Below are 71,752 nucleotides of genomic sequence, written 5' to 3'. Positions count from 1 at the left end.
ACTTCAGCATACAATTATTTTTGCTACGAAACTAGTTGCTGATGCTAATGACAACAATCTTGATAATTACAAACAAAACTGTGTGAACATTAAAATATTATCAACTGATTAGAAAACTATTTCAGGCTCGACAATGAAGAAGATAGACACTTGTCTACAAGCAGATAAATAACAAATTACAGGAGTCAGGATTAAATCTAACTAGTAGGCAAATACAAAATGTAGAAAATTACAAAAGGAAACTAATTTAGGAAGCTACAAAGGAAAAAACGCTGCTATAATGATGAAATATAGAACAGGTAGCTCCCCAGGTACTAGAGTGACAATAGACAAGTGCACTGCCCAAGTAAATAGGCTTTTAAAATCCATACAGGAATTATACAGATGATCATTCAAAAACAATGCCCTGCTGTTCTGAGAAGAAAGGGCCCCCACATGAGGGGAGCAGTTATAATAAGGATTCACTGGGCTTACAGCGTGGGCTAGGCGACCAACTATGTCTTGCTCACACAAACAGCTTGTCATTCATGAGTAACTATGGGCAAGTAGCAACAATTTTCATAACTGGCAGTAGCAATATGGCTCTTAGGGGAAAAAAATGAAATGTCCAATTCAAGAATAAAGTCAACATTGGTGATGGAGCCTTACCCTGCTTCCCTGCTCAGATTTGCCACTGAACATACATTTCAATAAAGGCTTTGTTGCCTGAGCTATTAGCAACTCTAACTGTAGAAATTTGGGGACACAGAGGATGGAAGACCTACAGGGAAGCTCTTTAGGAGGCATTACCTCACTGTACCCTAAAATTGCTCAAGATACGGGTGGAGTCAGTGCTGTTTCCACCCCAACTTTACAGGAGAGATGGGGATACTCACAGCCTCTGGGGTGGATTGTTCCTAGCAAGCATAATCTCACAGTTGGTTCCCACCAGCCTCCAGAGCACTAGGCACTAATTCCAGGAGATCCAACTACTGTTTCCCATCCCATACCCCCTAATCTCAGAAACAAAGACAGACAGACACACACACACAGAGAGTTAACCTAAATAACAGAGAGAGGGTCTCCAAGAGAAAATAATATTTATGTGGGAGTAGGGCATTGCAATGGGAATACACGTGCCATAGTAAACTATGTGCATAGTCAGGGAGGTAAAGGAAGACAAAGGTTTTTAAAGGAAAAATGAGGAGGATTACATAATTTTTTTGAAATAATTATCTTTGGCTACAAAGACCAATAACAAAGGTGACACCAGTCTGAGGTTGGACAAGCAGTTGCTGGGCAGATGTCCTTGAATAAGTATTTTTTGTGTAAAGTTACAATGGCTGTTGTGCAAGGTTGTGGTTTTTGCAGAGTCTTTTGTGATAGTTTTGTTGTCAGGCATACAAGCATGAGAACCCTCTTTTCATAGCCTTCCCTGGCTCTTATTTGTCAGAGGTTTTTGTTGTTTTTTTTTTTTTTTTTAACACAAGTGACTCCATTTGTTCCTGACAACTTTCACAGTGCACATGCACACAAAAAGTACCAGTGATCTTGGTGATCTTCTGAATCTCCAATGATAATATTAATATCTACTGTTCCATGTTCCAGAAGCTCCAGTGATAATACCTACCTTGCCATGTTCCATACGAAGGGCTTTGTTCCCATCACCTCATTTTTCCCTCTCAAGAAACCCATAACAGGTACTTTTACTATCCCCATTTTATAGATAGGACATTGAGGCACAAAGAGGTAAAGCAACTTGCCTGAGATCACAGCCAGTACGTGACAAAGCCAGAACATAAACCTAGGCAATCTGATGATAAGCTTGTGCATTTCCCATATGCTATGATGCCTCCTACATTTTGAGAACTAGACCAGTGATTCCTAACCATTCTTCATGAGCTCCTCTGAAAAATTGGGTGAAATCAATGAATCCTCTCCCCAGAAAAATGTCCATCTGTCCACATACACACAAAACATATTTAATTTCAAGGGCTTGGGGGACTCCCTGAAGCTTATCCCTGAAGCCTATGGACTAGTGTCTGTCGTAGGCTAGTCCACTCCCAGGAAGGAGCTTGGCCTAAACTCCATCTAGCTCCTCATACCCTTGCTTCCTCTGGGAGAGCTCATCTCCTCTGCTTTGGGGCTACTCTCACACCTAATGCTCTAGGGCTTTGTAACCTGACATTTGGGACCTCACATTTGCCCCAATATACCATGCCCATGCCATCTCCTGCTGCACCAGGATGAGGTTTCTACTGGGCTAGCCCAGCCCCGGCCCAGAAAAGATAAGCTTGAAGAGTGTTCACAAAGAGAGTAGAGCAAAGTGCGTCAACTCCAAACACAGAGAGGGAGGGAAATCAAGTTCCCTGGCAGAGCAAATGAAAACTGGTGATGCCAAAGGCTCCCCAAGCACTGGCACAAGCCAGAACTGGAAATGCAGTCGGGAAAGGATACAAGTGGACACAGATGGAAACTTGCTCTAGGCATCTAGGGTGGGTGCTGCGGTTTGGCCTCCCCCAACCACAAATTCAGTAGATTTGAGCTATTCCAGAGTGTTCAGCAGCAAAGAGATGTGAGATTCACATCTGAGCTCAGAGCAGGTGGGGGCAACCACATTTGCAGTTCATTCATTCAGTCAACAGATAGTATTTAGCATTTGTTTCCTTATGATGCAGTTATATGCCAGGCACTGTTCTAAGCACTTTACAAACATTAACTCACTCAATTCTCACGGAACCACAGTGAGATGGGTCCTACTACTGTCTCCATTTTACACACAAAGAACCTGAAGCACAAGAGAGATTCAGTGACCTGGCCAGCATCACACTGCTAGTAAGTGGCAGAGCTGGGATTCAAACTCAGATGGTCTGGCCTGTAGCACCCACACTCTGAACCACCATGCTCTGCAGCTAGTGGGATCCAGGGACTCAGCTAGTTACCGGCAACAGAGCAGTGACCTGGACCCTGTCTTCAAGGTGCTTACCTTCTATGGTGACCCCAGAGTAGTCAACAGGCAATTCCTTCATGTTATGGTGAATTCCATAATTAGTATCTGGGAGGCTGTGACCAGGCTCCAGGGCAGAAGCCAACAGGTGGCAGGGACTCTTTTCTCGGGCCCAGGATCAGAGGCAAAACAGAAGTAGGAGAACCACTTCTGGTTGTGGGGCCTGCCATTCAGCTCCCACTCTGAAGCCTGGAAATCAGACAGCTGTGAGTGAATCTCACATCAGGAATGGCAGGAGCACAGGAACCAAGCAAGTGTGGTCACTCCCACCTGGGGCATCAGAACAGCAGGTTCTACATACCTGTTTCCTCATCCATCTCTTCTTGCAGAAACTGCAAGCTCTCTGAAGGTAAGACCTAGACCTGCACCTTTCTCCATCATACCCCCAGTGCCCAGCACAGGGTTGGAACCCAGTCAACACTCAGTAAATGTTTATTCAATTCATTCATTCAACTAATATTTGTTGAGTGCCTACTATGTTACCAGGAACTCTACTAGACTCTGGGCTACAGCAGTGACCAAAAAAAAAAAATCCCTGTCCTCATTAAGCTTTGAGTTTACATTATAGTGGGAGCACCAGACAATAAACAAAATGAGCAAGAAAAATAAATAGGGTTTTAGGGGCAAACTAAAGAAGGGAAGGGGGAAAGGAAATATGGGGAGATGATGAAATTTTAGATACAATGGTTGACAAAATCTCCTGAGAAAATGACATTTTCTCAGAAAAAAAAAATCAAGACCTGAAAGAGGTGAGAGAGTGGGCCATGCAGACACCTGAGGGAAGAGTGGCAAGGTGGGAACATGCCTGGAATGTTTGGGGGCCAGGGAGGACACAGCTGTGGCTGGAGAGGAGTGAGCCAATGGGGATCGGAGCAGGAGTTGAGGTCAGAATGAATGAATGAGTGGAGACTGGGTCTGGTGCCTAGGAGCAGGGGAACAAAACTGGCGCCACAGCCCAGAAGGCCTCTAAATCCTGATGGGGACCCACAGGGGAAGGGAGAGGGGAGGCCCCCCAGGAGTGCCTATTAATAACTCACATTCTTTCTAGCTCTATTCCAAAGGCTTGACTTCATTCTCCCCTCATCCCCAACCCCATGCCTCCTGGGAGGAAAGGCTAGGTATTCTTCGTACCTCTTCTTCCTCCTCAGTTGGGAATTAGGGCTGAGCTGGCAGGAACAAGTTGAGATTGAGAATTGACCTGTAAGAGTTCACACACTCCATCTTGCTTCAAGAGTATTCCACTTGTCCTTGGCGATACTATGATGGCAGGCATGATGGGCTTTGGCCATCTGTTCCCTCTAGTCCTTCTGAAAAAAAAAAAAACCACTTCACTTTCTATTAGAGTCCTTAGCACATTTCTTTTAAAGTCCTACTTTTCCACCTCTCTCCCTCACTCTGGCCCTACCACCACAGGCAAAAAGAGTAACAGACATTGCCCTCCTTTCAGGATCCCTGTGTCCAAGGGCCTGCACTGTCTCCAAAAAGTCCAAAGTTAAACTCTCCATTGTCTAGAAGACGATTTATAGTTCTTTAGATATTCTGGATACAATACAAGCTATTCACTACTTTTCTGTATTACAAATATCTTCACCCACTCTGTGGTTTGCTTTTTACCCTCTTAATAGCATCTTTTGATGAACAGAAGCTCTTAATTTTAACATAGTCAAATGTATCTATCTAGCTTTTCTTCTTTGGTTAGTGCTTTTTTTTTGTTTTGATTAAAAGGTCTTTCATTTCCCAAAGATAATGAAAAGATTTTGTTACATTATTTTCTAGAAGTTTTAGCATTTTACCTTTCACATTTAGACCTATGATTTAACTGGAATAGCCTTTTATGGATGATGTGAGGTAGGGGTCAAGTTTTCTTTTGGCCATATGGATAGATAATTGTCTTAGCAAAATTTATTTTTTAAAAATTCTTTCCCTACCGAATAGCACTGGCACCTGTGATGTATATGTGGTGACTGCATATGTGTGGGCCTGTTTCTGAACTCTATTCTGTTTCCTTGGTCCATTTGTCTATCAATGGTCCAATACTATGCTGTTTTAATTACTTTCAATATATAATATCTAGTAGAACAAATCCTATTACCTTGTTCTTCAAGAGTGTCTTGGCTATTCTTGGACCTTTTCATTTCCACGCACATTTAAATTAGCTTGTCAAGTCTACCTGCCCCCAACCTGGCATTCCCCCCACACACAGGCCTGTTGGGTTTTGACTGGAGTCTCATTCAATCTATAAATCAGTTTGTGGAGAACTGACGCTTTAAAGCTATTGAATCTTCCAACCCATGAACACAGTATATCACTTCATTTATATAGGTTTTAATTTTTCTCAATAATGTTTTATAGTTTTCTATGTAAAGGCCTTGCATATGTTTTCCTAGATTTATCCCTATATATTTTTACGCTATTGTAATGACTTAATATTTCTAAGTTTCCAACTGCTTGTTGCTTATGTACAGAAATACAATTGGTTTTCTATATTGACCCCATGTCCAGCAACCTTTCTAAATTAATTTATCAATTCAAATATTCTTCAATTATTTTAGATATACTATATACACAATCATGTTTTCTACAAATAAAGATGGTGAATTTTTTTCCTTTTTCCTTTAAGTCTTTAAACTCTGTTTCCTTTTTTTCTCTTATTGCACTGGCTAGGATTTCTAATACAATGGTAATAAAGGGAATCCTTGTCTCATTTCCAATTTCAGGAGGCAAGTTTTTAAGTATGCTTGCTGTAGGATTTTTTAAATAGATACCTTTCATCATAATTTAAAATTTTTCTTCTATTCCTAGTTCCTTATTCTCATGTGTGTTCTTATAATTAATCTCTATCATTTAAGATAACTTCAATATTGTTTCTAACATCCAAAAAAGCCTAATTATAACGATTGATAATTTTGTCACTTTCTTTTAAATATTTATGCCTCTCATTTTTTTTGCAAATTTTTAATTGAAGCATAATTATATATATTATAGGATACGATGTGATGTTTTGCTGTATGTATACATTGTGTAATGATCAAATCAGGGTAATTGGCATGTCCATCACCTCAAACATTAATCATTTCTTTGTGGTAAGAACATTTAAAATCCTCTCTTCTAGCTATTTTGAAATATACATTATTGCTAACTATAGTCACCCTACTGTGCAGAACACCAGAACTTATTCCTCCTATCTTTTTTTTTTTTTTTTTTTTGGTTGAGACAGAGTCTCACTTTGTTGCCCAGGCTAGAGTGCGTGCCATGGCGTCAGCTTAGCTCACAGCAACCTCAGACTCCTCGGCTTAAGCGATCCTACTGCCTCAGCCTCCTGAGTAGCTGGGACTACAGGCATGCGCCACTATGCCCGGCTAATTTTTTCTATATAGATTTTTAGTTGTCCATATAATTTCTTTCTATTTTTTAGTAGAGACGGGGTCTCGCTCTTGCTCAGGCTGGTCTCGAACTCCTGACCTTGAGCAATCCACCAGCCTCGGCCTCCCAGAGTGCTAGGATTACAGGTGTGAGCCACCGCGCCCGGACTTATTCCTCCTATCTAATTGTAACTTCATACCTGTTGACCAACCTCTCTCCATCTTCCCTCCCAACTCCCCTTCTCAGTCTCTTGTACCCACTGTTCTATTCTCTACTTCTATGAAATCAACTTTTTTTTTTTTTTTGAGACAGAGTCTCGCTCTGTTGCCCGGGCTAGAGTGAGTGCCGTGGCGTCAGCTTAGCTCATAGCAACCTCAAATTCCTGGGCTTAATAAGCAATCCTCCTGCCTCAGCCTCCCAAGTAGCTGGGACTACAGGCATGCGCCACCATACCCGGCTAATTTTTTCTATATATATATATATATATATATATATTTTTTTTTTAGTTGGCCAGATAATTTCTTTCTATTTTTAGTAGAGATAGGATCTCACTCTTGCTCAGGCTGGTCTCGAACCCCTGACCTCGAGCAATCCACCCGCCTCGGCCTCCCAGAGTGCTAGGATTACAGGCGTGAGCCACCACACCCGGCAGAAATCAACTTTTTTAGATTCAACATATGAGTGAGATCATGTGGTATTGATTCTTCCGAGTCCGGCCTTATTTCACGTAACATCATGTCCTCCAGATTCATCCATGTTGTCGCAAATGACAAGATTTTATTCTTTTTGTGGCTGAACAGTATTCCACTGTGCATATATACCACATTTTCTTTATCTATTCATCCTTTGATGGACACTTAGGTTAACTCTATATCTTATTATTGTGAATAGTGCTGCATTAAACATGGGGATGCAGCTATCTCTTCAACAAAATAGTTTCATTTCCTTTGGATATATACTAAGAAATGGGACTCATTGCTGGATCATATGGTAGTTCTATTTTTAATTTTTTGAGGACCCTCCATACTATGTTCCATAATGGCTGTACTAATTCACATTTCCACCAGCAGTATGTAAGGGTTCTCCTTTCTCCACATCCTTGCCAACACTTATCTTTTGTCTTTTTGATAATAGCCATTCTAACTGAAGTGATGTGATATCTCACTGTGGTTTTGATTTGCATTTCCCTGATAATTAGCAATGTTGATCATTTTTTCATATACCTGTTGGCCATCGTATATCTTCTTTTGAGAAATGTCTATTGAGGTCTTTTGCCCATTTTTAAATCAGATTGTTTTTTGCTGTTCAGTTGTTTGGATTCCTTATGTGGTCTAGATATTAACCCTTTGTCAGATGAATAATTTGCAAATATTTTCTCCTATTCTGTAGGTTGTATCTTCAATATGCTGATTGTTTCCTCTGCTGTGCAAAAGCTTTTTAGTTTGATGTAATCCCATTTATTTTTGCGTTTTTCCCCTGTGCTTTTGAGGTCATATCCAAAAATTCCTTGCCCAGTCTAATATGGTGAAGTGTTTCCCCTAAGTTTTCTTCAAGTAGTTTCATAGTTTGGGGTCTTAGATTTCAGTCTTCAATCCATTTTGAGTTAATTTTTGTATACAGCCAAAGATGGGGGTCTAGTTCCATTCTTCTGCAATTTTTTCAGCACCATTTATTGAAGAGGTTGTACTTTCTCCCCAATATGTGTTTTTGGCACCTTTGTCAAAAATCAGTTGGCTATAGATGCATGGGTTTATTTTGGGGCTCTCTACTCTGTTCTATTGGTCTATGTATGTGTTTTTATGCAAGTACCATGCTGTTTTGGTTACTAGAGCTTTGTAGTCTACTTTGAAATCAGGTAGTGTGATGCCTCCAGCCTTTTTCTTTTTGCACAGGATTACTTTGGCTATTCCAGGTCTTTTGTGGTTCCATACAAATTTTAGGATTTTTTTCTATTTCTCTGAAGAACGTCATTGTTATTTTGATAGGGATTTCATTGAATCTGTAAATTGCTTTGGGTAGTATGGACATTTTAACAATATAGGGCTGGGCACAGTGGCTCATGCCTGTAATCCCTGCACTTTGGAAGGCTGAGGGGGGAGGATCACTAGAGGCCAGCAGTTGGAGACCAGCCTCAGTAACATGGTGAGACCCTGTCTGTACAAAAAATAAAAAAAATTAGCCGGGCATGGTAGCATGTGCCTGTAGTCCCAATTACTCGGGAAACTAAGGCAGGAGGATTGCTTGAGCCCAGGAGTTTGAGGCTGCAGTGAGCTGTGATCACACCACTGCACCCCATCCTGGATGACAGAGTGAGATTCTGTTTCTCAAAAAAAATTTTTTTTTAATTTTGAGCCCAGGAGTTGGCGGCTACAGTAAGATATGATGATGCCACTGCACTCCAGTCCAGGCGACAGAGCAAGACCTGTCTTAAAAAAATTTTTTTTAAAGAAAACTACAACATTGATTCTTCCAATTCATGAACATGAGATATCTTTCCTTTTTTGTGTGTCCTCTTCAATTTCTTTCATCAGTGTTGTATAGTTTTCAGTGTAGAGATCGTTTACCTCATTAAATTTATTCCTAGATTTTTTTTTTGGTAGCTATTAAAACTGAGATTGCTTTCTTGATTTCTTTTTCAGATAGTTCACTATTAAGTGCACACAGAAATACTACTGATTCTTGTTTTGTATTCTGTAACATTACTGAATTCTTTTATTAATTCTAACAGTTTTTTTGGTGGAGTCTTCAGGGTTTTCTATACATAAGATCATGCCATCTGCAAACAGGGACAATTTGACTTCCTCCTTTCCAATATGGACGCATTTCTTTCTCTTGCCTAATTGCCCTGGATAGAACTTCCAGTAGTACGTTGAGTAGAAATGGCAAAAATGGGCATCCTTGTCTTGTTCCTGATCTTAGGAAAAAAGCTTTCAACTTTTCACCATTGAGTATGATGTTTGCTGTGGATTTGTCAAATATAGCCTTTATTTTGTTGAGGTACATACCTTCTATAGCTAATTTGCGAAGAGGTTTTTTTTTTCTTTTTTGAGACAGAGTCTCACTCTGTTGCCCAGGCTAGAGTGAGTGCCGTGGCATCAGCCTTGCTCACAGCAACCTCAAACTCCTGAGCTTAAGTGATCCTCCTGCCTCAGCCTCCTGAGTAGCTGGGACTACAGGCATGTGCCACCATGCCCGGCTAATTTTTTCTATATATATTTTTAGTTGTCCAGACCATTTCTTTCTATTTTCAGTAGAGACGGGGTCTCGCTCTTGCTCAGGCTGGTCTTGAAGTCCTGACCTCGAGCGATCCACCTGCCTCGGCCTCCCAGAGTGTTAGGATTACAAGCGTGAGCCACCACGCCCGGTGTGAAGAGGTTTTTTTTTTTTATCATTAAGAGATGCTGAATTTTGTCAAATGTTTTTTCTGCATTTATTGAAATGAGCATATGGTTTTTGTCCTGTTAATGTGATGTATCGCATTTATTGATTTGCATACGGTCTTATTTATGAAGATTTTTTTTTTTTTTGAGACAGAGTCTCGCTCTGTTACCCGGGCTAGAGTGCCGTGGTGTCAGCCTAGCTCACAGCAACCTCAAACTCCTGGGTTCAAGCAATCCTTCTGCCTCAGCCTCCCGAGTAGCTGGGACTACAGGCATGTGCCACCATGCCCAGCTAATTTTTTTTTCTATATATATTTTTAGTTGTCCAGATCATTTCTTTCTATTTTTAGTAGAGATGGGGTCTCACTCTTGCTCAGGCTGGTCTCGAACTCCTGACCTCGAGCGATCCTCCGGCCTCGGCCTCCCAAAGTGCTAGGATTACAGGCGTGAGCCACTGTGCCCGGCCATGAAGTAAGATTGATGGTAGGTATTTTCAAGATGGAAGAAATAACAGCATATTAGAATGCTGATGAGGAAAAAGCCCAGGGAAAAGTAAAAATGGATAATCCAAGAGAGAGAGAATTACTGGAGTAATGTACTTGAGTAGGTAGGAGAGAATGGGATCTGGTGCAGAAGTGGTACAATAACAGGATTTATAGAAACTCAGAGTCACAGAATCTTCACTCAAGTTTGAAAAAAACCTTCAAGGTCATGCACTCTAACCTTCTCTTGAGTGTATGAATTTCCTGTGCAGCCTCCCAGACACATATTGGTCCAGCCTTTGATTGAAAGTCTCCAGTGATGGTTAACTTAGTATTTCCCAAAGCAGCCATTTCCATTTTAAGACAGATACAATTAATTTTTCATTTTTAAATCAACCAGATGCAATCAGTACCTTGTTCTGGATTGGGTTACGGTTTGAACAAACCAAGTGTAAGGGTTATTTTAGGGTTAATTGGGAAAATATCAATATGGGATATTAGAAGAGATGAAAATTTATTAAAATGGTAGAGATTGTTGACTGGAAAAAAAGAAGTTTATAGGACAGTAGGTAGAGTGATCTTATTTGATATATATCTATTTGTATGTGAATATACACACATATATGGCGGGTGGGGAGAAAAGGGAGAGAGATCCAGACAGATATGCATTAAGATGTTAAAAACTGTGATCTCTGGGTAGTGAGAATGTGGCATTGAGTTCTAGCAGAACTTCAATGGACAAATAGTTCTTAAACTGTTTCAGAGAATAGAAAAAAGATAAGTTCCTCCAATTCTTTATGTGAACATAGGATAACTAATACCAAAACCTGACAGTGATAGCAGGAAAAGGAAACATATGGACCAGTCAAATAAATATAGATATTAACATCCTAAATATAGATGTATAAGTTTTAAATAGAATCCAGATGATATTCCACAGGCACCTTCATCAATGTAATGAACAAGACTATAATGCTTGCCATCATTGTTATTATTCAACATTATTCTGGAAGTTCTACCTGATTGAATAAAATAAGAAAAGTAAGAGGAACAATTTAAAAAATCAATGAAACAGAGTTGGTTTTTTGAAAAGATAAAATCAACAAACCTTTAGTTAGACTAAGAAGTAAGAGAGAAGACTCAAATAAAACCAGAGATGAAGAAGGAGACACTACAACTGACACCATAGAAATACAAAGAATCATAAAATAAGTACTGCGAACAATTATATGCCAACAAATTCCTTGACACATACAACCTACCAAGACTAAATCATGGATAAATAGAAAATCTGAACAGACTAATAGTGAGTAAAGAAATTGAATCAGTAAAAAAAGTCTCCCATCAAAAAAAGCTCAGCATTTGATGGCTTCACAGTGGAATTCTACCAAACATTTAAAGAAGAACTAATACCAGTTCTTTTCAAACTATTCCAGGAAATTAAAGAGGAGAGAATACTTCCAAACTCATTCTACTTGGCCAGCTTTACCCTGATACCAAAACCAGAGAAGAACACAACAAAAAAACCTACAAGCCATTATCCATGATGAACATAGATGCAAAAATTCTTAACTAGCAAACTGAATTCAACAATACACTAGGAAGATAATTCATTATGATCAAGTGGGATTCATCTCAGGGATGATCCTGATCCTGCACTTGGAAAATACCACCTTCTTCTTCTGTCCCTCCAGCCCTAGAGGTGAAGCAGCTTCCTGCTGTTGGTAAATCTCTGGATGAATTCACCATCCCTTCCTTGGATTCTCAGCTCTTCTATCACCTGGAGTAACCAGGTCCTCATCTTAAATTCTTTCTGCTTAAAATTCTAAATGTGGTTTCTGTTTCCTTAACTGGACTTTGACTGATACAAAATACTTCCTTCTCTTAGCTTTCAGTTGTACCCTATTTTCCTCCAATCTTTTTTTTTTTTTTTTTTTTTTTTGAGACAGTCTCCCTGTGTTGCCCGGGCTAGAGTGCCATGGTGTCAGCCTAGCTCACAGAAACCTCAAACTCCTGGGCTCAAGGATCCTCCTGCCTCAGCCTCCCGAGTAGCTGGGACTACAGGCATGTGCCACCATGCCCGGCTAATTTTTTCTATATATATTTTTAGTTGGCCAGCTAATTTCTTTCTATTTTTAGTAGAGACGGGGTCTCGTTCTTGCTCAGGCTGGTCTCGAACTCCTGAGCTCAAACGATCCACCCACCTCAGCCTCCCAGAGTGCTAGGATTATAGGCGTGAGCCACCACGCCCAGCCATTCCTCCAACCTTAATAGCCTCATTGCTTCACAGTCTTCTTCTTTCCTGACTTCTCCTTATCTCTTAACTATTAAATGATGGTGTGCTCCAGGACTCAACCTTTGGACCTATTTGCTATCTGCACTTATATCTTTGGCAATCCCGTCTAATGGCTTTAAATAACATCTATATAGTGACAACTCCCAAATTTGTATTTCTAGCTAGATCTCCCCAATTGAGCTCCTTATTACATATCCAACTGCCTACCTGACATTTTCACTTAGATAGCCAATAGGCATTTTAAACATAACACATTCAAAACAGAGCTCTTAGCTTTCCCTCAAAAGCTGTTTCTCCTGGCCAGGTGTGGTGGCTCACACCTATAATCCCAGCACTATGGGAGGCCAAGGCAGGAGGATCGTGTGAGGTCAGGAGTTCAAGACCAGCCTGAGCAAGAGTGAGACCCTGTCTCTACTAAAAATAGAAAAATTAGCTGGGCATCGTGGCACAGGCCTGTAGTCCCAGCTACTCAGGAAGCTGAGGTAGGAGGATTGCTTGAACCCAGGAGTTTGAGGTGGCAGTGAGCTATGATGATGCCACTGCACTCTACCCAGGGCAAAAGAGTAAGACTCTGTCTCAAAAAAAAAAAAAAAAAAAAAAGAAGAAAAAATTAGCTGGGCCTGGTGGCAAGCACCTATATTCCCAGCTACCTGGGAGGCTGAGGCAGTAGGATCACTTGAGCCCAGAAGTTTGAGGTTGCTGTGAGCTAGGTAGATGCCACGGCACTCTAGCCTGGGCAACAGAGCAAGACTGTCTCAAAAGAAAAAAAAAAAAAAGCTGTTTCTCCTAATCTTACTAAATGGCACTTCAACTCACCCAGATATTCTAGCCTCAAATTAAGGAGTTACCTTTGATTCCCCACTTCCCTTCACTTCCTAGCTCCCATCTATCAGCTAGTCCTGATAACAAAATCTCCAAGGACAGGTGTGGTGGCTCACAATTGTAATCCCAGCAGTTTGGGAGGCCAAAGTGGGAGGATGGCTTGAACATAGGAGTTTGAAACCAGCCTGAGCAATAGCAAGACCCCATCTCTACCAAAAACACCCTCCAAAACACATACTCAAATCCATTCACTTTCTCTGACTCCTCCTTTACTACCCTGGTCCAACCACTCTCACTTCTTGCCTGCACTGCTACAGTCATCTTCCAATTGGTCTCACTGCTTCCACTCGTGCTTCCCAATAAGCCATTCTCCATGTAGCAGCTAGAATGACTTTAAAACATAAATCATACCATGTTACTCCTCTGCTTAAATGCCTTCAATAATTTCCCACTGTACTTTTTAAGATCCAAAATCCTTATTTGGGCCTGCAAGGCCCTACACAGCCTGGTTTCTGGTCACTTCTCCAACTTCACCTCTTGCCACCCGCTTGCTCTCTCTCACTCACTACAATCTAGTCACATTGGCCTTCTTTCTGTCCCTGAAACATGCTAAGCTTATTCTCTCTGTAGAGATTTTGTACTTGCTAATGCCATCACCTGGAATGCATTCCCCCGATCTTTACAAAACTGGCTCATTCAGATCCTTTAGTTCTTATATGGCCCAAATGGCCCCTCCTTCAGAGCCCATCCCTAACTACTCATCATTCCCTATCGCATACCACTATTTTAATTGATTTGTTCCTTGTTCACTTGTTTGTCTGTCACCCCTACCCTCAGAATGTGAGCTGCTTTATTTTCCACTGTGTCCCCAGCTTCTAGAGCAATATCTGGCACATAATAGCTACTCAATGTATCATAGTTGAAAGACTAAAGACCAGTCAATTAGCCTTGAGCAGGAATAGGGGTATCTCTTCCTCTGAGATTGGAAAGAGAAAAGGATGGAAGCAGATGGAACTATTAATAATTGTGCCCCTATGTTCTTGGTGCTTTGGGGAATGAAATCATCTGCTGAGAGAGAGAGCTTGTAGGAAGAGGTTTGAGGAAAGTGGCTCTAAATTGTTCCTGAAGGAAACAGGAGAGTCGCTGACCCAATACATACAGAAGGATTGACTAGCTGTGGTGAGAACCCACCTGACATTGGAACCATAAATTCATGGTGTCTAATATCCACTCATTTACAAGACATGGACATTTAACTACTTGGATAAAAGATCAGAGAAAGGCAGATTGTAGGACTGATTCTAAATTGAGAGTTTGCAAGACAGATGTTATAGTATTAAAAGAAGGTAAGATTTACAACAGCACCAGAAAAATGAAGTACTTAGATATGAATTTAAACAAAATATCTGCAGGATCTGTACACAAAAACTATAAAGCACTAATGAAAGAAATCAAAGATCTAAATAAATTGAGAGATACATCATGCTCATGGGTTGGAAGATATAATATTATTAAGATGTCATTTCTCCCCAGTGTGATCTCTAGATTTTACATAATCCCAATCAAAATCCCAGAAAGAATATTGGAGATACCAACAAGCTGATTCTAAAATTTATAATGGAAAGGCAAAAGAACTGACAGGAGGCGGAGCTCAGGCGGTGATGTGAGCGATGGGGAGCGGCTGTAAATACAGATGAAGCCTCTCTCACTCACCTCCTGCTGTGCGGACCAGTTCCTAACAGGCCACAGACCAGTACTGGTCTGCACCCCAGGATTGGGGACTGCAAGTATAGATGATATCCAGGCTGCAGTCATGGGAGTTTGTGGCTAACGTGGAGTAAAGGTAAAGGTCATTGTCTGGAGTTGAGGTTAAAGAATTGTGAGGAGGTTAGGGTTAGTTATCCAAATGACGTTAATTCTTTCTCAGAATGAGGACAGGAAATGAGGTAAAGAGGAAGACCGCATCCGATGCAGGAGTAACTGGGAGGATGTTAACATAGCCCTACCCTGGGCCTTCCCAAGACCCCGCCCCTTTCTTTTCAAATTCTTGCTAGCTCACATCCAACCTACTTTTCCTTGCAAATAATAGGAAAAAAGCAAAGAAGGTCACTCCATTATTTCACAGCAGCACCTCACAAACATGCCCTGGAAGTTGCACCTACTAAGTGCAACTTATTGTAGATAATACAAGTAGGTTAACACACCTCCCATCCCAATACTTGTAATACAAGCAAACTAATAAAAACATGGGTACAAATACATGGCTATTGATATCATTGAAGCAGTGTGACATAAAATAATATCCATACATACAACACTCCTCTACAAATAGCAAATATAAAATAAAACATACCTGACAGATAATTTTGTTTATCTCAGTATCATTTCTTGATCTCTAATGTCTCCCTCCCATGTACCCACACAGGGAAGCAGTACTCTTAGCTAGCTAACTGAATGGTAACTCCTTTGGGTTACTTACTGAGACCCTATTTTCATGCGGTTCTGAGCTATCCTACCCCCTCACTGCAATCTAGCTTTTCCTTAAGTATAAAGTCTGATCTGGGATGGCTCATCTACAGCTTCAATATCTGAAATAAAGGAAGCTTTATGCAGATTTTGGCTTTTAATGATTCTTCCCTGACAGTAGAAAGATTCAAACCATAGCCAATTCCAAGAATCAAGACAGGGTTACTTAAAAGGATCTGACTTGCTGAAACTAAATATAATTCATGTTGCTTTTCTCTCTGACATGCCATAATATTTTTTCAAAAAATCTTTAAAGATTTTATTAGCTTTGAAGAAGGAATAAAAACAGCCATTTTAGAAACTACAGACACCCAAGCACTGATCTATTCATAGTTTCTACGTAGCTGAAGTTTACATCAAATGGACAAAAAATAGCACAGAAAAGATTTTAAAAAATCCATCTCCCGGGAAGCAGGTCAAATGGACTCAGTTAAAGATCTCACTGAATGTAGGAGAATCTATGAGAAGCAATGTAAAGCCTTCAGCTGGGACATATATAAGAATCAGTCCATGTAATGAAGAAGTTACTTTTCTTCCTTATCTAAATGCTTGCCTCCAGTCTGTGCTCAGAGAAAGGTCGTGGTCATTTGAACTGGTTGTCAATCAACGTCCCCTTCATTTTCGCTTTCTTGGCTTCGAGTTCAGCCTGGAAAGCAAAAAAAGTGTTATGTCTTAATACATGACATAAAATTCTTATTTTCCTTCCTTATTCTAACCACCCCCAAACACTCTCCCTTAATGTTCATTTAGTGTACAAACTAGAACAGTGGTTCTAAAATCATTATGCATCTCTAGCAACAGCTTTCCAACCTTTCTGATGTTATAGCACACATAGAAAATGCTATTTGTAGGCAAAACGGGTAAATAGACAAGGCTGCAGCGAAAGGAAGTAAGGGCAGGGATTCCAGCAGCCCCAGCACCCCATCCCCCAAGGGCTGAGGGACTCTATATCATGGCATACCAGTATCCTGTTCTTGGCAGAACAGGAAGAAGAACATCATTCTAGAACAGTGCTACTTAAAGTTGTGGTAGTCCATGAACTGTGTTTGTTATCAGTCCATGCAAGATATGTATAAAAATTGAGAGTAAGCATTCAGAAACTTTTATAGTAATTTGACAGAGTAATAATAATCTAATAAATATTAAGGTCAATTTATGATATAAATTACAAATCTGTTCATGACAAATTGGAAATTTAAAAAAAAGAAAGCACTGATCTTTCACCTTAGAAAGTTTGAGAGGCACTGCTCTAAACCACTACGGCAAGGCAAAGCAATTCCCAGGACCGTGGTACCACCTCTGTCACCAAAACTCCACTCATTAGAAGAGACTGGTATACCTTTTGACCAGGCACCAATAAAGTGACGACTGATTTTAATGAAATATTATAAGTAAATTATTACCAAAAAAGCAAAAATCTAGGCACCATCATATATAGATGTACATGCTCTAAGATGATCCAATGACTAATGCAGAAAACCACCAGTGCTTTTAAGAAGCAACAACCAACCCCAATTCTGGTATCATCAAGGTAGCACTATCATATGCCATCATTTCCTGGAAGAGCAACCAAAAACTCTGACCTTGGACAAGTAGCAGATTAAAATATCCTAATTAGGGCTATCTAACAAGTATCATGAGTTGGGGCCTTGATCCTGTGGTCACTACTACAGAGCCGGATACACCAACAGTCATAGATCAGGGTTAGAAAGCTGGCAGCCAACTACCCTAATAACTCCCGGTAGACTTTCTCAGGGTTTGCCTGCCTGCTGGAAGGTCTTTCAGACCAAGAAATCCAAAGAATCCCCTTGCTACCCCATGCTACTCACCAGCTCTTGCAGTCGCCTCTTGCTCATGCCTTTGCGCTCCAGCTGTTTTTCGATCACTTTGGCATTCTGTGCATATGAGTCGGCAACTTCTCTCTGAAGGAAAACAGTGTTTTTACACTAGCAGCCTTATTGAGGAATAACAACAAAGACCATAAGTAGTAAATTATACTACTCAAATCATGAAATCATTACTGAAATGGCAAGACTCTGCTCCCTTTCATATCTGTACCTTTTCAATAATCCAGGAGAGTTCAGGTTTCAACCGAAGCCATTTGTAAAATAACACATAACATCTCTTGGTAAACATCATTATACTGAAGTACTATAAAGGTAATTGCTGCTATTGCTAAGGGCAGACTCACAAGCCATCAGAGCTGGACTAAAAGGGACCTGCAGCGATTTAGTCCAACAGTTTTTCAAATGAAAAGGGATAAGGGCTTTGCCCTCTAAGGCATCTCAAAAAACCGTATGAAAAAAATAAGTCACTGATCTCATCTAACTCCCTCATTCTCATTTTACAGATCTCTCTGAGACCCAGGGACATAGGAACTAGCCCAGTCATAGAGTTTCTTACCAGCAGAGCAGGGTCTAAATGCAAAGTTTCTATTTGTCTGGTACTCGGAGGCTCTAGCTCTGGAGTCCCTTTTCCTCCCTGACCCCAAACTCCATTTCTCCTGAGAGCAGAAGCACTTACAGCCTCAATCTCCTCTTCTTCTTCATCAATGGTGGACACAGTGACAGAGCTGAACTTGCCCATGTCTTTAGTCCGTTTGGTCATCATCACCTGGAGTGGCAGGAATAGGAGTTAGCCTAATTCACCACAAGAAGATCCATGAGTGGGGTGTCTGTGTGCACATGCATGTGTGCAGGGCTGTGTGTAAGGGGGACACCTACCTCTTTGGGACAGGCTGACCTATCTAAAAGTGCCAATGTTTTTATTTACATTATAGTTTTCTAACATTTGCCACCAGGGGTTTTTAAAGAATACTGAAAAATCAGCCTAGTTCATTCAGTTTTTAATTGTTTACACTGGAGAAAGAAGAAATTTGGAAGGGAATAAATGTGACTAAAAACCATACAACTTCTAACTATAGAAAAGAAAAAAATACATAATAGGTGTTACAATTCTGTAATATCTGCTCATACACAAAAATGACATTTTCTTAATAGAGAATCTACCTCTTAAGAAGAGAAAGAAAAAGAGACAGAAAAAAAAAGATAAAGCCAGCAAGCATGCATGCATAAAGGGCAGTTTTTCATGCACCGTCATCTTATTTAAAAATTTGGTCTAAATCTGTAGCTATCTTAAGCAGTCTCCTTCAGTGATAATTACCTTCTTAGGGGGCTCTTGTTTCTGCGTATATATATTCGTTTTCCCAAAACCCTGGCCAAACTTGACTACTGCTCCATCCACAATGAAGGTCACGGGAGCATTCTTCGGCTGGGACTGGTAGAAGAGTGGCAGTCCACACCTGCAAACAGCATAGTGAATCTCTGGGAGGCCTGAGAATGCAAATCCCCAAAACAGCAATTCAAAAAGCATGCTTAGACTCTGGGAATATTTTTGTTTGTGGCATAAACTAATGATCAGCTCTTCCCAGTGTTTCCCAAAACTACTCAATAAGAATCATGTAAGTGCTTGTTAAAATTGCTGGTCAGATTCCTAGGACCTTCCCCAGAAGATCTCATTTGGCAGTTGGTAGGGGGTAGGGTTGTGAGACCTGAGAATCTGTCATTTTAATCAGCATCCTAAGCAATTCTTACCATTAGACAAGTCTGGGAAACACTGGCTCACGCTACTGATTGCTGTTCAGTCAAAATCGCTGCCATTCTTCCTAGGCATCTCAGTGACTAGTTTGGGCATTTTGTCTAGTCTTTTCTGTTTTGTTTTGCCTTTGCAGTATCAAGAGGAAACAAAGGCTCCACTGCAGTGGTTGGCAAACTAATCCCTGTAGTAATCGCCATTTTCTCTGGCTGGCCATATTACACTTTTTGAACTAAACACAGTAGACCTGTAAGATGTGATAAAACCAATTTTATCGATCAGGTGTGCCCAGGGGCTAAAATGCCTTCTTACCAATTTTCTCCTCTCCAATTCTCCTAGTATGACTCCTCTGCTAGCCAAGATGTAACTGTAGTTTCATCAAGATTGAACTTACTATATATATTCTCATTATTAACAGCCCTAAAGTTAGAAATTTTTTTTTTTGCTTTAAATATCACTCCCTAAACTAAGGTTCAATAGGTCTAAGGTCCTATAAAAGGCTTTATAAATAGGTCTGGATTAAATTACACTACATTACATTTACCACATGACCCAGCAATCCCTCTCCAAGAGAAAACACATGTTTCCATCAAGATTTATACTATAAGGCCGGGCGCGGTGGCTTACACCTGTAATCCTAGCACTCTGGGAGGCCGAGGCGGGAGGATCGCTCGAGGTCAGGAGTTCGAGACCAGCCTGAGCAAGAGCGAGACCCCGCCTCTACTAAAAAATAGAAAGAAATTATCTGGCCAACTAAAAATATATATAGAAAAAATTAGCCGGGCATGGTGGCACATGCCTGTAGTCCCAGCTACTCGGGAGGCTGAGGCAGTAGGATCGCTTAAGCCCAGGAGTTTGAGATTGCTGTGAGCTAGGCTGACGCCACGGCACTCACTCTAGCCCGGGCAACAGAGCGAGACTCTGTCTCAGAAAAAAAAAAAAAATATTTATACTATAATGTTCATAGAAGCTTTATTGGTAATAGACCAAACCAGAAACAACTCAAATGCCCCTCAACAGGTGAATGAGTAAACAAATTGTACAACGAATTACTACTCAGCAATAAGGAGGAACAAGCAGTTGATACACATAACTTGGATGAATCCCAAAAACATTATATTAAGTGAAAGAAATGAGGCACAAAAAATAAATCTTACATAATACTTAGAATACATATTGTAGAACTTATAAAAAATGTTAAGAAAGGCAAAACCACAGTGACAGAAAGCAGATCAATGCCTGCCTGGGGAGAGAAGTGGGGGAAGGAGATTGACTACAAAGAGCACACAGGGTGCTGGAAATGTTTTATAGCAGGGTGGTGGTGGTGTTACGTGACTATATACTTTTGCCAAAACTCATCAAATTGTACACTTACAATAAGCAAATTTTATTATATATAAATTACATCTCAATTTTTTAAAAATTATGCTATACTAAAAACTCATTTTTGTGGCCAACTGGTCAGGGATGTAACTTTCACTAACCTCTTCAGGGAGCATATTGGTATTTCCGTGTAAAGTGTGAAGGCAGCTGAGATTATAAGAATAAAGACATAACATAGAGTTGTATTCAAATAATTATTTTTCTAACATTGTGCCTCTACTTGCCTGTGCTTGGAGAAACCCACACTGTTAGTACTTACTTCGCACACTTCTTCCTATACTGTCGTTCAATGCCTTCTGGCCTGCACAGAAAATAGAAGTTAAAAAATAGAAAGATATGAACAAATCCCATAACCTTTCAACCTCATTTCCTCAAATGCTGAAAGGGCCTTTCAAAAGTTTTCATTTAATAGATCAACTGGTTAAACATTCCTTTCTTCCTTCAACAAACACTTACCTGATATGGGCCAGGTATCTCCCTGACAGAAGGAGAGAAGCAGTATAGTAGTTATAGACATGGCAGCAATAGTAGTTGTAGTAATAACAGCAGCAACCACTCATACAGCTTTTACTATGTGCCAGGAGCTATTCTAAAGTATACATGTATTAACTGATTTAATTCTCACAACCACCCTGTGAGGCAGGTCATATTACTTATTCCCACTTTACAGACAAAGGAACCTAAGAACAAAGAATTACATGATGTGCCCAAGGTCATAGAACTAGGAACAGAGGAGGCTGAATTCAAGCTCAAGAGCCCACATGCCACTGCCTTAGATAACCAACTCATAGGGACAAGGACTCAGTTCTACCTACCTGCCTAACAGAAACCTGGGACTCATCTTCGATTCTTCTCTTTCTCACATCTACTTCTTCAGCAAATCCTGTGGATTTTATCTCCAAAAAAAGATCTTGAACCCATCTTCTTTTCTCCACTTTCCTGTCATCATCTTGGCCTAACCACCAATATCAATTCCCTGGACTACAGCAACAGCTTCCTGACTGGTCTCACTTCCCCTCCCTCTGTGCATTTCAATTTTTTAATAGGTCACATATGTACACAGTATACATAAGAGTATAAAATGAAAAGTAAATATCTTCGCCATTTGTCCTCCACCCACACCCAGTTCCCTTCCCAAGAGGTAAATACTGTTTCTGGTTTCTATTGTTCATCCTAGAGACAGTTGACACGTATACAAGCAAAGAACTCTGATATACAAAGAAAACACTTTTTTCCTTTTGTAGATAAATGTACCATTTATACTGTTCTCTACTTTTTTTGTTCACTTAAAAATATTTCTTGGATAATATATGTGTGTATATATACATATATACATGATCCTTCCATATCTATAAAGAGCAATTTCATTCTTTATGAGGGCTGCATTGTATTCCTTTGTATGGATGAACCAAAATAACTTTTACCTGTTGGATAAATTCCTAGAATTGTGTACAATTTAAATCCTGGTATTATAGATACTGTCAAATTTCTCCCTATAGCAGTTGAACCAATTTGTACTCCTACCACCAACATGTTAAGAGTTCCTGTTTCCCTACAGTCTCACCAACACTGAATGATATTAAACTGCATGACTATCATTCTCACATGTGAAAAATGGGATCTCATAATTTGTATTTCTTTTTCTAAGAGTGAAGTTATAAATCTTTTCATAAATTTAATAGTCATTTGCATTTTCCTTTTTTAACTATTAGTTCATATCCTTTGGCTACTGAGTTACCTTCTTATTTTATATTAAGGCGACCTGCAAATATTAAAGGGCCTGGAAAATATTTCTTCTCCAGTTCGACTTTTTCCACCATATGGAAATTTTAGATTTTTCTGTGTTCAAAGCAATCTTCTTTTTTTGTGTGTAATAACTTATAAAATTCTCTAACAAATAAATAACCTGATTTAAAAAGGGGCAATGGACCTGAATAGACATTTCTCCAAAGACATACAAATGGACAAGGAGTTTATATGAAAAGGTATTCAACATCACTAATCATCAGGGAAAAGCAAATCAAAACCACACACCAGCTAAAATGGTTATTAAAAAGACAAAAGGTAAGTACTGGTGAGGATGTGAAGAAAAGGGAACCTTTATACACTCCCCAATTTACAATGTAAATTAGTATAGCCATTATGGATAACAGTATGGAGTTTCCTCAAAAAATTAAAAATAAAACTACCATGCAATCCAGCAATCCCACTTCTTAGTATATATCCAAAGGAAATGAAATCACTATCTTAAAGAGATGCCTGCACTCCTATGTTCATTGCAGCATTATTCACAATAGCCAGGAAATGTAAACTACCTAAATGTCCCTCAATGGATAAATGAATAAAAGTGTACAACTTGATGTTCTGATATACATATACATTGTGAAATGATCACCACAATTTAAGCTAAATAACAAATCCATAACCGTACACAGTTACCATTTTCTTTGTGGGTGTGTGCCTACATGCACGCATGTGGTGAGAACACTTAAGATCTACCCTCCTAACAAATTTAAAGAGTACAACATAGTATTGTTACCTATAGTCACCATACTGTACATTAGATCTCTAAAACTTTTTCATGTTACAGAACAGAAACTTTATATCCATTGAACAACATCCCATTTCCCCCCACCTCTAGCCCTTGGCAACAATCATTCTACTCTCAGCTTTTGTGAATTTGACTATTTTAGATTCCACAAATAAGTGAGCTCATGAAGTATTTGTCTTTCTGTATCTGGCTTATTTCACTTAGCATAATGTCCTCCACGTTCGTCCATGTTATCACAAATGGCAGGATTTCATTCTTTTTTAAGGCTGAATAATGTTCCTCTGTGTGTGTATGTGTGTGTGTGTGTGTGTGTGTGTGTATGCTTTTATATAATAACAAACCCACTCCTGTGATAGTGATATTAATCCATTCACCAGAGCAGAGACCTCATCAATCCATTAATCCATTCATGAGCACAGAGGGATTAAGTTTCCAACACACGAACCCTGGCCAACAAGGGAGCACACTGAGTGGACCTTTGGAAAGACTGTTCATGATTAGAGCAGTGGCTATGACAATCAAGGGAGAAGTTGACCCTGGCTTGTTGGTAAACTCTAACAGCTATGGCCCAACAGAGTCACTTGGCCAGAGGCCACCAGCCTGGCACTACCTGGCCCTAAGGCTAGGCCTAAAGCTGGCTCACCTCCAGGACCAGGCTGGTTGGATTTTGGGGATTCTACTCCAGTCTAGAGCCACCCAGCAGTTTTCTGGCCTAGAGGTAAGGGCATCTGCCCTATAGTGCCATAGGAGCCCCTGGCCTAGTTGTGTTGTTAGATTATTTCCTGTATTAACTTAATACACATTAACTTAATATATAAGATACTATTACATATAATTACACATAAATCTATATAATATTTTAGTGATCCTAAAGATTGTCAGTTGATAATTTTCAAAATCAGAAACCTAAATAATGAGGGGAGACGAAGCACAAGAGAATGAATTAGCCTTAGATAGAGCATGTTATTTATAAACCTTCCTATACACTATAATGAAAATTTTCCCTGATGTTTCCTGGAGGGCTTTCCTTTGCAAATTTCATAAAGTGCTCCCAGTTGTACCTTATATATAACCAATTTTCTCTTCAGTTGCTCAATTTTAAAAGCCCAGTTGTCATAATGGTGCTTGATGCCTGATTTGCTACTGAAAGTCATCTAGCAGTGGTTTCTAATTCTTTTCCATTAGTGTGGGCTAACAACAGTTTGGTTTCTTAAATTAAACATAGCTAGATGTCAGCCTATAGCTTTTTCTGGTCAACACTAGAATATAAGTTCCATAAGGGCAGGGATCTTTGCTTGTTTACTGGTTATACTGGGTTGGGTAGTGTCCCTTAAAAATTCATGTCCTTCCAGGAACCTCAGAATGTGACCTTATTTAGAAACAGGATTGTTGCATATATAATTAGTTAAGATGAGGTCATACTGGAGTAGGATGGGCCCTTAATCCTATATGACTGGTATCCTTATGAAAAGAGGAGCAGAGACACAGGGAGAATGCCATGTGATGATGCAGGCAGCGATTGGAGTGATGCATTTATAATCTAAGGAACACCAAGAATTGCTGCAAACACCAGAAGCTAATGAGGGGCAAGGAAGGGTCCTCCCCTAGAACCTTTACAGAGAGCATAGCCCTACCAACCCCCTGATTTCAAATTTCTAGGCTCTAGAACTATGAGGCAATTAATTTCTGTTGTTTTAAGCCACCCAGTTTGTTATTTTACTATGGCACCTCTACCAAACTAATACACTGGTATGGTTCAGGCTTCTAGGACAGTACTTGGCACATAGTAGGAACTCAGTAAATGAAATATCTGCTGAATGAATGGTTGGGCTTTTTGATTCCCTAGGATTGACCTCTTTGTGGCATCTGACACCCATTGGTGCCACTCCCTCACCCCCACCACACACTTCTTGAAACTCTCCTATTTTCCACATCACTGGTTCTCCTGGTTCTATTCCAATTCTTTTGTCTGCCATTTAAATCTTCCATCCTCTCTTCTTGCTCCACACTTTATATAATTTTATCCCTTCTCAGGTTTCAGTTCCCAATATATACCAAGGACTCCCAAATCTAAAACAGATCTAAGCATATCACTCCCCTGCTTATAAGATGGAGATGGCTCTTCATTGCCTAAAGTCCAAACTTGTCCACTTTAGCATTTTACTCTGTCCTCACCCCAGTAGGCATGAATGCTTTCTTGTAAAGTAACCTCTGCTCCAGCCACAAAGGACTATTCAAATTTCTCAAGCACACCATATTTGATACTTTTAATGTTTCCATACCCCCTCTACCTGGAATGTTCCTCATCCCCTCCATCTACCTGGTGAAGTCCTAGTTCAGGGCAAACACAAACACCATCATCTTGCAGGGCCTTTCCTGACCACTGTTCAAGCAGAATGGCACACTCACACCTGTCTTCTCATAGCCTTTTCTTCACACCACCAGTATTTCTTCCTACCACAGTGGTAGACCATTTCCTCACTGAGCCACAAGCTCTTTAATGATAAAGATCATCTCTTATTCATCTTCACAGATCCAGTACCTAGCTCAGTGCCTGGTACCTGCTTTGCTCCAAAAGATTACAGGTTGAATAAACTCATTCAAACCTGTAATTTGTACCCAAATTACAGCTATTGAAGAGCAATGGAATCATATCTCAGCACCATTTCAACAAAGCACAATAAAGATACTGCTGCATTAACTGAAGTTAGAAAACTACCACAAATGTCAAAGTATTGGGCCCAACTAGATGATGTGTTCAACGCTAGACGGGATATTTATTTATTTATTTATTTATTTTTGAGACAGAGATTTGCTCTGTTGCCCGGGCTAGAGTGAGTGCCGTGGTGTCAGCCTAGCTCACAGCAACCTCAAACTCCTGGGCTCAAGCGATCCTCCTGCCTCAGCCTCCCGAGTAGATGGGACTACAGGCATGCACCACCATGCCTGGCTAATTTTTTCTATATATATTTTTAGCTGTCCTGATCATTTCTTTCTATTTTTAGTAGAGACGGGGTCTTGCTCTTGCTCAGGCTGTAGACGGGATATTTATATTCTTCAGAAATAGACCCCAACACAATAGAGAAATCCTAGACAAAAGTATCAACCTCTTACCTCCGAAGATACATGGTTTCCTCATCTTCTGTGTTACAAAACTTGTGGGCGTGTTTGGCAGCATCAATTACACGGGACCGGTCCCGGGGCCTCATGGGCAATTTCTCTAACTGACAGTCTGAAGGAATGGAGAAAGACTGTCACTAGAGTCACTGCAAAATATCTTGAGCCAATCAGAAGTTTTTAGTCAGGCACTTTGCGCTATAATTTTCTACTATAACTACTATGCTTACTTAAACCTATTATTGAATTTTCTGACTAAAAATGACTTGGTGTCAGGAGACTATAACTACCCTAGTGATTTGGCAAATCACTTCCTCCCTCAGGGAATTTTTCCATATTTGAAAGATGTGTGGATTATATTATTTCAAAAGTCCTTCCCAGCACAGTAATTTAGTTTCTACAAGTATTTCTGAGATCATAGTACCCTTGGTTTGTGTTATAATGCATTAGAATCAGAAGAGACAATCAAGCATCCCGGAATGAGGAGGGCATTGGGGAAAGTGGATATGTGCTAAGAAAAGGAGAGAGAGAGAAGGCGATATGATATATAGTATGCAAATGACCCATCCTAGTTGGAGGAGTTTTAATCTGAAAACAGTGAAAACCTAATACAGGAAACAAATTAGGTATAGTTATAAAGCAGACTGAATATTCATAAAATGCAAATTAAGTACCTAAAGGATCACAGAGAAAGTCAAGTGGTCAGAGTGATTAGAGATTAACAGAGGAGGTTGAGAAAGGCACTAGAGAATACTAGGCAGTTTACATGTTAGCTCATTTACTCTTCATAATGAATGGCTAAAGTAGACATTTATTATTCCGATTTTAAAGATGAGAAAATTGAGGCTTAGACAGGGTAAGAGATCTACCATGCACCTAATGAGAAGCAGAACAAGAATTCAGACCCAACTCTAAGTGATTCAAAAGCTCACCTCTTTCCACCACATCTTCTTACCAAGAAGTCATTTATTCAATAAATATGCAGGGAAAGCAAGAGATTATGGTGCCAATCCAGATGAGAGATGATGGTGGCTTGGACTAGACTGGCAGAAATGGAGGTGGTAAGAAATAGACGGATCCTGGATATATTTTTCAAGGAAGCACCCACAGGATTTGTTGATAGACTGGACAGATGTAAGATATGTGAGAGAGAGAATCAAGAATGATTCCAGGGTTTTGGTTGAATATTGGATGAACAGTGGTACCACTGTAACAGGGAAGACTATAAGAGGAACAGTTGGAGAGCAGGGTGTAGGGGATCATGAACTCAATTTTGAACAAGATACATTTGAGAAGCCCATTAGACATTCAAGTGGAGAATGTTAAGTAGGCAATTGGAGTTTGAGGAGAGATGCAGGTTAAAGATGAACATCTGGGAGTTATCGGCATATAGGTAGCATTTAAAGCTTGAGAATGATTGAGATCACCTGGAGTGTGAGTATAGCGTGAGAACAGGCAAGAGTACTGAGCTCTAGGGCCTTGGAATGTTGAAAAGCCTGAGAGAGAAAAGGGAGCCAGGCAAGAAGGGGCAAAATCTGAGGTAGGAGGAATATCAAAAGAGTGTGGAGTCTCAGAGGCAAACGAAGAACGTGTTTCAAGAAGAATGGAGTGATTGTCTCAAATACCACTGAGAGGAGTCAAATGAACACTGATAATTGGTCACTGGAACTGATGACATGGGGTTCAGTTAGTAACCTTAACAAATACGGTGTTTAATGATGAGGTGAGAAGGAAAGCCTGCCCGAAGTGAGGTCAAGAGGGAATGAGAAGTGAGGATGCAGAGACAGCCAATGTAGGCAACTCTATTGAGAAGTTTTGCTATAAAAGCAGCAACAAAATGGGGTTAAAGCTGGAGGGGAATACAGAATCAAACGAGGGTTTTATTTTCCCTTGTTCTAAGATGAGAACTATTAAAGCATCTTTGTAGCCAGCAGAAAAGTTATAAAGTTTCTAGAGACGATAGTTTTTGAAGACAGTGGGTTGAGAGGGAGATACAGTTTATTTTTTTCTGAAGGGCTTGATTAGCTTTGCGGGAGGTCTGCATGCAGAGATACAAAGTTAAACAGAGAACAAACAAACAAAAAAAGCCCTGGAGAGGGGCGGACATGTGTAGGGAGGATTTCGACAAAAAAGGAAACCCCACCAATCTTCAATGACAGGTGATTCTGACGTCACAGCCAGAGGAAATTGGCCCTCAGGAACCTGAAGCCTCGCTCCTTGTAGATGTCCCCCAGCTCCCGACTACTCACCCAGCACCAGGACCATCTGGCCGCACAAACAGTAGTACACGTGGAGGGGCTTCTCACCGTCGTCATATTCCTCCCGATCCCGGGTGTCGGAGCAGACTACCGACCGCGACACTACTTTCGGCATAGTTCAGAGTAACAGCCTGAAAACCCCACCCCAAGGAAGAGGATCGCGCAGAAATGACGTCACATGCGCGCCTTGTGCCTTTTCTCTTCTGCAACGCTGGTCACGTGTTAGTAGTAGTCATATAAACTTCCGGGCGGTCCCATCAGGCTAAGATGCACGGGGGCCGTCTGGAGCCGCCCAGAACTTACTTTGCCTTGGCCAAGTTTGCTGGGACTGATTTAGTTGTGACACTCTTAATATTATTTAAATTATTTATTTATATTTCTACACATGCATGCATATGTGTATATATACATATGTGTAAAACCAGATATAACAGGACTGTACATATTATATATACATAATACAAATTTCAGGTGTGTCTCTAAATATGATCTTGATTTTAATGGCAGTATTCAGAATGAGTACCTAATGAAGTAGAGGAACCTTTTTTTGTTTAGTTGATATAATTCACATAACATAAACTTCACCCTTTTAAAGTCTATTATTGGGGCCTGGCAAGGTGGCTCACACCTGTAATCCTAGCACTCTGGGAGGCCGAGGCGGGAGGATCGCTCAAGGTCAGGAGTTCGAGACCAGCCTGAGCAAGAGTGAGACCCCCCCCCCCCCCATCTCTACTAAAAAATAGAAAGAAATGATCTGGCCAACTAAAAATATATATAGAAAAAATTAGCTGGGCATGGTGGCGCATGCCTGTAGTCCCTGCTACTCGGGCGGCTGAGGCAGAAGGATCACTTGAGCCCAGGAGTTTGAGGTTGCTGTGAGCTAGGCTGATGCCACAGCACTCACTCTAGCCTGGGCAACAGAGCGAGACTCTGTCTCAAAAAAATAAAATAAAATAAAATAAAGTGTATTATTGGGTGGTTTTTAGTATATTCACAAAGTTGTGCAACCATCACCACTATCTAATTTCAGAACATTTTCATCATCTCAAAAAGATATCCCATATCCATTAGCAGTCACACCTCCCCTCCTACCCAGCCCCTGGCAGCCACTAATCTACTTGTCTCTATAGATTTCTCTATTCTGGACATTTCATATAAACAGAATCATACAACATGTGGCCACTTGTCTGATTTCTTTCACTTAGCATAATGTTTTCAAGGTTCATCCATGTTGTAGTATTTCATTCCTTTTTATGGCTTAATAATATTTCATCAGATGGATATACCACATTTTGTTTAGCTATTTATCAGTTGATAGACATTTGGCCTGTTTCCACTTTTTGGCTACTATAGATAATGCTGCTATGAATATTCATGTACAAGTTTTTGTGAGGACATATATTTTCAATTCTCTTGTGTGTATACCTAGAAGTGGAATTGCTGGGTCATATGGTAAGTCTATGTTTAACCTTTTGAGGAACTGCCAGAGTGTATTTTATTTTATTTTATTTTATTATTATTATTTTTGAGACAGAGTCTCACTCTGTTGCCCAGGCTAGAGTGCTGTAGCATCAGCCTAGCTCACAGCAACCTCAAACTCCTGGACTCAAGCAATCCTACTGCCTCAGCCTCCCGAGTAGCTGGGACTACAAGCATGTGCCACCATGCCCGGCTAATTTTTTCTCTATATATTTTTTTAGTTGTACAAATCATTTCTTTCTATTTTTAGTAGAGATGGGGTCTCCCTCTTGCTCAGGCTGGTCTCGAGCTCCTGACCTCGAGCGATCCTCCTGTCTTGGCCTCCCAGAGTGCTAGCATTACAGGTATGAGCCACCGTGCCCAGCCCAGAGTGTTTTTTAAAGTGGCTGTACAATTTTACATTCCCACCAGCAATATATGAGGGTTCTGATTTCTCCACATTCTTGCCAATAATTGTTTTTGTCTGTCTTTTTTTATTATAGCCAACTTAGTGGGTATGAAGTGGTATCTCGTTGTGGGATTTTAAAAATTTTTTTATTTAAATCACAGAAAAGAAGGTATCATTGCAGTTTTGATTTACATTTCCCTGATGGCTAAAGATGTTGAACATCCTTTCATGTGCTTATTGGCCATGTATATATCTTCTTTGGAGGAATGGCTATTCAAATCCTTTGCCCATTTTTAATTATGTTATTTGTCATTTTATTGTTGAGTTGTAAAAGTTCTTTATGTATTCTGGACACTAGACCCTAATCGTGTGAGTGACTTAAAAGTATGGAAGTCTTAATAATCCTGTCTGCCCAAGGTATAAGGGAACATCTTTTACCCTTCCTTCCCCAACCTAGAAATTCTCCCAGAATTCTCTTTGTGGAGGACAAGAGCCTGGGTAATTCAGAATAAGGACCTTGAGACAGTTTACATTGAATAACTTCAATAATCCAAGTGCTGGGACCAAAATAGTGGATCTTTAACAGACACCTTACTGAAGACAGCAGGAGCTTGTGACTAGAAAATTGACAGTTTGGTTGAAAGAAGTGTAGTGTTCAGGACACACAAGATATAAACCAATGGGCATTTAAAGCAATCTACCAGCTCTTGAATAAACATGAATTAAGTAAAGTAAAAAAGAAATATCAATTTATGTCTTAGAGAATCACAATGTTTGTTGATTAGGTCTTAGTCCAATGTCATCCCTATGACTATATGTTATTCAATATTTATCAATCTATTATGTGTCAGGCATTTTGCTATACACTGGTTGTATAGTGATCAATTATACATAGTCTCACTCATGTGGCTTAGTTTAGTATGGGGGTGAGCAAAATTTTTCTGTAAAGGGCCAGAGAATAAATATTTCAGGCTATGAGGGCCAACAAGCAAAATCAAGAATATCATGTAGGTACTTATATAATAAGAGAGAAAATAAATTTCCACAAATGTTTTATTGAAAAAATTCAAAACATAACATTAATAATTGAGTACAATTTTTTTATAATACAGGTCTACTAGTTCAAAGAATGGCATTCTTTTATGGAGGGGGATAATAGTTCATGTAATTGGGGCTCAAAGGGAATGTTCCCTGTCGTCAAAATGAGATGCAAATTTCATCTGTTAAAGCTTATCTTTAATGAGATTTTTTTGTATTTCATCTTTGAAAATTTTTTTCCACACAGATAAGTACTGCCATTTACTGATATCAATCAACAAGCATATGATTTTAATTGAGAATATTCATCTCTTAGAAGGCACTTATAGAATGCTATTAAATTCTTCTCTTGATATTTGCCTTTTAGCATGTCATTACAAGGCAGATTAATCATTTCCAATTGAAGTTTAGATGGAAGCTCCTCAGCTGCACAGTTAAATTGATTTGATTTTATTTTTTATTTATTTTTTGTAGAGATGGGGTCTCACTCTTGCTCAGGCTGGTCTCAAACTCCTGACCTCAAGCGATCCTCCCACCTTGGCCTCCCAAAGTGCCAGGATTACAGGAATGAGCCACCATGCCTGGCCCCCTTTAATTTTTAATTTTTTTGTAGTGATTTTTGAAATATAGAAATTTCCTTTACATTTGCATCAAGGACCATAAAATGCTGCTAGAACTGTGATTTGAGCTCAGGAAATATATCCACTGCAAATTTGTGCAGGAATGCAAATCTTGATTTTTGTTTTAACTTTTGACTCCACAAGAAGTGATTAACGGAACTTGACATCGCTTGTGATTCAAACAATGTTAGTTGTCATTAAATAACTGTACTGCAGTATAAGTTTCACATATAAGCACTGGTTTGCCTTGTAATTTTAGGTTAAATTCATTAAGAAACATTATCAAGTCTATAGGAAAAGCTAATTTCAAAAACCATTCAGTGCTCAATAATAGTGGTCAAGGATGGTTCTTCTCATTTAGAAAATTTTCAATCTCAGCCCTGAACTCAATAAAGTCTCAATAAAATTTTACCACTGCTAAGCCATTAAATTGCTGTTGGTAGGAAAAGTCATAAATATTCAACTTCTATTTCTGAAAAAAATCATGGAACTGATAATGGTTTAGTCCATGAGAGTGAACGAAGTTCACTGTTGACACTACTGGTTCAATAACACAAGATAGATTCAAATATTTTCCTGCAAAGTACCTTCTGTTTAATAATACAATGAATAACCATAGGATTTAAACAAATTACATTTTCACAAGCTTTGTACATTTGTTTAACTAACTCTTTTTCTATTCCATAGGTATTTGTAGTGCATCTTAGCAGACTCTACTTCAGGCTATATTAGTGTTTTCTTGACTTCTTTGAAAATATTCTCATAGTTCCACACAGACTATACATACAGGCTAATTCTTCAGTCACTTCAAATTCAGCATTGATTCCTTGAGTAAACAACAACAACTAAGCAGTATTGGTAAATATCAGTCAACTCATCAAGAGCCAGGAAGACCAGTGAAATCATTTGCTTTGTGTTTTAATCGGCTAGTGATGTTGCTTCCAACGTCCTCAACTCTGAGCCACTGTTCTTGCTGAAAGGCTAATAGTCTTAAACAAGTTTATTTTTCTTGAGCATATTTTTTTAACTTCTGCAACCAAACACGATTAATTAACTCACCATCAGTGAATGGCTTTCCTTGTTAGGCTAACAAATGAGCCACTCAGAGACTTACTTTGGCTGCAGGCTCACTTTCATTTTTTATTTTTGTGAAGACTTCTGCTATGATAAGATATTCTGTTTTAATTTTTCTAATTTTGCTAACCATTGCTCTCCTAGGAGTTGGGAGTATTGTAATGACTGCTTAGCCTGGTAATGTTGATGTACATTGTAATCTTTTAGCACTGCTACAGTGTCATTGTGTAATGCTTTGACATCTAATTCGATAACCAAGTAATCCACACTCCACCATGCCTTAAAAGAACGACATTCAAAGTCCACTTTTATTCTCTTGTTTTGACATGATAGATATGTACTTGTATGTAAATTTTTTAAATGCCACAGTAGATACATGTGGCACTCAAAACACTGTGAGTTATGCTACATCACTGCAATATGTAAGGCACAGAGCAGCAGTATGATGACAGCACCTCACACAGTCTCTGTCACACTACTCAATTCTGCCCATCATAGCACAAGAGCAGCCACAGACCATACAGTAGGCCATCCATATCTGCAGATGCAGCACCCACAGATACAGAGGGCTGACTGCAAGACTCGAGCATCCACGGATTTTGGTATCCAACGGGGGTCCTGGAACCGATCCCCATTGGATACCAATGGATGACTGTACATAAATGAAAGAGCATGGCTGTGTCCCAGTGAAACCTTACTGATGCACATTGAAATTTGAATTTCATGTAATTTTTATGTGTTATGAAATATTATCAAATATTCTTTTTTTTTTTTCAACCATTTAAAAATATAAAAAACCAGCCGGGCAGGTGACTCATATCTATAATACCAGCTACTCAGGAGGCTGAGGTGGGAGGATCACTTGAACCCAGAAGTTCTAAACTAGCCAGGGCAACATACTGAGACCCTGTCTTTAAGTAGAAAAATTAGCTAGGCATGGTGGCACATGCCTATAGTCCTAGCTATTCGGGAGGCTGAGGAAGGAGGATCGCTTAAGCCCAGGAGTTCAAGGCTGCAGTGAGCTATGATCACAGTACTGCACTTCAGCCTGGGTGACAGAGCGAGACCCTGTCTCTAAATAAATAAATAATTCCACTTCAAATTGTGCATGAAAGATAGAAAAGAAAGAAAGGAAGGAAGGAAGGAAGGAAAGAAAGAAAAAAACACAGAAAACCATCCTTACCTTGCAGGCCATAGAAAAAATGTGGCAGGCTGGACTCACTTGTAGTTTGCTGATCCCTGGTCTGGTGGATGTGGCTGGTTTGATTGAATTCCCATGTACTACACTGTAGCCACGTGCATCAGTTTCATATTACCACTGTAACAAATTACCACAAATTTAGTGGCTTAAGAAAATACAAATTTGCTATTCTCCAGTAAACCAACATCACTGGTCTAAAGTCAAGGTGTTGGCCAGGTGCTGTGGCTCACGCCTGTAATCCTAGCACTCTGGGAGGCCGAGGCGGGAGGATCGCTCGAGGTCAGGAGTTCGAGACTAGCCTGAGCAAGAGTGAGACCCCCGTCTCTACTAAAAATAGAAAGAAATGATCTGGACAGGTAAAAATATATAGAAAAAGTTAGCCGGGCATGGTGGCACATGCCTGTAGTCCCAGCTACTCGGGAGGCTGAGGCAGGAGGATTGCTTGAGCCCAGGAGTTGGAGGTTACTGTGAGCTAGGCTGATGCCACAGCACTCTAGCCCGGGCAACAGAGCGAGACTGTGTCTCAAAAAATAAAGAAAGAAAGAAAGTCAAGGTGTCAGCAGGACACCTTGCTTCTGGAGGCTCCAGGCGAGGAGCCTTTGCCAACATCCCTTGGCTCCTTGACTGGTGACTACACTCCAATCTCTGCTTCTGTCATCATGTGGCGTTCTCTCTGAACTCTGACTCCTACTTCATCACTCTCCTAAGGACTGGTGTGATTGCTTCAGACCCACCTGTTTAATCCAGGGTAATTTCCCCATCTCAAGATTCTTAATTTAAGCACATCTGCAAAGTCTCTTTTGCCATAAAAGGTAACATATTCACAGGTTCCAGAGATTAGGACTTGGAGATCTGAAGGGGGTGTGTGTGCATTAACTACCATACCATGCCTTTGTTTCCTTTCATTCAGTGACTCAGCAGGTAGTGAAACCTTAACTTTAATATTCTTTCCTTCCCTCCTCCTCTCTCCCCTGTTATGTCCTAGGGGTTCAAGATGAATGACATACTGTTACTTGTGTTGCCAAAGCATACTGTGTCAGTTGTTACTTCCTCTAAGTGATTCTTTTGACTTATCTTCTGAGGTTACTGGAGTCCAGAAAGACCATTTGGTTTTATTTTCTGTTGTTTCTTCGTTGCCATTTGTACTAAATTGTATCAATAGAAGTGGAAACTGCAGAAAAATCAAATTCTGTTGCCTTCACTGGATAACAGAAATACAAACTCACAGCTTCATAATACAAGAAATGATAGTTTATGGTCTGTACCCCTAACCCAAAATAGTTCAGGAAAATCAGAATCTGTTCTACATTTTGAAATCTTCATGAATGAAATTCCACAGTTTCCCTAGTCATATTTTCCCATGTTTCACAGTCCTTCCTCCCTTTTAGGAGAATTCTCAAATCTTTGTCTATGGACAATTTGGAATTTCTTATGTTCCTGGGGTTTGTCAAGACCTGTGAAAATGCACAGCTGCATTGCTCACACACTTTTATTTCAGTTGAAAAGGACTTCTGCTTTCTTGACCCTCGCTCCCAGGTGGGGGTGGAGATTGGCTATGATGAGGGTATTTCTTCAAGATGTCAAGGTGTGAAGAGGGTGGAAGAAATGCTTGGCCAAACTGTGCTATAGTTAGTATATTCTAGCCTGATAATCATCTGTGCTGGAAAACAATCTTCTGTATTGCTGCTTGCTATGACAACGCTGCTTCTGATGAGAAATGTGGGGGCACAGTCTTCCTGCAATGCAGTTCCATTCTGCAGTGAGAGAATGCTATTCCCATACAGGTGCCACAGGGCTTCCAACCGGCTTTTGTTCATGCTCCTGAGATCTCTTGATTACACAGTCCAAAGAAGGAAGCGAAAAAGGGTTTCAAAAAACAGAGATGCCTACAACAAACTCAAATACATCTATATCCTTCCATGAATTTCAGACTTTCTTTTTTAAGAGACAGGTCTCTTGCTCTGTTGCCCAGGCTGGAGTGCAGTGGTGCAATCATAGCTTACTGTAACCTTGAACTCCTGGGCTCAAGGGATCCTCCCACCTCAGCCTCTCAAGTAGCTGGGACTACAGGTGTGCACCACCATGCCCAGTTAATTTTTTAATTAATTAATTTTTTTTTTGTGTGGCAACAGGGTCTTTTTTTTTTTTTTTTTTTTTTTTTTTTTTGAGACAGAGTCTCACTCTGTTGCCCGGGCTAGAGTGAGTGCCGTGGCGTCAGTCTAGCTCACAGCAACCTCAAACTCCTGGGCTTAAGCGATCCTACTGCCTCAGCCTCCCGAGTAGCTGGGACTACAGGCATGCGCCACCATGCCCGGCTAATTTTTTGTATATATATATTTTAGTTGTCCATATAATTTCTTTCTATTTTTAGTAGAGACGGGGTCTCACTCTTGCTCAGGCTGGTCTCGAACTCCTGACCTCGAGCGATCCACCCGCCTCGGCCTCCCAGAGTGCTAGGATTACAGGCGTGAGCCACCGCGCCCGGCCGCAACAGGGTCTTGATATGTTGCCCAGGCTGGTCTCAAACTCCTGGGCTTAAGTGATCCTCCCACCTTGGCCTCCCAAAGTGCTCAGATCACAGGCATGAGCCACTGCGCCCAGCCTGAATTTCAGACATTTATATCCAGTAGCCGGAGCTTCCCAGTCCCTTTCATACTCTCCAGTGCAGTATGTACTGCTTCTCAATAGGATATTTTCAATACATCTCTCTCATGCTCTACATCTATAAAAGCTGCCTATCAAGCCTAAATTCCTCATCCTTGCATTTAAGGGCATTTAATCCACTTCCACCGCCTTCACTTTTCCAACCTGAAGTCTCATCATTCCTCAGCAAAGAACCTCTCCATTAGCCAAGCTAATCTGCCCACTATCCCAAGAATATGGTTTAACTCCATGCCCTTGTTTGTGCCATTGCCCTCATATAAACTGCTTGACTTCTTCTCTCTCAAGCCCTGCTTTCATCTCTTTTTAAACAAAATTGAAATAGACTCATTTCAGGAAACTTGTCTTGACCCTATCAGAATGATAATTCCTTTGCCGTGCAATCCCTCAGTGTTTTTTTTTGTTTTTTTTTTTTTTTTTAATTGAGGTGGGTTCTCACTCTTGCTCAGGCTGGTCTGGAACTCCTGAACTCAAGCGATCCTCCCACTTCGGTTTCCCAGAGTGCCAGGATTACAACCATGAGCCACTGCGCCCAGCCAACCTCAGTGTATGTTGATTGATGTACTTCTACAGGTTGAGAATCCCAAATCTGAAAATCCAAATTCCAAAATGCTCCAAAATCTGAAACTTTGTGAGTGTTGACATGATACTTAAAGGAAATATAATGCAAACATTCCAAAATCTGAAAAAAACCTGAAATCCAAAATAGTTCTGGTCCCAAGAATTTTGGTTTTTTTTAATTTTTTTACTAGTTAATAAGGCTGAAGTGCCAAGCGTTTTGGATTAGGGACCAACCTTTGGGTAATGGCACTCAACCTGTACTATGTATCCTTGTCATTGCTATGGTAGACAGAATTCTAAGATGCCATTCTCCCCTAAGATTCCTGGCCCCTGGTGTATATACACACCTTCTTGCAGCTATTAAATCAAACCCTAGTCTAGGTTCTGCTGTGAAGAAATTTACCAGATGTAATTAAGGTTCCAAATTAGATGTTTATTTTTTTTTTTTAGACAGAGCCTCACTCTGTTGCCCAGGCTAGAGTGCCGTGGCATCTGCATAGCTCACAGCAACCTCAAACTCCTGGGCTCAAGCGATCCTACTGCCTCAGCCTCCCGAGTAGCTGGGACTACAGGCATGCGCCACCATGCCCAGCTAATTTTTTCTATATATATATATATATATATGTATATATATATTTTAGCTGTCCAAATCATTTCTTTCTATTTTAGTAGAGACAGGGTCTCACTCTTGCTCAGGCTGATCTCGAACTCCTGACCTCGAGTGATCCTCCTGCCTCGGCCTCCCAGAGTGCTAGGATTACAGGCGTGAGCCACCATGCCCGGCCCAAATTAGATGATTTTAAGAGAGGGAGATTATCCAGGGTGGACCTGAACTAATCAGACAAGCCTTTAAAGTAGACTGTGCTCTTCCTGAAAAAAAAAAAGAGATTCAGAGAGTGAGAGGGATTTTATGCGAGAGAAATTCTCTGTTTCTGACTTTGAAGATGGAATAAGTTATGTGGCAAGAGATGTGGGTGACCTCTAGGAGCTGAGCAAGGTCTGCAGTTGGCAGCTAGCAAGGAAATAGGGACCTGTCTCCTACAACTGCAAGGAACTGGACTCGGCCAAGAATTTGTGGTAATTTACTAAGCAGTGATAGAAAACTGATGAGCTTGCTTTTATAGATCTTGCTTTTGTTGATTTCATATGTGTGTGTTAGTAGACTGCAAGTACTTGAGTGAGAGGAAAAGGATTTTTAAAAAAAATTTTGTACCCTCTTCCCGCCACAGCCATAATGTGATGCTATTAGGGAGACTTGCCTTAATTGATAATGTTGGAGTTAACAGGAGATATAAATCCTTTGCCATGAAGGTGCCTGTTGCTAAGCAGCAGCTAGAATCACTATCATTGTCAAGTGCCTCCTGCCTCCCATGTTAGAAACAAATCCCTGTGCATCTGATATCTTCTGGACATCTTCACGAGGATGTCTCACAAGTCCCATGCCCAGTAAGTCCCACTCAAAATTTCTTCTCCCAAATTTGTCCCTTTCCCTCTATTCCCTAATTCTGTTAATGGCGCCTTCAAATCCCCCTTTATCTTGGGGTTTAGAGCTTCAGCCATTGTTGACTCCTTCCCTCAATCTTGTCCCCACATTCAATCTGTTGCCAAGTCCTCTCCATTCACCCCCTCCTCTCCTTTATTGTCACTGCCTGGTTCAGTATCTCACACCTAGAATACTGCAAGAGTCTCTCCTAGCTGCTCTCCTGGGACCAATCTCTGATTAGCACAGCTCTAATGATGTCACTTTCCTGCTAAACCACCTTCCAAGGAATCCATTAGCTTGGCATTTAAAACTCTTCATGACTTAACCCAAACGTACTTTTCTCATATTTTCAATGCTAGAACCAGTTTCCCTCGGCCCCAGGAACAGAGAGGCAGAGTCACCGGGGCTGCAAAAAGGCAAAGGAGTTTATTGGCTAGCTCGAGCTAGGGTCCAAGTCCCAGAGCACCAACGCACTGGCCTCTCTACGAACCAGGACCCCGACCTGGGGTGAAAGTCAAGCTTTTATACTTTTCAGTAGGTTACATACGCTGGGCACACCACCCCCTCCCCCCTTAATTCATTTGCTCCTGTAAGAGTGGCTGATCGTGTTGGCTCCTGATTGGTTGGCTCCAAGGTCGTGTTGGCTTCTGATTGGTTGGTTCCAAGTCTCAGGACCTTTTAGTTGTTATCAGCGGCATTTTGGCGAAGGGCAGGACTGGCGTAGGGGAAACCAAAACTTAGGCCTATTCCAGGAGGTCCAGCCTGTCATGGAGTCACTCCTGCTCTTTTTCCTGTTTTAAATTCCCCCCTTTTTCTTGTTCCTATGAGCACTCTTGCTCGTACATGGGGTCCCGTATTTCCCCTATTTCTAAGCAGGAATCACGGCTCAGCCTCTGGTGCTGTTGTCGCAGTACCATCAATTGCACGGTATTGACTCGTTCTTTTACAAAGGTAACTAATCTATTTAGAATACACAGTCTGAAAGTGAGGATGAGCAGAAGCACAATTAGGGGTCCTAATAAAGTGGAAAGCAAAGTAGTCAGCCAAGGGGAGCTATTGAACCCTGAATCAAACCACCCTTCTCTTTGTTCATGCTCTCGCCTCCGTTTCACCAGTCCTTCCCTGACTTTAGCCATGGATTCTCTTACTACCCCGGTATGGTCAGTGTAGAAGCAGCACTCTTCCCCTAGGGCTGCACATAGCCCCCCCTGTTGGAGGAATACTAGGTCTAGTCCCCTCTGGTTCTGCAGCACTACCTCAGACAGTGAGGTTAGTGACTTTTTTAAATGGGAGATGGATTCTTCGATTCTGGCTATATCTTCATCTATGGCAGCCCTCAGACTATTGAACCCCCTGTGCTGCATTGCTAAGGATGGGATACCTGTCCCTGCTCCTACTGTGCCCCAGGCTGAAAAGGGTGGCTAAGGTTATTGCTGTAAAGGGTTCTCTTCTTTCTCTAGCCAACCCGGCGCCTTCTGTGCCCTTCACCCATGCATCATACATTATATTTTCTTGGTGGTAAATAACCTTAGGGAACACTAGCACCATGATGCAGAATTCCTCTGACTCATTAAAGACAGACAGGCTGAGGCACGGAGTCAGGCCTGTTTTAGAACAAACCCACCATCCATTGAGCGCCGGAACCACCCATTTTGTTCCTCCAGTCCGGTTTACAGATGGGTGGACTTTGGCACAAAACTGTGCATGGCTAGGGGGCACCTTTCCTACGCAGGTTCCGTTCCCGGTGACTGCCTGAAGTGTTAGCCCTGGGCTTTTACGGTCCCACGTGCAGGACCTGGGGACCTCTTCTCCCGAACGGTTGAAGGGGGCATCTACTCCTACTGCTTCACAGAAAGGGGGTCTGATATCATAGCATAACCAACACACTTCCGTAGCGTTGGGGTCAGAGTGGTTTAATGCCTCATATGCTGCTGTCAGCATTTTCCATAAGGGATCTCCTGACTCCTTTGCTCTGGGGGTTACTTGTGTTCCCACCTCCGCCACTGGGGTCCTTGAAAGTGAAAGTGGGGTGATAGTTGGGCGTGGGCTGTTTTGTTTTCCCCCCAGCACTGGATTGGGTCCCACAGTGCCCGAGATGGGAGAAACCCTTAGTTTAAGCTATATCACAGTGCCAAAATATGGGCGCTGATAGAGATATACTCCCCAAGATAGTCCTGAGACCCACCGTCTGTCCTTTTCCTTCATCTGTGAACCTCACACGTATCAGGTTACAGTCAGAGGCATACCTGGTTCGTGAGCATGGCCGGACATAAGACATTTTGATGAAAAGAGGTTGTTCCTGACATCTCCATTCTCCGTCATTGGTGGTCACACACCTCCAGGCTGCACAGTAGAGAGACTTGATCCCCCCAACACGCGCGTCTCATTTCCCCTGTTCTAAACCCTGGACATGCATAAAACCCACTCTGGCTCATGGATACTTGCCTCTGATTCTGCGTCCACTTTCCCCCTTCCATTTCTTCCAGAGGGCTAATATTTTCTAAATTAAAATATAGGTCTGGCCACCAAGTGTTTAGTGGGGCCATTCCTGAAGTCCTATTATAAACTTCATGGGTTTCGAAGTTAGTGATTTCTCAGGTGAGGTTATGGGGCATGTGGGGATTTGGGTCAGTCATTGCTTTTCCCATAAGGGTTATGAATATAACAGTCACCACAAGCATTTTTATTCTGTGTGTCTTCATCATTGGTCCTGTGGCAGTCTGGTTTTCACGTGAGTCAGTCTGGTCTTCAGTGGATTCTCTGGATCCCCCGAGGCTCTCCACTGAACTTGCTGCTGCTCTCGCTCGTCCTTGTTGGCAGGTCTTAAGTGGGAGTGGTGTACCCAGGTCGCCACTCCATCAACCTTTAGGGCAGTGGGGGTAACAAGAATAGTCTGAAAAGGTCCCTTCCACCTGGGCTCCAGGGTTTTGCTATTATGCCGTTTTACCCATACCCAATCTCCCGGCTGGTAGGGATGTCCGTTAACCTTTTCTCATATAAGATACTATTACATATAATTATAAATGTAGACCTCCCTGAGGTCCTGCACAGGCCGATAATCCTTTCCGCCCGGTTTCCTCACTGGCAGCAAGGGAGTATTCCAGGCTGACTGGCACCTCCGTAGAATCCCGGCATCTAGGAGCCTTCAAATGTGAGGCGTTATTCCCACTCTAGCTTCTTGGGGCAGGGGTACTGCCTGACTCGGGCTGGTTCAGCTCCTGGTTTCAGTTCAATGTAGAGAGGAGGCCGATGTTTCACCCATCCTGCTCCCCCTGTCTCAGCCCAGGCTTTAGGAAACTCTCGAAGCCAGTGGTCCATCTCTCTTTCCTGATGGATCCCCATAGGCTGATACAGTCGGTATTCATCCGCCTGGGCCAGGGTCAGGACTTGAGTAACCTGAGGGCTGCTGATAAGGTTCCCCTGAGCATCGGTTACTATTATTCCTTCCTCTTCAAAATAGATACGGGCTCTTAGCTTTGTGAGTATGTCTCTTCTTAACAAGGGGGTGGGGCACTCCGGAATGACCATAAAGGCTTGGCTCACTTGCCCTGAGCTCAGGTCTAACTTTCGCCGGGTAGTCCATCGGTAGGGCCTGGTTCCGGTTGCCCCTGCACCCAGCTAGTCTTGTTGGACAATTTTCCAGTGGTTTCAGTAATTACCGAATGTTCTGCCCCTGTGTCTACCAGGAAACTGACTGGGCTCCCCTCCACATCTAAGGTTACCCTGGGCTCGGGGAGGGGATCCGAACCCCGTCTTCCCTATTCACTATCTTCTCCTTGACCCACTAGTAAGACTCTCTTAGGCAATGCTCTCCTCCCTGGGCCCCCCTTTTTCTTGGGGCATTCTCTAGCTCAATGCCCCCTTTCCTTGCAATATGCACACTGATCCTTCTCTAGCCTTCCCCTACGGGGGCGGCCCTTTCCTTCCTCGCCGAACTCTTTTCTCCCTAATGTGCCCCCTGTAGCTGCCAGAAGAATTTTGGCCATTTCTTTGCTGGCTTTTCTAGTTTCCCCAGCCTGGAATTTTCTATCCTGTCTAATTCTTTCTAGCCTTTCTTCCGGTGTCTCCCTATTATTGTAGACCTTTTCAGCCACCTCTAATAGATCCTGCAGTGTCTTCTCACATAACCTATCTATCTTCTGTACTTTCCTCCTTATATCGGGGGCTGCCTGGTTTACAAAGGCCATCATTACTGCCGCCTTGCTCTCATCCGCAGTGGGATCCATAGGCATACACTGCCTAAAGGCTTCCATTAGCCTCTTTAAACAGGCTGCCAGGCTCTCCTCCGGCCCCTGGCGAACATCTCCTACCTTAGACAAATTTGTCGGCTCCCGTGCCACTGCTCAGAGACCAGCCATTAGAGTCTGGCGGTAGACCCGGAGACGCTCCCTACCTTCAGCCTCGTTGTAGTCCCAGGGGGGTCATTCGAGTGGAAACACTTGGTCTATGATCCCTGGGTTAGTGGTGGGTCTGCCGTCATCTCCTGGAACCAGTTTCCGTGCTTCCCCCTGTATTCTTTCCCTTTCTTCAGTGGTGAAAAGAACTTTTAGTAGTTGCTGACAATCGTCCCAGGTGGGCTGGTGAGTGAATAAAACAGAATCTAAGAGGTTAATCAGATCTTTAGGGTTCTCCGAGAAGTTGGCATTTTGAGACTTCCAGTTATATAGATCACTAGTCGAGAAAGGTCAATATTGGTAAGCCTGCTCCCCATCTGCTTGCGGGGGCCCTATTGCACGCAGGGGGAGAGCCATTACTGGTTCTGGGTTTGGCGTCCTAGCGGCCCGCTGCCGGTCCCGTACGCCGGGCTGTCCACCGGAGGAGCTGCAGCAGCTGGGGCTGGGGCCGCAGCGGGGTTATAAGGAGGGGGCGGATTCCACTCCTGGTCTATTAGGTCAGGATATGGAGTGGAATCCGGAAGAACAGGGGGCAAGTCCGAAGGAGCACCATTTGTGGGCCCCAATTTGGACTCTCCCTCTTTCCTGGCCCCCTTCGCTACTATGATCTTGCTGTGTCCTACTGGGGGCAGGATCTTCCTCAACAAGGATGGGGGATCCTGGACTAGTCCTGCCAGACAATGATGTATGGGATCTGGTCAGGGCGGCCCAGGGACCCCTTATTGAAGACAATTTCTTTTATCTTACAAATAATATCAAGATCGAATGTTCCATCCCGGGGCCACCCAACCCCGAAGGTTGGCCACTCGGACTCACAAAACTTAACAAATTTGCCTTTCCTGATTTCTACAGAGAGGTTATGAGCCCGATCCCTGACTTCTTTAAAATCATCTATGAGAATAGACAGAGGCATCGTCTGAGTCTGTCCCGTTCCTGTAAATCTAAAAAGAGTTAGAATATTAGAAGGGGGGACGCAGTTTGCAGCCACACGAGGACTCCCACTACGACCCAGCAGAAAAGTGTGAGAGCGCACTTCTGTGGAGGTCCCCAAGATGGAGGTGTGATGGAGTATAAGCCGATACCGAAAGCCAGAGCTAGTGAGTTAAGAAAGATAGGTTGCAAGCAAAAAAAACCAGTAACTCCAGAGACTGAGGGAATCATCGAAAGGATGGCCTTTAGAGATGGGGTTCCGGGGCCTTGGCAGAGTCGCGGGCCAAGGACTGGGAGACGCTGTAGGCTGCGGAGGAGAAGGAGAAGTGACGGGGCATGGAGAATTATCAGTCCACCCTCGTCTGCCCCCTCTGCAACAAAAGGGACATCTAACTCTGTTGTTAATCAAGGAGTTTTCGGGACTGGGAATCGTCTCTCTGCACATCGGATCAAGTTCGCAGTCCTATGAATGAAGTAGAAACATAAAACACGGACAAAAGCGACGAGGCGAGCGACAAACTGACACCAAAAACTCAAATATGGAAGGACAATGGCGACAAGACAGTAATACCGATCGACAATGATGAAAAGACGTTCCACAAATCCCTAATTCTTGGCCCTGTGGCCAACTTGGTTTCCCTCCCAAACGGACCCTATCCGGCGGCGCCGGAAACCTACCGAGGGGCGAGAGACCTCTCCCTCCGCTCCAAGCAACACATCCGCCTAGGCCTTCTGCCAGTCACTTCCCAAGGCCTAGTTACCTGCACCGTATGGATTTTCAGAGTTCCAACTCCTCCTCAGGTCTGGATTCCGTTCTGGAGGTTTTGGGATCCCAGATGAGCCCCCAGAATGTTAGGCCCCAGGAACTTAAAGGCAGAGTCACCGAGGCTGCAAAAAGGCAAAGGAGTTTATTGGCTAGCTCCAGCTAGGTTCCAAGTCCCAGAGCACCAACGCACTGGCCTCTCTACGAACCAGGACTCCGAGCTGGGGTGAGAGTCAAGCTTTTATACTTTTCAGTAGGTTACACTAGGCTGGGCGTGCCGATCATGTTGGTTCCTGATTGGTTGGCTCTAAGGTCATGTTGGCTCCTGATTGGTTGGTTCCGGACTTTTTAGTTTATATTAGCGTCATTCCGGGGGAAGGGGAGAACCCCGGGGAAAGCAAAACTTTGGCCTATTCCAGGAGGTTCAGTCTGTCATGGAGTCACTCCTGCTCTCCTTCCTGTTTTACATCAATAAATCTTAAGTGTGTATTTTGCCTACCTTCTAAGTTATTTTGGGTTGACCTTTAAAAATTTCTGCTTTAAAACTGTTATTGCTTTTGCAGGTCCTCGTACTAACTGTGACTCTTCCCTGCAACCTGCAGCTTTTCCACGTGCATCTTACCGTTACTTTAACTTCAGACCCACTGCCCTTCCAATTCTCTGCAGTCGGATATTCTCATACCCTGGACTCTTCTGAACATATAGTAGCCACTTGGCTTGTTGAACTGCCAAGGGGAAATGTGGTTCCAGAGCCAAATTGTGAGTGCCCAGAGCTTTACATACAAACAAACAACCCTATTCTGTTTGTCTTAGGCATTCATTCCCTCCCCCAGGACACACAAACAACATTTTATTCTGTTTTGGGGTGATCATTGGCCTAAATGTTGGGATTCGAATCCTGCACATTCATCCCATGGAAAAGGGACTCACAGCCCCCTTTCATAGTCAAGGCTGATTTATTCTTTTGATTTTCGGTGATTTTAACCAGTCGTTCTCCTCCCCCTACCCAGTCTCCTCTGTCCATAGGGGCTGTGGGCCCTAGAATTCCTGCTTTTCGAGAACCGGTTTTGCCTCCCTCTGCCCACTCCTTCTTCCCCTAGTTTGAGACTTCCAAACTTCTCCCCCTCCCCCCACCCCGCCACTCTTCTCCTGTCCCCTGCCGTAGCGCGCGCTTTAATATTTGATCTGGTCTCAAAAGAAAAACGAGAAGAAAAAAAGCAAGGAGGGGAAAAAAGAAAAAAAAAACTAAAAAGAAAAAAACCAGAAAACTTCCCAGGGTTTGCCTTAGAATTGGCAAGTGGAGCTGGACCCCGTTCCTCCACTAAACTCCCGGGAACCGTAGGCTTTCGTTTGCCCCGCGGCTCGCCTGTCACCCCTGGAGCAGCGCGGCACCGCTGCCCGCCTGCCGCTGGGGTTTAATGACATAAGCAACTTTCGTCCCCTCCCCCCCGCCCCGTCTTGGTACGGCCTGTCCGGCGTTCGCGTTCCACCCTCCCCCCCCCCTTTCCTTTCAGGTTGGTTCAGCCCCCGTCTACTCCGGGGTGGTGCTTAGCCGGCGCCAGACCGACCCTCGACTTCGGAGAGGCAGTGCCGTTCCTCTGGGTGCTTCCTCCTCACCTTCTTCGGCTTCTTCAGCCTCCTCGGCCTCCTTACCCGCCGCAGGAACCCGAGGCCCCGGTGTATGCCCCACCCCTGACCCCGCTAGAGATATGTCCACCCCGGCTCGGCGGCGCCTCATGCGGGACTTCAAGAGGTAAACCGATAGGGACCGCCGAGGCCGGGGGCTGCCAGCCGGGGCACAGGGCGGGTCCCGAGGCTGCCCGGGTAGGGTGGGGTGGGGGCAGCCGGGAGCGGACACGAGTACCGGACGCGGGGGAACCCCTCTCTATCTCTCTGAAGGCTGCAGGAGGATCCCCCAGCTGGAGTCAGCGGGGCTCCGTCCGAGAACAATATAATGGTTTGGAACGCGGTCATTTTCGGGTGAGTCTGCGTTCCGGGCGGTGGCGAGAGATGGGGGCCATGAGCCAGCTCAGTGTGTCCTCCGGGCCGGGCCACTCGCGAAGGCAGAGGGTGAAAAGGAACATGTTTGGGTCTGGCTGGGCCTAGGCGCCTCCCCGGAGCCTGTGCCTCGATTAGCTCAGTTCCCGCTGCCAGGGGAACCGTTTGGGGTGCTAGGGGGGCGGGGCGGGGAGTGGTGGCGGTTAGGCGCGGCGGCCTGCACCGTGTTCTGAGTCCGAAACATCTATTGGTAGTGGCTTTCCGATCCCGGCAACAGTGGTTGACCAAAGGTGGAGATGGGAGAGCTTGGACTAGCCATCTCCTAAAATGAACTAGGGAGAAGGGAGCCCCTGAAGCGGGAACTGACTGTTGTCCTCTGTGTTGCAGGCCTGAAGGGACTCCGTTTGAGGACGGTAAGAGAGAGTTTCTTTAACACCTTTAAGGAGCCTGATCATCTGGGCAAAGGGTTCCCAGTTATCCTGGAGGTGTCTCCTACTTAGGAACCTGCTTATGCCTATAGCTTCTGCCTACTAAAGGCTTGAGTGTAATCCAGTGTGTGGCAGGTTGTTCTGGATATTGTCCACTTGTCTAGAACCACACCTCTCTTTTTTTTTCCTTTCCCCTTTTTTAAAAAAAAAAAAATCTGAGTAAGGCAGGCACTTTTTAAAAGGAGCAATCATAGCGCTGGTGTTAAGGATTTTTGAGGTTTGGGCTGTGATTCTGCTATTCAGCCACCCCCCATCAGGATACTGAGTTAGTATAAACCCAACCAGTTGCTGACAGTCAGGAGAGACCCCCCAGAAACCATCTGGTTCAGAATTCTACTGCAAGGGCAGAAACAGCAGGTGCTTAATATGTATTTGTTGGATGTCGAATGGATGTAAGAATCCCTTGCACACAACTATCTGACATTCTACAGTCTGATATTGAATGCCTGTTAGCCTCACATGGTCTTAAATGTTTCGTTGGAGTATAATGAATTTCTTATTTTTAAATGAATTTACAGTATGTGCTTTCATCAAGACTTTATGACCAGTAATCTCAAAGCAGCTTCAGAATTGAGGTTAGCCTTAATGTACCTTCTTGACCAGTGTCCAACTTACTTGAAGGTACTACATGTACCAATAGGTACATCATTTTTAATTGATTTAGGATTAACTTTTAAAAGCATGTATTAATTGCTTTTTAAAAATTGTTTTTAGATAATTATACATTCATGTGCAATTGTAAGAAATAATATAGACAGACTTGTATGCCCTTCACCCAGTCCCCCCCCCACTTGGTAATATCTTGAATGACTATACTACCATATCACAACCAGGAAATTGTCATTGATAGTTTTACATGCACTCAGTTTTGTGTATATGCGTGTGTGTGTGTGTGTGTGTGTGTGTTAATGGTTTTTTGAAAGTTTAATATATTTTGAAGATGATTAAAAGTATTTCAACTCATGAAATTCTTTAATATTTGAAGTATTTTTTAAAAAAGGATCTTTCTGTTATTTTTTTTCTCAATGTCATGTCTTCCCTCAGTCACATAGAATTTTATACGCGCACACACACACACACACACACACCCACCCCTCAGTATGAAGGTGGGAACAAAAACATTTCTGCAAGCTACTTAATACATCCTTATGTTGCCGAATCGGAATCCTTTTTGATGCTACCAGTCCCCAAAATGTTGTGAGGTAAGTCACTATCAAATAAGTCTATAATTTGTCTCAAATACTCAGATTTCCCTAGGAAACTGGACAGTCACCTGAATATTTTAGCTTCCTTTCTACCTTCACCCCCAGGTAAATGTCATTGCTCTTCAGGGGTACAATAAAAAGAAATGGCAGCAGGAGAGAGTGATTCTGAGAACATACTACTTTGGTGCAGTTAATCATTTGAACTGATCCATAGCAAGGGCTAGCTAGACTTAATTTTCCTCTACTAGATTGGTGCTAGTTTTTTATACCTAAGCTTTATGTGCAGATTAACTGTGTATTTGCTTTAGCTCTAGTAGGCTTTGTTTTCATTGGCTTCTTTTTCCCTCATTTTACTCCAGCTGCTTCATGCTGGGCACAGCTTTATTAATAGTACATCACTTTGCTAGGGATTGGCTACTTAAATATTTCAAGGGTGCTTCTCATGTTTTAAGTAGTATGAATTGAAAAGATACTTATGGAATTCATTATGTATCTGGACTGTCCCCTTTAACATTACTGGCTCTGCTTTTGATGGTGTGTATCTCCCTCTAGGCATTAATGAATTACTCAGGCTAAATGACAGTGCCCTTTTGTGATTCGTTCTGTTGAACAGTCTGCTACCTACCCATGGATGATGCTTCCTCAGATGTCTAGAACACTGTGGCTACAAAAAATACTTTTGACCATTTTTGAATACCCCTTATTTATATTTGGAGAACTTCCAGTTAGGGAAAAGACTGATTTATGGTTGGTTTTGCTGTTTCCAATGTATTATATAAATTGAGAGCCCCCAAACTACTTTTGCTTCTTCCTTGTAAACCATTTGTGGTGGAAGTTTCTGGGACAGCCAGGCCCTAGCTAAAGAGATGAAATCTTAAGGAGAGGAACCCTTAAGGGTATTTTGATTTCACTTCACACACTTGAAGCAAGAGGAATATGTTCTCAAGGGCTTATACTACCGAAACACTGGGAGGAAATACTTCCTCATCAAAATATATTGGTATATATGCTGAATACAAAGGTTATAGAATATAATATTCTTCATCATGTTATCTAAAAATTAATGGTAATAGTAAGGTACTAGTATGTCCTTTTCATGATAGATGTGTCCTCTAGAATTTGGTTATAAATGTTTTCTTTTTAAAAATGAATCTCCTAGGCTGGGCGCAGTGGCTCATGCCTGTAATTCTAGCACTCTGGGAGGCCGAGGCGGGAGGATCACTCGAGGTCAGGAGTTCGAGACCAGCCGGAGCAAGAGTGAGACCCTGTCTCTACTAAAAATGGAAAGAAATTGGCCAGACAACTAAAAATATATAGAAAAAATTAGCTGGGCATGGTGGCACACGCCTCTGGTCCCAGCTACTTGGGAGGCTGAGGCAGAAGGATTGCTTGAGCCCAGGAGTTTGAGGTTGCTGTGAGCTAGGCTATTGCCACGGCACTCTAGCCCAGGCAACAGAGTGAGACTCTGTCTGAAAAAAAAAAAAAAAAAAAAATGAATCTCCTAAAGTCCACTAAGGGTGTTCTTAAGGTAAAGATAGATTATGCTGAAGAGTTTTGGGTAAAAATCAGATTCACTGTCTGGGGAATGGACACGCTTGAAGTTCTGACTCGGGGGTGGGGGGGGCAAGGGCAATATATATAACCTAAACTTTGTACCCCCATAATATGCTGAAATAAAAAAAAGAATTATTAATTAAAAAAGCTTCAGAACATGGTATAAAATGACGTGAATTTATAATAAAATAGATACCAATAAAGTGATTGAGCTGATAGTAAAAAAAAGTTATTATTTTTTTAGAGAGATAGGGTCTCACTATGTTGCCCAAGTTGGTCTTGAATTTGTGAATGTGTATAGGCAGAATATACACTCTCTATCTAGTTCAACCATATCACTCCTTATTGCCATACACCAGCCATTTAATACACTTACATAATTTCCCTGGTCTTTGTGTATAGATGGATTAATTGATACTTTCCTTAAAATGTTTTGGCCACCTCAGGAAGATGAACAAAATCAGTACACATTGTGTACAAAAATGGTGAGGCTTAAATTTTATTCTCTTCTATTTTAAAAATAACTTGATTATGGATTTGTATTTCTAGCATTGGCTTTTGAACCTTTGTGCTTTCATTTCTTCTAGTCCATTTAAAAATCACTGGGGAGTTTAAGATGATAGCTGACTAAAATAGGCCTCTGAGGTCTGTTGGTCTTCTAAGGGAAGAAGGCCAAATTTTGGGCTGAGTTTCTTGTCATTTTATTTTAAGGATGTTTTCAAAATATACAGTGGCTAAAGTTATCCTGCAGACAGTAATTTTGAGTTTATAATGGCTGTCTTTAAGTTTAGGGGACAATAATGGCAAAACAAAAAAATGAATCACCTTTGAGTAGTTCTTAGAGCAATTCCTAGAAAGATGTTTCTTACCTCTGTCTCTTTCCTCCCTACCCTTATATCTTTGCATTATTTAATACTTGAAAAAACCCACGTAGCATTGAAAACAAAGTACTACTGAACAAAGTGATAAATACATTTTCTTAAACCTTTCTTTTCTAACTACAGGAACATTTAAGCTTACAATAGAATTCACTGAAGAATATCCTAATAAACCACCTACAGTTAGATTTGTTTCTAAGATGTTTCATCCAAATGGCAAGTATCACTTTTAGTACAATATTTTAAACTATTACAGTGTTTATTATGGAGTATTCCACATTTCTGTTGTCTTGTCTATAGTGCCTGATTACTTGTTTAGGCAGCTTGCAGCTTCCTGAAAACATGGTGGTCTATTGCCATCTTGATCTATAGTCCTAGAACTAAAGCAGTGAAAGTACTTTCCCTTTGTTTGGAGTCTACGAGCCTCCTGATTTTGATGATCTTTGTCATTTACTCATTAAACAAAAATAAAGATACTCTTGAGGTTTTCTTTTAATGCTGGGCCAGATTGGGGTGGTCTTTTGTTGTAATTATTTTCACTAGCATTTAAAACAGTAGTTTTCAACTCTGGATGCATACCAGAATTACCATGGAACAGTTAATAAATACAGATGCCCTGGCTCCATTCCAGACCTACTGAATATTATTCTGTTGTTGAAAGCTGGGCATACAGTATATTAGAAAAGCACCACAGGTGATTCTAACTTACCATTTTGCCATTTTTTTAAAATAGTAGTAAGCCTAGAACAGCTTACCTTTTATTCAGGTCAATGAAATATTTTTCAGGGTATCAGATATTTTTATCTTTATGCCAAAATGAAACCTTGTGAACGCTGAACTATCTTTTGTTATTTCAGATAGGAGATATAGTTTACAAATTTGGTGGGATGAATTTCTCAAAGGTCTATGGATAGCTAGAGACCCAGTTAGAAAATGTGTATGATTTCCCAGATAATACGGCAGCCTTTTCAGAAGAATGAGCCCTAAGTATCTTCCAGTTTTATATGGATCACATTTGGCATTCTCTGATCATCCTGATTATTTCACTAGTGATGATTATGACTCATCTTTTTAGGCAGTTAACTGGGAAGCAGCCTAGGAATCTTTAAACTTAAAAAGTAAAGTATTCTTGACAAATTTTGTTTTGACTATAATGTTAAAACCTTAGCGGTCTTATTATGTGTAACATACCTACTTCTATGCTCTTAGTCTACGCAGATGGTAGTATATGTCTGGACATACTTCAGAATCGTTGGAGTCCAACTTACGATGTGTCTTCCATTTTAACATCCATACAGGTGAATTTTTCTTTAATGTGACTATGACTTTTAATATGTTTATATTAGCAATTGAATTGTTTTTGAAGGTCATAATAGACTTTTTAATTTTGGGCCAAAGCTTATTGGTTTTATAGATAAAATGTATACCATTAAGACCCAAGTCACCAGAAAACACACACACACACATATATATATATATTTGCCTAGCTACTAGCACATTAATGTAACTAAGTTTGTATGCTAAAGACAAATATAGCTGTTACGTAGGACAATTCAATTGAATGTCATTACCTTATAACATAGTTGTTTGTTCTGAACCTATATTTTTTGCATTAAGGAACTGACATTTTACAAATTGTCTCTCTAGTCTCTATTGGATGAACCCAATCCCAATAGTCCAGCAAACAGCCAGGCTGCTCAGCTGTACCAGGAGAACAAGCGGGAATATGAAAAGCGTGTTTCTGCAATAGTAGAACAGAGCTGGCGCGATTGTTGACCTTGGGTGCAGCAAAAGAGGCTGCCTATCAGAAAAATATACATTGATGTGTTTGTCACCTTCCTCTTCTTCAGTGTCATTACATTGACTTTATTAAAAGCAAAATAGCTGTTGTTCTGTTTCCATCTTCCCTTGCCAAGCTTTTCTTGCCCATTCTACCTTCTCCTTGAACATCAGAAAACACCCTCTATGAAATCAAATGTACTGTACCTGGGTTACTTGCAAAAATTACTAATGCTTAATTCCTTTTCTGTTGTATCTCATCTACAGTCTTTGGGCAGTTTTGTTACTGTGCTTTACACTAAGCTTTTAAAATGATGTTATACAAATGGTGCTTATGCATAGCTTGATGACCAGGATGTTGTTTTTAACAAAATGATTGCTGAAGTGTTTCATCGTGGTTGGTCCTTCACTTGTGTTGGATTTAGGAGTGAATGTGTTTGGAATATGGCCTGTATAAAACAGAGAAACAAATCCATGTAAACATCAATTTTGAAAGAGGAATGGAGGCTAAAAATCTTACGATGCTAAGATTTAAGCAATATAAATTACCAGATGGTAGTTACTGGTAGGAAGGAGAAAGGAGAAAGCCAAAGGAGTACAGCAATTGTAGTAACTGACACATTCTCTCCTTGGGAGACACTGACTGGACACACCCATCCTGTGTCAATACTCGTGTTCTGGGTTTTTGCTTTTTTTAAAGAGGTGTGGGAGCAGAGAAATGGAAATCATCATCAGTTTTTGAGCTAGAGAAAGTTGGAGATCCTTTAATCTTTTTAAAGGAGCAGTGTTGCCCTAGATGAACAAATTTAACAATCCTCAATCTTTTTTTTTAAATTTTAGTTCAAGGAAGGGAGCATATCTGTGACAAACTATTTTCCACTCAAATCCTGAGTTACTGCTGCATGCTTTAGTTTCTTCTTCCCTTTCAGCATTATGAGAACCTTAAAGCCAATGTCTGCAATCTTTCTTTGGATATTTATACTTTTAAATATACAATACCTTTAAGTAGCAGTGTCGGACAAGGCTTGGAAATGTCTAATGTTCTATTGTCACCTTTTATGCATTTATCACTCTTCCAACTCTAACTTTGCACAAGTAACCCATGTAAAAAATGTACATTTTTCAAAACTTGTAAATAAAAGTAACCTTAAAATTTCATAGTCAAAGTATAATTATATTTTAGTTCAGTATAAACTTTAAAGTTTTTTGGGGATCTGATACCTACTCATTTCCCCCTTGAACATTATGATAAAAGCAAAAATACTCATCCTGGGAGTAGAAAAGAGAAGACAGTAGATACTGTTGGAGAGAACCTTTTTTCTTTTCAGTCCTAAGTGGTAATGCTTTTTTAACATTTCAACAATATTGGCCGGGCGCGGTGGCTCATGCCTGTAATCCTAGCACTCTGGGAGGCCGAGGCGGGTGGATCGCTCGAGGTCAGGAGTTCGAGACCACCCTGAGCAAGAGCGAGACCCCGTCTCTACTAAAAAATAGAAAGACATTATATGGACAACTAAAAAATCTATATAGAAAAAATTAGCCGGGCATAGTGGCGCATGCCTGTAGTCCCAGCTACTCGGGAGGCTGAGGCAGAAGGATTGCTTGAGCCCAGGAGTCTGAGGTTGCTGTGAGCTAAGCTGACGCCACGGCACTCACTCTAGCCTGGGCAACAAAGTGAGACTCTGTCTCAAAAAAAAAAAAAAAAACAAACAATATTAAAGAAAGCTACTTCAGTATACATTATGGTAAGTAAGTCAAGGGAATGAAATTGTGACAGGAGAGGAGGAGAAAAACAAACCTGAGTATTTACCAGCAACCTCAGAGACTAAGCTCTAACTTGATCTTGACATTCCACGTCTTTAAAAGCCCTAGCTTAAAAACAAACAGCACCAAACTGTTATAAAATGATGTTTTGAATCCTATGTGAAGTTTGGGAGTACAGGTATCCCCAATCATCTTGTTTAAACAAAACTCTGCTTTCTTTTGAGGAGCAGCCCATCTCTAAAGAGACAAGGACAATAACTTTGTAAAAACTGTCACCTCTTAGTACTTGTTTGGGTGAGGTGGGGTGTTTGCTAAATGAAATTATGTCCTTATGATACATGTACCCCACTCATCCTTCAAGATATGGTATTTAGGCCTCAATTTGGGGGAGTTGGATCTACACTAATTACCACATTAATTGGATTGTTTCACCTAGCAGCAGTGTCCTTAAATGTGTTTAATATTTTCCCTCAAGTCCATTTCTGTCTCAAAGTAGAACCACATTAAATTGGATTTTTACTTGTTGGATTAGTCTTAATTTTTTCATCCTGCCGTGGCTGGGCATCTTTAAATATTGCCACTATTAATTATACCCCCCAAAATTTGAGACTAGGAATGGACAGATTTAATAACTTTTTCTTTTGTACACCTTCTGAGAAACACTATTCCCAATCTCTTTCATGGGCTAATCCTTTTAAAACCTTACAAGAGCCAACGAGGAGAACTCCCAAAACATCATATCCATAGTTAAAGGCACCACAAACCATTCATTTGAACGTTTAATGCTAATTGCCTTTTTTCCCCTTCACAATTTTTAACACACATTACAAGCTGCCTGCATGTAATAACAAAGTTAACTAAAACAGATTTGCAAGGTCCCTTTCCAAATGGCAGTCACATTTGAACTTGAGTTTTCAATTCTGCACCTGCTGATGTGGGGAAGGGGATATGATGAAGAATCAAAGTTGTAATTAGAGTTCTTTATTTAGGACCCATCTCCAGCTTCAGGGGTTACTCATAGCAAAGAAAATGCATTGTATAATACTAAAAAAAGAAACCCAACAGAATGCATGATATTTCCATTTATTTTGCAATCAAAGGGGAGGGAAAAAATCCAAGAAGTAGATCTTTGAGATTCAATGCTATATATAAAATTGAAAACAGAGTTAGTTCCTCAGTATAACATATTTAATCCAAATAAAACTTGAAATTACTCACGTACCTGGGCAGGTTTTATAGCAGGGTTACTGGGTTTAAAATGATTGCTATTTCAAAGAAAGGGAAAATACAGGAACCAACTCAAGGGGACAAAATGGAACAACAGCAAGGTTGTCATCAGGTCATTCTTGCCAACCCCATTTCTCATGATTATTTCATCATCAAGCAGAGTTAAGTGATTTCACTCTAATTCTGCATCAGTACCAAAGCTGATCTAAGAGATTAGGGAATCTGGCCCCTTAAATCCAGGAACCAATTTGTATATACTTGGCCCAATATTTTGGGAGCTTCCTTACTGTAACTACCTTAATATTCTGTTGGATTCACCTAAATAAACCAGATTCATATGTCACATTTTCCTACTTTTTCCCTCCCAAAAAAAAAAAAAAAAAAAAAAAAAATCACTGGGTGAGGGGAATAAAGAAATGTAGACAGAAATGAGTCAAGTTTTCACATCCCTTAATCCCCAAAGCCACTCTTACTCAGAGAATTGAAGACAGGTTTTTCTAACTCACTAAACGAACCATTGCTTCTCAAGGTTGGCACGAACCTTGCAGGTAAAAAGAAATTGTAGTCCCATAAAATCTATAAAGATTTTAGCTTAGTTCCCTTTGCCATTGTTAAAATATTAAGTGCCAAAATAAAATGCACACCTCATTTCTCTTCCTACCAACATTAGAAAAGGCTACACCATGCTGTATAAAGATGGTTAATGGAAAGCAAATATCACACACTGTTAGTCACTGTAGGTGACTACAAGGTACAGAGATCCAGGTGTAGAGGAATATTTTTTAAATATTCCTTTAACTATGGTGGACAGCTTCTTAATTGTGAAATAGAAAAAAATAGGGGAAAGGCAATTACTATTTATTATGGGCCAATTACATGTCAAGTATGGTGCTAAATGTTTTAAGACACTATAACCTAATTGTCCTGGACATCATCTCATTGGAGGTGTTTTTAACCATCAATATTAATATTCATCTGTGCCGTTATAGGTGAGGTTATACTTGATTTATCTGACATACAAAAACAAAATCACATAAAAATGAACAGCCAAAGATTTGGCTAAAGACAGCATGGTGGTCCATAGAAAAAACAAAAACCACGATGGGTGAGTGATTCCTATCTGTTATTCTCTGTAAAAATCATTGTGTTATATCCACATGTGCTCTGGTATTGAAATATTTTGTGCAAACACCACTTCCCTTTTCCAAAGACCCAAAGTGTTGCTACTAGGCTGCTGCCCAGAAATAAGCACACCACCATTTTGATCAACTTTGGCTCCTTTTTATTCTGGAAGCATACACTAATTCTTTTTTATACATTTTTTTTACATTCCAGAAATAAGCGAAAATAGCAGTTTTTAAATATGTTACAAAGTTGGCTTTTCAGGCTTAACAAGCTTTTTGAGAGAGGGACCAGCCAACTGACCTTTTTTCATCAAAGCACCAATGTATCTTCAGTCTTTTACCAAGCTCTACCACAGCTGTGGTTGCTTTGGATGTGCTGCACATCCAAACCATGTGAAAGCTATAATGGAGAGTTGCTGCGAGTCTCTCTGCAAGGCACCAAGAACAAACAGTTCAAGCTTCCTTTCTTCAGATTGAATCAAAGTTTTTGAAACTTTTCAACTGCTCTCTCAAGTAGTGCTCTCTCAGCATGAAGACTAGAATTTGTTAAAACTCAGATATCACAAGATACAGTAAATCACTTCCAATATTCTGGAAATCACATGGTAGAAGTTATAAATAAATGAACACTAAAAGTACTTTAAGAAAGTTTTACATCATTTAGTTGATAAGGACATTTACATGTACAGCACATTTTACTGTTAAACATTCTATAACTGGCTTCACACAAAGATGAAAATAGATAATACAAAATGATCTGACATTTTCAGTTAAGTCTGGAATTAGGACTAGAGTTTTACTGTAGTCAATATCAATTTTACATATTGTTGCAGACTGCTGTGCTATGCCCTTTAAAATGAGAATTTCTTCCTTGGGGTGAAATCCCATTTGGCTATGTGTTCTTGCTTGTACAAACTACTAAAATCTGAGGGACACAGCAATATCAAAGACACAAACAGTAACTGTACAATATAATCTGCTGGATTAAGCTAATAATACAAGTGGACAGAATTCTTCAGCTTCCAATATCTAATAAAGTGCTATATGAAATGAACAAGGTGAGACATCTTAAGAATGAATATACTCTGCAACCAGAACATGTAGCATTTAATTTATAAATCTGCCTCATTAGGGATTTACAAAATAAATTAGTAAGATCTCAATTTGCTTGAGGCATGACAAGCTCATAATGCCCCACTTGGCCTTCCTGTTTGAGCTGATCTAGTAGGTCTTCCTTCCGTCTTTTTCTGCCTACCACCAGGTACCTATCATGGCCCACCCCATGAGACTTACTCTTAAGACCATACTTCTGGGCAATCTGATGTATTTGCTTCCGTTCATCATTAGTCAGCTCTCTAGAGAAAGTCAAATCTGTGTGGCTCTCAGACCGGGCATAGTTTCTGATGATCTGTTCAATATCTCTCTTGGCAATTTTATTTACCCTCTCCACATCCAGACCAAGCCCTTCACGCTTATGCTGCTCTTTGACTGAGATAGGCTCCCGTATGCCCTCGCCAGATTTCCCTAACCCACCACCAGTCCAACCCATCTTTCTCAGCAGCTGATTTCCTATGTTGTCTTCTTTGATTTGTTGTTTGTAAGCCTCCTCTGCCGAGCGGCCCTGAATTTCATTTCTTGAAATCACATCTTCAACAGTCCCTTTCTTCAAGTTGTTAATGACAGTTGGCTGGGTCTTTTTGAGGGTTTTCACAGCTTCCCCAGCAGCTTCGTATTTGACGGTTTTCTTCACCCCAACTGCTTCTGCAATTACTTCACTCTCTAGAATCACCTTGCATTTCCAGCGGAGGCCTGTCATCCTTTCATAGACATATTCAACTGTCATTCGGTTAAACTGAGCTGTGTCGTTCAGTGTGCACACAGGATTTGAAGAATTCTCGTAAACTACAAGATCCTTTATATCTTTCTTCTTTCCAGATCCTCTGGGTGAAGAGCCTGTATGGCACTGTGAACTTTTGACAGATGCGTAAGTGGGTTGTGTTTTCTGAAGAATTTTCAAAGCCTCGTCGGCAGCTGCATGTTTACTTGTTTTCTTGGTTCCATAACCTTCAGCTAAGCAGTGATCTTGCAAAAACACTCGACAACGCCATGTGCGATTTGGCATCATCTCGTATTTGTATTCTACTGACATTTTGTTGAATGAGGCAGAATTGTTAAGGATACCAATCGCATCGTTTGCATTTTCTGTAATGACAAAATTGGTCCAGTGTTTGGCGGAAGCATTAAAAATTGGCTGTCCAGAAGCATCTTTACCCAGTACCACTAGTTCTTCTGGTGGTTTCAGAGCTGGAGGAAATTCATATGGAGGCATGCCAATCTGACACACCACAAGGTCCTCTCCAAACGTATGCTTGAATTTTCTCCGGATAACTCTAACTTCGATACGTTTCTGCAAGAGTTTTACAGCTAGCTCAGTAGCTCGATCCCTGGACCCATTCTTGCTGCCAGCATAACCTGTAGTTAAGTAGATATTCTGGCATCTAACTTCACAAGCGTAACCATCTGTTAGAAGTTTTTTATTTTTGGGAATGTCAGCAGGAGGGATTTCTTTTAAAGGAGCGTATATATACTCAGGATTTGTCTTACATGCCTGAATACACCGAGTTAACATATATGTATAATTAATTTTATCAGATCCAGAAGTCATCTCTGGATTAGAAAGGTTCTTCCAGATAGTAGCTGTTAATTTTTCAATAAAATACTGCTTCTCAGCTACCACTGACTCAGGAAATGTCTGTGACGGTGGAGGCTCGGGAGGTGACTGAGAGTTTGCCTGCTGTGATGTGCTGCTTGGGGCAGGGTTCCCACTGTCAAAATACATGTTGGTTGTAACAGGCTGGTCTTTTGTGAAAATAAATCCTGATGAATCACAGTACTGAGAATTCCCATCTTGTGTACTGAAAGAGTCTTGAGTATAATCTTGGTAGATGTCTCTTGGCATGCTGGCAAAATGTGTTTGTTCATTTATCTCTTTTGTTTGAGGGCCATAAAGATCTTCCTGTCTTTCATCTTTTGAACTACTAGCTACAAAATGTACAGGCTCAAAACGAGGTCTCGCATGGAATTTGGAACCGGCTTGCTTTTTAGGAGGATTTTGACCTATAGAATGAGTGAAATTTACAATTCATTAAAATGGGAATATTTCAAAAGAACCAAGCAGGAACATAGTACCAACCATATTATTTGCAAGCTGCATTGTTGGTACAAGATACTTCTCATTACGAAAATTTCAGGTCATTTGGGTAAAGGGACTCAGATATCAATGTAAGGTTCCAGCATAAGGAGGGATGCTCCCTGTCCTTCCATGTGTAAAGGAAGACTCCTGATAGAAAATATAACATTGAATCAAGTATGCAGGTCACCACCACACATGACTGGTAGATGCTTTTGCATCAAATGAGCTAAAGCACAGGTGAAGTGTACTCTTCACCTGGACTGAAAGGTGAAGTGGACTGGAAGATTGTTCCAGTACGATCTCATACCACCTGTGCCGAAAAGCTCACTTGAGGATTGCAAATGGAACAAATGGCTCTAATGCAACAGAGATGCTGACTAGAGGCAGTTACAAAGCCTTCTTTCTTGTATCAGAGCTGATTGACTCTGTGATGGTGCTTTACATAGTTGCAACTAAAAATCAAAGAAAAAGAATTATCAAAAGATTCCAAAAGTTTTCAACTTCAAAACTTTAGTTCTGACCCACTCTGCACAAAAGAATGTTTGCTATATTTTATTTCTAGAACAAACAACAGCTGGAAACTAATGATTTATGGGGGATGCCAAATTAAAGCTATGGAAGAACTCTGTTGAGGCTATACCAGACACTAGAGCTTCCTCCCTATAACACCGCTCAGTAGAAAGCTGGTCCATCCTGGACCTATCCAAAAGGATTTAGTTACTTAGATGCTCAAATGATCACTGTAGAAAATTCTATTTAGGGGGCGGTTCCATGGCATAGACTTCAAAAATTGCATAACAGAATCACTTCAGTATTCTTAGTTTTCAGTTCTATTTAGCATCTTCAAAAAAATTGTACATAACTAAAAACTAAACTCTTTTACCTGTGTGTAAGAACCAATGTTACCAATGCTATTAAAAATCATATACCACATTTGTACCATTAAAAAAAAAGCCATGTGGTTTCTTCAAATCCCACCTTCCAGAAACAAGTATACTCACCATCACATGCTGAGAGGTGGCGTTTTTGACCTCTGAAAGGTTTGGACAGCATCAGATCATATGAAGGCATCTCCCCAATATCAATACCTTCAGCCATTTGGAGAATTTTTTCCATCACGTGTGGGCTGTACCTATTTAAATTAAATATAATCTACAGTTAAAACAGGAAAGGATATAGTTTTTTAAAAAAAAGCTTCTAAATGAGCCAGTCTTATAATTGCTCCCACAGGACTTTATCAACAGTGTACCTGGCTATAAAACCAAAGAATCAGCCCTAAAATACTTACCTGTCAAATGAGTAATTATGTTACTAATTAGGAATTAAGACTTTTCAGAAGACATACAAATATAAAAATCAAGAAATTTTAGCAAAGATCTTATCTTTAATTTGAATTGAAAATATCGTATAAATTCATGATTTATTTTTCCCTTTCATATATGCAAATTGTATGTAAATAATTATATTTATAAAAGTACTAACAGTGTTAAGAGCTGCTGGGTTGTTAACATCCAGATTGTGGTCTCTGTCATTTCTCATGAAAAGGAATCAGTCCTTAGAGAAATGGCTGATTCCAAGCCTGGAGCAGGAAATGTCTAAGATGAACCTGGGAGATTTTCTTGTGCCTAGAAACAAGGAAATTGTCAAAGACCACAGGGTTTGTGTCAAATGGACTCAGGAGTCAATATGAATAGATTCCTACTGGGAAAGTGAGTCAACTTGAGTATCAATAAGAACAATAACTACAATGGATTAAAACACATAAAATATGTTGAAAATCCATTGGTTCATAATGATACTTACAAACTCATTGGTTACCTTTGGAGGATGGAGGGAATCAAGTCATTATTCTGCAAACAGGTAAATACGAAAGGAAGAAGGCAAGCATTTATCTTGTATTTTCCTGCAAATTGTATTTCAGAGCAAAGAATTGATGAGGAAAATCTCTTTTACAGAAGCATTCCAGCTAATAAATGAAGGAATGATAAACTACAACCATTTTGCAATCCATAGTAAAATTAAAAATGATCAATGGCTGCTAAACCTATCAGGTGAAAAGTTGATAGGGGAGAACGCAGAGCTAGACCCACACAAATATTCTCAATTGATTGTTGACAAAGATGCCAAAGCGATTCAATGGAGGAAGGATAGCCTTTTCCACAAATGGTGCGGGAACAAACTGGCATCCACAGGCAACAAAACAAAACAAAAACCCCACAACCTAAGCCTTACAAAAACTAACTCAAAATACATCATGGACCTAAATGTAAAACTATAAAACTTTTATAAAAAAAACATAGGAGAAAATCTGCAGGATCTAGGGCTAGGAAAACAGTTCTTAGACTTGACACCAAAAGCATGATCTATAAAAAGACATGGTGACAAAATGGACCTCATCAAAATTAAAAAACTTTTGCTCTTGAAAGACCCTGTAAAAAGGACAAAAAGACAAGCTAAAGACTAGGAGAAAATATTTGCAAACCACATATCCCTACTGGCAAAATGAGCCAACTTGAGTATCCTTTGCAACAAAGGACCAGTATCTAGCATGAAGACCTCAGAACTCAACAGTTTAAAAAAATCAAATTAAAAAATGAGCAAAGGACATGAAAAGAACATTTCACTAAAGAGAACAGACAGATTGCAAATAAACACATGAAAAGATGTTCAACATCATTAGCCACCAGGGAAATGCAATTTAAACCCACAATGAAATATCACTATACACCTATCAGAATAGTCAAAATTAAAAATAGTGACAATGCCAAAGGCCGGCAAAAAAACAAGAGAAACTGGATCACTCAGATATTGCTGGAAGGAATGGAAAATGGTATAGTCACTGTGGTAAAACGGTTTAGCAGTTTCTTTTGAAATCAAACATCAATTACCAGTTGATCCAGCAATTATGCTCCCAGACATTTATTCTAGATAAATGAAAACTTATATTCACACAAAAACTTATACATGAATGTTCATAGCAGCTTTATTTGTAACAGCCCCAAATTGCAATCAGCCCAGATGTTCTTCAACAGGTGAATGGTTAAGCTCTGGTACATACACACCAAGGAACACTACTCAGCAACAAAAAAGAATAAAAGTACTGATTCATGCAACATTGTGTATGAGCGGGAGGGAGCTGGATCTGGTTATAAAAGGACAAGATGAGGAGTCCCGGTGGTATTGGAACTGTCCAACAGCTCTTCTGTGGTGGACACACAAAGCTACATATGTGATAAACTGGATAGAACTAAACACACACATACACATATTAGTAAAATGGGATTGGGGGAATCTGAGTAAGATCAGTGGACTGTAACAATGGCATTGTCCTAGTTGTGATATTATACAATAATTTTGCAAAATGCTACCATCGGGGAAAACTGGGCATCTCTTTGTATTATTTCTTATAACTGCCTGTGAATCTACAATCATATCAATAAAAATTTCAATTTAAAAATGTTGATGGGATAATTTATCATCTTAATATCACTAAAAGTGGGATAACCAAACTTGTACCCCCTGATGTGATACAACAGGACATACACAGCACTAACTATGAAGTATTATTGCCCTCCAAATAATTGAACCTGAACCTAATCATGTCCCTAACTCCCAGACACATGTTAAACACCACCACAAGAATATAATCAGCCAAATCCAGAATGAGGGAACACTATGTGACAACCCAATTTCTTCAACCAATAAATATTGTAGTATGGAAATAAAAGGAGAGGGGGGAATGGTAATAGGTTAAAGGAGACAGACAGATCAACCAAATACATTGTATGGACCTTGTTTGGATCATGAATCAAACCAACTGCAAAAAGACACCACGACAAATGAAGGAAAGTGAAAACGGAGTAGGCATTGGATTTTAAGAAATCATCATTAATTTTGTTGAGTATAAAATAATGGTATTGTGAGTATTTTTAAAAATCCTTATCTGATACAGATACATACTAAACTATTTACAGGTGAAATGATGGCAAGATTTTCTTTAATATACTCCAGACTATTCCCCACAAAAAAACAAAACAAACAAACAAACAAAAAAAAACTGGGGTAGAATAGAGGAAATAAGAAGGGTAGGCCGGGCGTGGTGGCTCACGCCTATAATCCTAGCACTCTGGGAGGCCAAGGCGGGCAGATCGTTTGAGCTCAGGAGTTCAAAACCAGCCTGAGCAAGAGCGAGACCCCGTCTTTACTAAAAAAATAGAAAGAAATTAGCTGGACAACTAAAAATATACAGAAAAAATTATCCAGGCATGGTGGCGCATACCTGTAGTCCCAGCTACTCGGGAGGCTGAGGCAAAAGGATTGCTGGAGCCCAGGAGTTTGAGGTTGCTGTGAGCTAGGCTGACGCCACGGCACTCTAGCCAGGGTGACAGAGTGGGACTCTGCCTCAAAAAAAAAAAAAAAAAAAAAAAGGGCAGTGAGACAGACTGTTGACAACTGCTGAATGATGGGTCCATGGGAGTTCATTAAACTCTTCTCTACTTTTGTGTTTGAAATTTTACATAATAAAAATTTTTAAATATAAAATTTAAAAAAAGTCTCCTTATGAAATAGATTGGCTGCTTGACGGAATAGCATTTTTCTGCAGAGAAATAAAAACATAGGCTCAAATGATGTTTTTGTTATCATGGGTACCTGCTCACCCTTCCTACCTTCAGAGCCTTTCCCTACCTATGACCAAAAGAAGAGACTCCTGGTAGCATTTGGAAAGAAAGTTCTGAAAATGAGTAACTATCACATCTTTAAAACTATCACATTTCTTACAACTGAATGAATAGTTTCTGAACTTGAAGGAAGGTAACATATTTCATTTTCAGCACAACAGATTCCAGACCTATCAGACATCTTCCCTTGCAAAGCAGAAGTCAAGATATGGTGACCCTCCCTGACACATTACTGGAAGCAAGCTCAGATGTAACCTGCACTTCCTACTGATAACTACTGCTGCTACCAAAACTGGTACTACAACTGAGCCACTCACCTTGAATTCCAGTCAAAATTCTCCAGGCCTTCAATTAGAGCCTGATCTCCAAGTATGGTGTACAATTGCAAATGGCATGTATGTCTTACGGTGTGCATGAATGATGCATTTGGGGCTCACTCCATTCACATTCACTCTACTCTCAGGTTTCTTCCAGCATTAGTAATTATTATACCTACTGACTGTTTCATTCCCATTACATCTGCCACAAAATTCAACATCACTCATAGGTTATAAAAATAAATCTTTGTGTAGGCTGCCACCTCAGTCAGATTCTCTGTCCTTTATCAGGAAGCCATAATACCGAAGAAGCCCAATGGGCTTGAACAATAATGAAAAAGACCATATAGTACCTAATACTTGACTATTTGAACAATGCAAATATTAATCTAAAGTTTTTAATAAGGTCACTAGGATTTCATCCCTATTTCTAAAATTATCCAGAGTAGCTACTCAAGGATAAAGAAAATGGTTCCACAAATTCGAAATAAGCTAACAAAGTAAAGCTTTCATTGTACAGTTTTCCATAGAGTATTTTTATAATGTACTTAAAAGTAACACCTTCAACACCAGAAATTTTAGAAAATCCAAGAAAAGCACCTACAATCCAACCACCGATAACTTTATTAATTTGTTGAGGTTTATTTTTTTATTCCTTTTCTATGTTTTCCCATATGCCTCCCCCCAAAAAAAATCACTAGCAGATGATCTATGTTGATTTGTAATTTGGTGGGGTTGTTGGCTCTTACTATACCATAAGCTTTTTCTCCACATCATTACCACATGGGTTCTAATGGCTATACATCTTATATGGAATAAGATGTAAGATATCATAAGGCAAGTCTGTATATATAGTAATTTTAAGATGCATGCATATTATTAATATATATTTAAGTCTGTTATGTTACCCATTTGATTGTAAATGCTTAAAAAAGAAAACCAAAGCACCCCAATAGGTCGTATAGTTTTCAAAGGTAGCTTATAATGTACCCAGCTTTTGGAAACAAGGATGCTATTCCCCATGTTAAGCATATAAAAAGATGATTTCTAAGAGACAAAAACATTTGTCTTCATGAATCTTACATTCTTAGACACAAGAGAGGTGCATGTGCGCGCATACCTACAAGAACATAAACCATTACAATATACAATGACACCTGAAATTTAACAAATATTCAGTAATACTTATGAAAATTTTAAAAAATATATTAAAATGTTCTACTATGCCCAAATAAAAAAGCTGGGATTTGAAAATTAAGCAAAAGATTAGGGTTTCCAAGTATAAAATTGCTTATTCAAAACAATTCATAAGACTCCTAATGTCTTAAGTGAATAAAATACAACCAGATGAGTGATAAATCTTTCAAAAGCTCCCACTCCCATTTCATTAGCTGGTGACTTATGCAATCTCCCTACTACGTGCAGAGTTAGTTTCCCAACATGAGTCCAACTGGCATCTACCCTCCAAACACCAGTCTCCTATCAGGAAGAGAGAAATAATCAAGGGAGCAAAGCTGGTTTCATTTTAAGATATATTTTCTCTATTAATTAATGTGTCATCAAAGATGAATAGGCCAGGATTCTGCTTCTAATCTTACTGATCAAGAATGGTTGGAAAATTGAATGTTCCAGTTAATCATTCTGCCTTATTAAATACAGATATATATATATTTAAAAAAATCTACAAGTGTCAAGTGAAAATTGCAGGTCTTTAGGCATTCACATGAGCAATTATTTAAGTTCTATAGATGTAGTTGATTAGAAAACTGACTTAATTTTTCATTAGCCACAAGACTTATCTTAGAAATTGCTTGCAGAAAATGTCATTGATAAGTTTTTACATTTGTGAAACAGATAAATGAAAAAAATGAAGAGAAATAAGTCCAGCTATTTGGGCTTCCTAACCAGCCTGGATGATGAAGGGGGAAAATGAATGAAAAGCAGACTGGAAAACATTGCTTTATTTTATCCTATAAAGCAGCAGTTCTCAGAGTGCTGATCCCTGGATCAACAACATCAGCATCACCTGGGAACTTGTAAATGTAAGTTCTGGGGCCCTACCTCAGACCTACTGAATCAGAAACCCTGAAAGTGAGACCCAGCAATTTTCGTTTTTACAAGCCTAACAGGAGATTTTGATGTGTACTTAAGTTTAAGAACCACGGAGTCAAGAAGATATTCAAACTTGTTCTAGGGAAACCACCACTACCACCAAAAGAAATGAAATATGCCCTGCTTCCCTGCACATTTGAGTTCCTCCTGGCTTCATCTTATGATCAAGGAACTTTCAAAAGTATCTTTGACCTTGGAGTTTATTCCAGACCCAAGTAAAAGTAAAATGGAACGCAGAAAGTCCTGCCAGAGGGAAAAAAGTGCAAAGACTTTCCTTTCTACTACTGCTCACAACCCAAGCAACAAATTAGCAATTTCAATTTAAGTTTAGAAAGAGCCACTTCACCATGTATTCTGCCGTTCAATTGAGAGAAGTGTATTCTGTCACAGAAAACAAGAGCTCTGGCAACATCAACATGTACTGGAATACAGGTTTTACCCACCTGAAGACAAGAGCTAACAAACATAAAGCTTGCCTAAAGCAGAAGACTGCACTTGGTCCCTAGCTCCCAAGATTCTTTATAGGCCCTTCTTTTTCTCCTTTAAGTTATCAGATATAATGCAAACATTAATGTTCAGTTAAGCTATTTGATAATATTATGGCAATTCTTGTATTGAATGAACTGACTTAGCTATGATGTAATATGATGACTATAGTATACATAATATACACAGATGCATATGCATGCACATATAGAAAACACCCTGGGATGCTTGAGTTTTTAATACCAACTGTGTTTTTAATGCTCTGTTTATATACAAGGCTGCTGTTCTTAGAATGAAATCCTGAGATATGACGATGTGGCTTATGTCGGTTACTTGCTTTCACTTCTGGGGTCCAACCTTCCCAAATATGGTAGCTGTATCTCAGTGGAAGGAGCATCAGACTGGACATCAGAAGACCTGGGTCCTAGCCTCAACTATGGGACCTTGGACAAGTTACTTAACTTCTTGGCCTGCACTGATTTAGATGTAAAAATGAGACACCACCTAATCCCCAAGGTTGTTGCAGTAAATGAGATCACAAATATTTAAAACATGGTATACATTATAAAGCTGTATACATCCATTCACTCCATACATATTTACTGAGCAGCTATTATGCAGCAGATGATCTTCTAGGTACTGAGGATGAAGGTTTGAACCAGAAAGCAAAAGCCCATTCCCCAAGGGAGCATACATTCTAGTGGGAAGGTAAGATTTATTATTAACACAAAGAATGGTTATTCTCCTCCCCCATTTAAGATTTTATTTACTTTTTTAGTATTCAGATTCCCCAAGGTCTTCTGTGCTATTAAGGAGAGTTACTATAGGATAGAGGTACCTTTTCAACTCAAGACCAACATTGTTAGGCAAAGGTCAATTAGATTTATCTGATTTGATTAATAACTAAGGTTCCTCCAGTTGTAATCAGTTCCTCCCATGAAATAATCATTATCTCTGGAGGTAGAAATTACACTAACCTAGAGAAGATAGAAAATAATAAACTTCTGTGATAAGAGCAAAGCAAAGTATATCACACTGGATGTGATGTTCAACAATTAAGGGTAGGAATGAACAATCCTATTTTTCTGCATCTGTAACAGTCATTCCTGGAACTGAATTGGCTGAATTTGATCTGATCATTTTCCAGAATTTCTCATCCTTCCTAATAAAATATTGACTGTGAGGCAGGAATGTATGTGTATGTGTGTGTGTATCCCTGTTCTACCAAAACAATGATTAGTATAGGACTGATTTGGGGGTTCTGAAAGACAGAGGTCCAAGTAGCCTGTTCAAAAAAAAAAAAAAAAAAAAAACTGCGTTGGCACCATACTGCAGTCTCCATTGAATGCAAAGAGCTTTCAAAGAGGCCTGTTCAGAACCTCACCAGGTTCTAGGAAAGGGGGGAAAAACAAACACAAACACCTACCCCCCCAAAAAAAATCTCACCCAGAGGCCAAATGTTAACCCATCTTACCCCATTTAAGATAAAAAGAGGGCAATCCATTTTTATAGTAGATATATCCACTTCTTTGTTTGAATCCAGACACATTATGCGCAAATCTACAAGGAAGACTGACGCTGCGGCTCAGAGAGCTGATACTACCGCCTCCCCAGAAGACAGTAAGACCCAGCTAGGGGACTGTAAGTAGACGGGGGTGTTTTATTTGATGGGGATGGAAGAAGAGAGTGGTCAGGAGGAGACCAGGACCGGAACCTCGGGGCACCCTCCTCCTGCAGCCCCAACTGTCAATATTCTCTGCAGATACCGCATCCTTGGAAGGCCCTACGCAGGTCTGAGATTCTGCTATTCATCATTTCCCACGCCCTCCAGTACCACCATCAACTACAACGACCACCTCTCAATAATCTTCCTCCAAGAGCTGCTTTATCTCCATCCCTGGTCCTGGAGGGGCTGCTCCCGCGATCTGGGCACCCTCCTAGCTGTTATGTCATCCCCGGTCACCACGGTTGGCCACGCCACCCCCAGGCCAATAGTGAACCCTCTGGTGCCCTCCAGCAACTCCAAATCTCCAGCCTCCAAGCCATCCTCCGTATCCCGCCCCCGTCCCTATCCCGACCACCATCACCGATCCCTCCACTGCCATCCCTAACCTGACTCCCATCACTGATCTCACCGTCTCTAACCCGACCCCCACACTTTCCTCACCTGCAGCCCAGGAAGACGTGGTTGGTCCAGGCGGCGGAGAGTGCGAGGAGCTGGTCCAGGGCAGCCCCGGGGTAGCTGTGCAGGTGCCGACAGATGAAGCTGCGTCGCAGAGCCCACTGCCAGTCACTTTCGTGGCTATAGCGCCACTGCTCCAGTACTGGCTCGGGCGGGGGCGGCGGGAGGGGCGGCAGCGGCGGCGGCGGGAGGGGGGGCAGTGGCGGCTGCGACAGGAAGTCGCCCCCCAACAGCAGACGTCCTCCAGCCATCTTCTCCGCCCCCAAGTAGGGACCCCAGGGACGAAAACCACTACTGCCCGCCAGCGAGGGAGCGAGCGAGCCAGCGGGAACGGGGGTCGGTGGGAGGGGCCGGTGAGGAGGGGCGCGCCGAGGCGCGAAGGCGAACTGTCGGGGGACAGGAGTGTGTGCGTGGGGGTGACCGTTAAAAGGAGAAGGGGAGCACGAGCTCACGTCCCAACGCCGGGGCGCACACGCGCTGCACTCCAAGTGACGGAGGAGCAGGAGGGCTCCCGCTGCACTCACACGCGCGCCAGGCAGGCCGAGCCACGTCCCGCGCTCCGCACCTCCACGGATCCGCAGACCCACGCAGTGCGCGTAGAAGCGGGGAAAAAGACACCAGCACGCTGTGCTTCCCCTCCTCTAGGATCTAGCCTACCTACCCTCGTGCCGCCCTGAGGTTGTGAGGCCAGTGCGCTTGCGCCGCAGCTGTTCCCTAACTTCAAAATCCCGTCGCAGAATCTCGCGCGACGTACTTTTTTCCTCCCGCCTATGACGACTATGGGCCTTTGACGCACTACAATTAAAGGGGCGGGGACTCCGGAAAAGGGATTTAGGAAGGTTCTCTGAGATTCGAGGACACAGTTCTGTTAAATCTCTGAAAGGTGCCCTGAGATGATTGTTGGTAGCTATGCCTCTTCTAACGCTTTTCCCTAGATCTCTGAGCGGTGCAACAGTGAGACCGTGTCCTTTGGAAGGGATTTAGGTTTGGAATAGATTTTACACTTTTTTAAAAAAAAAGTCTCCCTGAGGTGCCTCTTCAGAGGGTAGCTTGAAAAGCTCTGTGCGTCGTGCATCATTGGCTTTGCAGTTTACTGCAAACACGTAGTAAAAATGAAACTTGCAAACTAAATCATGTACAGCACTATTTCTCAAGTCCACCACTTTAAAGTCCGTACTGCAAGCCAGTTGCTGACAAATACAGACACTATGTTGCACAGTTCTGATCACAACAGCTAAAAATAATTCTGTACTTCAGGTATCAATTTAAAAACGTGCAAAATATTACAAAATACAAAAGGGGCCAAAAGAACAGGGTTAAAGGCTGCACAACAACAAACAGCTGAATCACTCAGTAGCCAAATGTACAACTCCAACCTGGATCTGCTCCAGTCAGCAGTCTCAATTCCTATCTGCC

The 71,752-nt window shown here is 41.1% G+C and overlaps 3 protein-coding genes across 6 annotated transcripts; 1 reads left to right on the top strand and 2 right to left on the bottom strand.

The window, feature by feature from the left end:
- Positions 1 to 16,013: 16,013 nt before the first annotated feature.
- Positions 16,014 to 28,894, bottom strand: STEEP1 (STING1 ER exit protein 1). 2 transcript variants are annotated; one of them, XM_069463606.1, is made up of 7 exons: positions 28,750 to 28,894; positions 26,498 to 26,615; positions 21,092 to 21,133; positions 19,018 to 19,156; positions 18,379 to 18,468; positions 17,685 to 17,777; positions 16,015 to 16,501 (listed from the first exon to the last, which is right to left on the bottom strand). In XM_069463606.1, the coding sequence occupies exons 1-7, from the start codon at positions 28,871 to 28,873 to the stop codon at positions 16,439 to 16,441; spliced, it is 669 nt and encodes a 222-aa protein (XP_069319707.1). In that variant the 5' UTR covers positions 28,874 to 28,894; the 3' UTR covers positions 16,015 to 16,438. The 2 variants fall into 2 exon arrangements, with proteins under 2 accessions (XP_069319708.1, XP_069319707.1); XM_069463607.1 differs by lacking the exon at positions 21,092 to 21,133 and having other exon boundaries at positions 16,014 to 16,501.
- An 18,010-nt stretch (positions 28,895 to 46,904) lies between these two features.
- Positions 46,905 to 54,410, top strand: UBE2A (ubiquitin conjugating enzyme E2 A). 3 transcript variants are annotated; one of them, XM_069462940.1, is made up of 6 exons: positions 46,905 to 47,103; positions 47,257 to 47,330; positions 47,736 to 47,761; positions 51,600 to 51,689; positions 52,683 to 52,771; positions 53,121 to 54,410. In XM_069462940.1, exons 2-6 carry the CDS (start codon positions 47,305 to 47,307, stop codon positions 53,247 to 53,249), a joined length of 360 nt encoding a protein of 119 aa, XP_069319041.1. In that variant the 5' UTR covers positions 46,905 to 47,103; positions 47,257 to 47,304; the 3' UTR covers positions 53,250 to 54,410. The 3 variants fall into 3 exon arrangements, with proteins under 3 accessions (XP_069319041.1, XP_069319039.1, XP_069319040.1); XM_069462938.1 differs by having other exon boundaries at positions 47,250 to 47,330; XM_069462939.1 differs by lacking the exon at positions 51,600 to 51,689 and having other exon boundaries at positions 47,250 to 47,330.
- Positions 54,411 to 57,502: 3,092 nt separating this feature from the next.
- NKRF (NFKB repressing factor) lies at positions 57,503 to 71,022 on the bottom strand. The gene is made up of 3 exons (XM_069463240.1): positions 70,322 to 71,022; positions 61,562 to 61,692; positions 57,503 to 60,484 (listed from the first exon to the last, which is right to left on the bottom strand). Exons 1-3 carry the CDS (start codon positions 70,585 to 70,587, stop codon positions 58,527 to 58,529), a joined length of 2,355 nt encoding a protein of 784 aa, XP_069319341.1. The 5' UTR covers positions 70,588 to 71,022; the 3' UTR covers positions 57,503 to 58,526.
- Positions 71,023 to 71,752: the final 730 nt, after the last annotated feature.

The sequence above is a fragment of the Eulemur rufifrons genome, chromosome 30 (genome assembly GCF_041146395.1).
Source record: "Eulemur rufifrons isolate Redbay chromosome 30, OSU_ERuf_1, whole genome shotgun sequence".
Lineage (NCBI taxonomy): Eukaryota > Metazoa > Chordata > Mammalia > Primates > Lemuridae > Eulemur > Eulemur rufifrons.
Note: the sequence above shows the minus strand (reverse complement) of the source record. Positions and strands in the feature narration are given on the sequence as shown.

Coding starts and splice junctions, on each gene's coding strand:
- STEEP1 (XM_069463606.1), bottom strand. CDS start 28,873: ATGCCGAAAGTAGTGTCGCGGTCGGTAGTCTGCTCCGACACCCGGGAT. Junction 26,616..28,749: donor CCAGATGGTCCTGGTGCTGG/GTGAGTAGTCGG, acceptor CCATTCCTTCAG/ACTGTCAGTTAGAGAAATTG. Junction 19,157..21,091: donor TATAGGAAGAAGTGTGCGAA/GTAAGTACTAAC, acceptor TGCTGTTTGCAG/GTGTGGACTGCCACTCTTCT.
- NKRF (XM_069463240.1), bottom strand. CDS start 70,587: ATGGCTGGAGGACGTCTGCTGTTGGGGGGCGACTTCCTGTCGCAGCCG. Junction 61,693..70,321: donor CACGTCTTCCTGGGCTGCAG/GTGAGGAAAGTG, acceptor TAATTTAAATAG/GTACAGCCCACACGTGATGG. Junction 60,485..61,561: donor CCACCTCTCAGCATGTGATG/GTGAGTATACTT, acceptor CTCATTCTATAG/GTCAAAATCCTCCTAAAAAG.
- UBE2A (XM_069462938.1), top strand. CDS start 47,060: ATGTCCACCCCGGCTCGGCGGCGCCTCATGCGGGACTTCAAGAG. Junction 47,762..51,599: donor AGGGACTCCGTTTGAGGACG/GTAAGAGAGAGT, acceptor TTCTAACTACAG/GAACATTTAAGCTTACAATA. Junction 51,690..52,682: donor TAAGATGTTTCATCCAAATG/GCAAGTATCACT, acceptor CTATGCTCTTAG/TCTACGCAGATGGTAGTATA.